We start from the raw sequence: 69284 nt of genomic DNA, 5'->3' as shown, positions 1-69284 counted from the left end.
TGCTCCAGCTGGGATTTTCTCCCAACCCCTTCTCCACACTCTCCCAGCCTTTCCTCTCCAGAAGCTTCAATAGCTGTGCTCCTTGGTACACTCTTAAGAAGGGGAGAGAAAAGAGAGGAGTGGAGCGGCCCATTTTCCAGTGGGGAGAGAGAACAGAAACAAAGAGAGGGCCCCGAGAACTCACAGGTTTAGGGCCTGGCCAGAGAGAGACCCAGGGGCCTGTGCTCTGCCATCCTATGCCCTAAAGGGGGGCTGGCCATGTGACATGGGGTAAAGCATCCATTGTGCTAGAAAGTAGTGGCCCAGTAACCATGCCCCCTTCTTCTGGAGACAGCACATATGCAGAGAGAGAAACAAAGATGTAGCAAATGTTAACAACTGGGAAATCTAGGTGAGGATATTTGGGTATTCATTGGGCTAATATTGGAACTTTTCTGAAGGTTTTGTTCATTGTATTATGTTTGCAACTTTTCTCTATGTTTGAAGGTTTAAAAAATAATAAGTTGGGCCGGGCTTCCCTGGTGGCGCAGTGGTTGAGAATCTGCCTGCTAATGCAGAGGGCACGGGTTCGAGCCCTGGTCTGGGAGGGTCCCACATGCCGCGGAGCGACTGGGCCTGTGAGCCACAGCTACTGAGCCTGCGCGTCTGGAGCCTGTGCTCTGCAATGAGAGGCCACGATAGTGAGAGGCCTGCGCACCGCGATGAAGAGTGGCCCCCACTTGCCATGACTAGAGAAAGCCCTCGCACAGAAATGAAGACCCAACACAGCAAAAATAAATAAATTAATTAAAAAACATAATAATAATTTGGGGGCAAACCTTTGGGAGGGGGGACAGAGCTGCTACTGGCCCACCAGTACCCAGTCTCCCCTTCTCATACTTTGATGCTACGAAGACATAAGCCCAGCAAGATGACCAGAGTTTTCCAGCCTCCCTGCAGCTAGGTGTAGCCAATGAGAAGTAGGCAGACATTGTTGGCTTCTGGGAAAACTCCTTAAGAGACAGAAAACTGGCAGGTACTCTTTTTACCCTACTTCCCTTCCTCCTGCTTTCTACATAGACATGATGGCTGGAACTGCAGCAGCCACCTTGGGCGCTGAAGGGGCCTTGAAGGTGGAATCCAAGTACTAAGAATGGTAGAACAGGAAGGTAGGATTCTGGGTCCCTGATGACTGTGAAGTCATCACACCAACTATGGACTGCCTACTGCAGTAGCATGACTTCTTTAAGTGAAAGAATAAACACCCGCTTTGCCTAAGCTTCTGATGAGCAGCCAAATGAACTTCTCACCTGATTCAGATTTCAACCTGTTTTCTGTTCCCTCTACACTCTGGACTTTTCCACCTGCTGGATCATCTGCTGGGAAAGCTCACCACCACTTGTAAGGTCTTTCTCATCTTTCGAAACCCAGCTTGAAGGTCACTTTCTCCTGGAGGCTTTCCCTAGGTACCTCTTCCCTCGTGGACTCCCAGCACCTCCTATTGCTGCTGTTAAACTCCCCCACAGCCTGCTTGCTGACCATCCGAGGATTCTTTACTTCTCATTGCTTTGGCTTCCCTGTAACATTTTGTCCTCTAATCCCTTGGTTTCCCTGTCACCGTTCTCTCCAGTTTCTCCTCCTCTCTGTGCTGCTCCTTCTCAGCCTTTCCCTGGGCTCTTCTGCCCCTGGAAACTCAGGAAGTTTGCAGTAAATCAGGATTCTGTTCTGGCCCCTCCATTCTTTTCACTCTCCCTGTTCCCCTGGGCAATTGCATCCTCCAGCCACCACCTCTATGCAAATGACTACAAATCCAATGGTGTACTGGGTTGGCTTGGACCAGCTCCTGAGAACAAAGTTTCAGGAATTTTGTGAGCCAGGTGTTAAGGCCATTATTAAAAATTAAGTTATATAAATTTATGATTATATAAATACGTTCAAAACAAAGATAATAAACACGCAAAACATAACTTCCTAGTTATTTTGCTGTTATCTATGCTTTTAAGATTATTTTTTATCTATTTTATCTGAATGGTGGAAATGCTCAGAGACATCACAGTGACAGCTTGAAATCAACCACAGCAGGAGAATTTACACCACAGGTATGGGCAAACTCTACAAATCAAGGTGCTTCTCTGCTTGGAAAGCCATGTATTAAAGATTTCCCACGATACCATGGCCCAAATCAATACCTGAAGCCAGCCTGGAGTGACTTCCTGAGCTCCGGGCTCAGATGTCCAACTCTCAGCTGGACTCCTCGTCCAGCTAGTCTATCAGGCACTGCGCATTCAGTGTGCCCCAGCCAAACTCACCATCACCCCCCAAAGCTGCCCCTCCCCCTCAATGCCTATTTCATTTTGCAGCAGCATCACTCACCCCATTGTCCAAGCCAGAAACCTGGCAATCTTCCTGGACCCGTCTCACTGCCTCTTCCCCAACAGCTAATAAGTTATGTCCTCAGTGATGCTCATGTCTCCCCTCCAGTCCTGTTCCAGCCTCACCGAGGCTTCCCTGGTTCAGGCTTCATCATTCCTCCAGTGGATTCTGCCCCAGCCTCCTCACTGCTCTTGCTGATTCTAGCAGTGTCCCCCTCCAACCCACCTCCATTTGGGCCCCATAAAATGCAAGTCTCATTTAGGTCTCTTTTGTACTTAAAATCCTTCAGTGACTTCCCAATTCCTCAGATAGGGAGTACAGACACCCTTCATATGGTCTTCTTTCTCTCTTCCTCCTCTCTCCTCCCTACTGCTTGGTCCTTCCTCATCTGACATTCAGGGGATCTCAGTCAAGAGTCACAAACATCACTTCTGGCTTATTTCAACAGATAAGGAGTTTATTATCCAATAGTGGGCAGCTCAGAAACTCTCCTGGAAAGCCAGAGTCCCCTTGGAGACCATGCAGCCTGGAATGATGGCCAAATCACATTGTCAAGCAGTCCCAGGAAGACTCCCCAGATGCTACAGCTGAGTACAGATGGTACAGCTTGCCCTGTGGGTGCTTGATGCTCCCAGAAGCAGGGCTGACCCTGGTCCCCGGCAGGAACTGCCACCACTATCACCACCACCTGTCTTCGCCAGAGCAGACTCTCCTCCTTCCCTGCTTCTTCCTGGCACTAGGTTCAGGTTCCAAGTCTGGGGCTGAGGTCACATGTCCTGGCAGCAAGGAAAGCTGGGAAAGCATCGTCAGCTCCTGGAGTGGGGAGACGGGTTCTGCCTCATAAGGTGCGGGATCCCCCAGACATAGGAAGGAAGCAGTTTCAATGATGAGAGGCCATACTGTTCCCCATGCTAGCTTTTAAAATTATGCAAGTAAAATACTATTCAACGTAAAGTAATCAAACAGCACAAGAAGGAAGGTGATGAAATGGACAAGCTTCTCTATCTGAGTTCTCTCAATCCCATTTGCCAGGGGCAGCTACTGTTTGTTAACAGCGTTTTGGAAGTCCTTGCAGGTGTGTTCTTTGTATATCCAGATGTCTATATTTATATGTAAGGTGTCTATATATAACTGTGTGAGTGTATGTATTTTCCTTGTATCAAAATTGACTAGCTCCACAAGAAAAGGGGACCCTCCTGCACTGTCGGTGGGAATGTAAACTGGTGCAGCCACTATGGAAAACAGTATGGAGCTTCCTCAAAAAACTAAAAATAGAGTTGCCTACAATCCCATTCCTAGGCATATAGTGAGAGAAAACTATAATTCGAAAAGATACATGCACCCCAATGTTCATAGCAGCACTGTTTACAATAGCCAAGACATGGAAACAACCTAAATGTCCATTGACAGGTGAATGGACAAAGAAGATGTAGTACATGTATACAGTGGAATATTACTCAGCCACAAAAAAGAATGAAATAGTGCTGTTTGCAGCAACATGGATGGACCAGGAGATTATCATACGAAGTAAAGTCAGAAAGAGAAAGACAAATACCATATGATATCACTTACGTGTGGAATCTGAAGTATAACACAAATGAACTTATCTATGAAAAAGAAACAGACTCACAGACATAGAGAACAGACTTGTGGTTGCCAAGGGGGCAGGGGGTGAGGGAGGGATGGATTGGGAGTTTGGGATTAGCAGATGCAAACTATTATATATAGAATGGATAAACAACAAGGTCCTACTGTATAGCACAGGGAACTATATTCAATATCCTGTGATAAACCATAATGAAAAAGAATATGAAGAAGAATGTATATATATATATAACTGAATCACTTTGCTGTGCAATGGAAATTAACACATTGTAAATCAACTATGCTTCAATAAAATAATTTTTTTTAAAACTTGCCTAGCTCCACACATTACAGTTTGGCACCTTGCGTCTCTCACCTCACACCATGTCTTGTCACACTCCCATATCAGTACACATGGGTCTAGCCCATCCTTTCTAATGGCAGTACAGAGTCACACTGAGTGGATGAATCACAATTAACTAGCCAGTCCTCTACAGAGGGACATTTAGATTATTTTCAGTTTTTTGCTACAATAAACCAGGCTGCAGTGAACATCCTTGCACAAATGTCTTTGTGTGCTTGTATTAGTAGAGGTCCAAGGGATGAATTCCTGGAAGAGGAACTGTTGGCTCCAAAGGAGCATGCATTTATGTCTTTGGTAAATGTTTACAAATCACCTTCCAAAAAGCATGTGACAATTTGCAGCTCTACCAGCAATCTGGGAACATTTTTTTTTTCCAGGCCCTGTGTAGTCTGGTTCCTGATTGCCCTCTCACACACCCTGCATTTCCACCACAGTGCCTTTGCCCATGCTATGTCCACAGCCTAATATTCCCTTCCTCCCTTGTCTGCCAGATGAAATCCCACAAGGCCCAACTCTGATGTCACCTCCTCTGTACAGCCTTCCCTGACTCCCTTGAGCTGTCAGAGTCCCCTTCCTCTGGGATCCCACAGCTTTTTGGGCATACCAACTAAGGACCTATGTGTGCCTGGAACTCTATGGCCATTTTGACAATCCAGACCATAACCACACATAAAAGGATCATGTCCACCTCCTTCTCCCTCCTTCCTTGTTCTTCAGTCTTTTACCTGTTCCCAAGCACAGTCCTGCCTCAGGGCCCTTGCACTTGCAGCTCCCTCTCTATGGGTCTTGCTCTCAAGCATCTTGGCCTTGGCGCCTCTCTGGGGTCTCTGCTCCCATTCACCTTCTCACAAAGACCTCCCCTGACCCGTTGGTCTCAAGTGCCCCTCCTCTAGTAACTCTGGTTCATCTCCATTTCATCATCTTCATGACACTTCTCAGAAGCTGAAATAACCTTGTTTGGTTTAAGTGTTGACGTTTATTTTCTGTCCTGTGACCCGTCTCTGCACACACAGAAACTCACCACTGTAAACTTCGAAGAGCAAGGAACCTTGTTTTCCTTTTCCGCTGTCTCCAGCCTCAAACCTGCCTGGCACCTAAGCGCTCAATAATCGTTCATTGAATGAACCATCCGTATTTTACAGAAGAGGAAACTGACATTCAGAAAGGAGAGCTGAGTAGCCCAAGGTCCCACAGTTAATAAAACCACAGCTGAGATCCAAACAGGTCTGAACTCTAAAACCTACTGCACTTGCCTACTCTCAGCACACCGCATTTTCTCCCTCACCAGACTAGACTCTTGGGGGCAGGACGTGAGTCTGACAAAGCTCCGGGTTCCCCAGCGGCGTGTCCCGGGCCCGCCCCGTGAGGCTAGCGGGCTCCGCGGAGATGTCACCCTCCCCGCCCCCTGTCAGTCAGGCCGAGGGGTGGCGCGGCCGCCAGTGGGGGCGCTGAGCTCAGAGCTGCCGCAGCGCCCCAGCCAAAGCAGAAGCGCGCGAGCGAGCAGGGCGCTAGGAGCGAGCGGTGGTTGGCGACGCACCCAAGGCCAGGGCACTACTGCGCCCCGGCTCAGGGCTCGCGCCCCGCCTGCTGCAGACCAAGCTGAGCGCCTGGACACGGCCCGATCCCCCAACGGCCCCGAGCCCACCCCAGCCCATCCTAGCCGAGGCCCTGCATCCGCCTGCCGCTGCTGCAGCCGCAGCCACAGCCGCAGCTCCATCCCCAGCCCGGAACCCGCATCCAGGTGAGGCGGCCGCGCTCCGGGCGCCCGGGCTGAGGAAAGGGCTGGGAATGGAGAGGGAACTGGATGGGATGGGGAAGGGGCTGGAGAACGGAAAGAGGACGCCGGTGGGTGCGTGTCAGTGTGCGCCCCGGGATATGTGTCTCTGTTGCTCGGTGTTTACAACTGCCTGGGTGGCCGTGTGGACCTTCGTCCGCGGCCGTGTACCCCGTGTGTGTCAGAGTGTCCGTGCGCGTTTGAACGCCTGCATGTCCTGTGTGTGCACGTGAGCGTGTCCATGGAGTATGTTTGTGTGCATGGCCGTGTGACTCTGTCGTGTGTGTACAGACAGGCCCCGGGGCTTCGCGCCTTGCCCAGCGCTCCGGTTCCGCGGGGCTGCAGGTTGCAGGGCCCCGGATAACCGAGGCGGTGGCCTCTCTTGCTTCCCCGGTTTCAAGGACGCTAGGACTCGCTGCGGCCCTGTGGCCTAGCGCTGGGGAGGGGGTAAGGCGGGAGGGGGTTCCGGGCCCGGAAGGGCGCCTTCGGTCTCAGGAGGGAGGGGAGGGGCCACCAGCGTCCCTCCAGAAGGGCTGGGGTGAGAATGAGGGGTCAGCACATCCGTGCCCATGTGTTCGCCCTCCTCAGGCCGCCAGGATGGACGTGTTCATGAAGGGCCTGTCCATGGCCAAGGAGGGCGTCGTGGCCGCCGCGGAGAAAACCAAGCAGGGGGTCACCGAGGCCGCGGAGAAGACCAAGGAGGGTGTCCTCTACGTTGGTGGGCGAGGGGCGGGGCTTCCGGGGTGCAGGGGTTTGGGTGTCCTCCGAGGGAGTGGAGCCGAGGTCCTTAGAAGGAGGGAGTGGGGGGTCTGGGAGGGAGAATATGAGTCAGCAGATGGGGCCGGGTCAGCAGTGGTCACTGAAGGCATAGCCAGCGATGGAACCTGGGCCAGTGATGAGACCGACTGGAGGGGGAATGGGGGAAAGGTTGGTGAGGGTGGGGTTCAGCTGAAAGTCCAGGGACCAATGTGGGGATCAAAGGAGACAGCCTTCTTTTCCTTATTCATCCCATTATTAATAGTTACCTGGTGCTGAGCCCTTGCTCTCTGCCAAGTACCCTGTGAAATACATCCATAACATCTATTACCTCATTTAATGCTCCCTGCCCATCCACAGACCAGGGAAACTGGGGCTTCCCAGAGGTTTAACTATCTTGGTCAAGGTCACAGCTTGATAAAACCCGAAGCTGGAGTTTGAGCCAAGCTTTATGGACTCCAAAATGCCCCCTCCCCTTGCTGTGCTCCCCCCCGTATTGCTGGGGCTCCCTCCCAGCCCTCCTCTCCAGCTACTTCCACCTCTGAATCGCTCTCTGGGTCTCCCTCCTCCCAGCGGTTCCACCACTGGCATCTTTCCTCTGGGTGCACCCTCCTTGCAGCTGCCAGCTGTCATCAGGAGAAAGGCCAAGTGGTTAAAATGTCTCACCCTCAGTGGGAAAAAAGAGGGAGCCTGCAGGATCATTTGCATAAAGGGAGACAAGAAACTGATTGAATTCTGTCTGCTGATTCAGGGCTTTAACTTTTGTGCGGTCCGTAGAATTATCTCCTATTCAGGCTGTAGAGGGCTGGTTAACTTGCCCAGGGTTTTGGCAGACTTGGAGTTGGGATAATTCGAAAAATACTTATTGACCACCTACTATGTGCTGGTAGGTGCTGGCTCTCCTGATAGTGATGCCAAGTATTCCAGTAGTGGGATTTGACATCCAGTGGCTGGGGTTGGGGGGGCCACTTTGGTAGGGTAAACAAAGAGGGTAGCATCTGAGCTGAGCCTGAAGAATAAGGAGGTTGGAAAGGGGGTGCAGAAAAGCAGGTGCAAAGGCCCTGGAATGGGCTGAAGGACACTGGATTCGAGAGCAGAGGGCAGAAAGCAGTGGTAGGAAATGAGATCAGAAAGGTGGGCAGGAGCCAGTTCATGAGTGGCCCCTGCAGGCCTGGGCAAAGCATGATTATAATTGCCATGACAGACTGTAAGCCAGGGACCGACAGGATCTGACTTCAGTATGGAAAGGTCCCTCAGGCCTCTGGGGACAGAACAAATTGCAGGGAGGCCCGCTGGGAGGTAACATAGTCAGTCGCCAGATGAGGGTGGTCGGGGCTAGGGCGGAGGTGACGGAGACTGGGAGAAGGCTTGAGCCCACACCTGCTGAATCCCAGCTCTGGCCTGCCTCTTCCCTCCTCCCTTCTCCCTCAGCCCCTTCACTCCTGTGGACCCCTGGCACCCCCGACACTGTGTCCTTGCTAACAGACTCGGCCCCTCCCTTTCCCCTTAGATGGGCACCTCCTGCTCCTCCCCCTGACCGGGAACTCCTGATGGCCCCCAGTTCTTACTCATCAAAGCCTCAGCTCCCTGTAGTCTAGCATTCAACGTGCTTTGTGGCCCCGCCTCAGTTTCCATTGCTTCGAACACACAGACCCTGTCGATGTGCTCCGCGCAGGCCCTGAAAACACACCTCTCTATGCCTTGCCCACATGGTTCCCTGTGCCTGGAACCCCCTCCTCAGTCTCCTTTCTGCATATCCACCTGCTCCCCATTTGTCAAGACCCAGGCAGTGCCCCCTCCCCCATCATGCACCCCCTGGAGCTGGAAGTCCTCTCCCCACTGCTTGAGGTCCAGGGCACCAACTCTGCTCTTCTCTTTCCCCCATCTGACAGTGAGCCATTGGCCTGGAACCTGAATCAGAGCAGGTGCCAACAGGCATTTGTGGGAGGAATAAATGGATGTGCATGCACAACCCCCGACCCCTGCCAGTCTCTGGGTCTAGCTGGACTTAGCCCTGAGAATCCTGTCTTCTTGCACCCTCCTCCTGCCGGCCTCAGCTGGCCCAGACACCCGTTTCTGGCTCTGTCAGTTGTTGTCTGGGTTGCCAAATCCTCAGGATGGGAGACAGCCCACTCCCCTGAGGGCACCCACCCCCCACCACCTCAGGTTAGGGTCTCTTGCCATTCCCAGTCGCTACCCTCCTGGAAAGACCCAGCCAAAGCTATGGGTGTCAGTCACCATCTTCACGTCACCCTTATACACCCATTCTGCATCTGAGACTCTCCCAACTTCGGCCAGAAGGAGGGATTTGCACTCTAGTTAGAAGAGTCTTTAGAAGAAATGCAGCGGGGAATGTTGGGATGTGAGTGTCCTCGGGTAAGATGTGGGCAGTTATGCATCAGGGGCACCAGGGACACCTTTCCAAATACAGAGCCTTTTTGCCCCGCCCCCAGTTCCACCCCCCTTCCACCCCCATCTGCTCGCATCCTGGGCAGAGGATTAAATGAACCGGCGCAGGTAGAGTGCTTTCCCAGTGCTGGCACTCAGGCAACATCCACCAGAGGTGTGGGTATCCTATCAGGTGGGGGTGGTAGGGGACAGAGGGTGGGGAGAACTGGAAGTCCTGAGGATGTAGGCATGGGGGGCACTTGTGGGATTTGGGAGCCCAAGGAGGCAGTGAAGGGCCAGGATGCCCACTGGTGACTGGGTCCCTCTGCCCACCCTGTAACCACTGTGCTTGCTGGAGTCTGTTCCCTTGGCTCAGAACCCTTACGTGTGCTCCTTTTTGTCCCCATAGGAAGCAAGACCCGAGAGGGGGTTGTACAAGGAGTGGCCTCAGGTACCAGCCCAGCCCTGCTCAGCCCTGTGTCCTCACCCTGGCCTGGGATCTGGTTGGCACACAGAGACTGGGGGGGAGGGGTGGTGGAAGAGGGCACCCCCAAGGCTTCCTGGGGGTGTGCTCCATGGGAAGGCAGGCCCTGGGACACTATGGAGGAGGGTGGCATCTATGCCTGCTTCACCCTGGCCCCCAACCCTCTCCCTGACGCAGTGGCTGAGAAAACCAAGGAGCAGGCATCTCATCTGGGAGGAGCCGTGTTCTCTGGGGCTGGGAATATCGCAGCAGCCACAGGCCTGGTGAAGAAGGAGGAATTTCCCACCGATCTGAAGGTGAGCTATCCTTCCAACACACACAACACACACACACACACACACACACAGACACGTGCCAGGCACACCCATAAACCTGCCACCAGGCTCCCTGTTCCCCCAGCCAGCCTGGGGCACAAGCCACCTTGCCTCACTTTCTGCAGGGCCCTGCTAGACGCAGCTCAGAATGAGTCTGCATGAAGCTGTGTACGGGCATGGCACTCCCCGTGACTGTGACCCAGATCTGGCTGGATACATGTATCCTGATTGTGAGAGTCATCTGGACCACTTTTGGCCTTATCCACATACGTCGCTGACTGTTCACTCATGTCTTTTCAGTCAACAAGTATTCATGCCAGAGAGGGATTGTTCTAGGGGTTACAACAGAATAGGTTCCTACATTCATGGAGCTGACACTGTAGTGGGAGAAGATACAGTAAAAAGCTAACCAGTAAGCAAGATGGTTTCAGACAGGCGTATGTGCTATGAAGAAGAGACAACAAGGGTGAGGGGATAGACAGTCAAGGGGTGAGGGGGCTACTTTAGTTGGGAAGGCTTCTCCGAGGAGGTGACCTTAGAGCTGACACCCAAGGGATGAGGCAAGCCATGTGGAAAGTATATTTCAGGCAGTAGGAAGAGCACGTGCAAGGGCCCTGAGGCAGGCATGAGCAGAAGTGGGCCATGGGGAGGGGTGAACTGTGTGTCACACATTTGTGCAGACATGTTACCCCAGGCAAGAGGTGGCGGCTACCCACGTGTGCATGAAGTCAGATACCTCATTAGGACACGCTGTAGGGTGAGAGCTGTGAGCTCTGGAGCCCCACAGAGCTGGATCTGAATCCCAACTCCACTACTTCCTGTGTGACCCTGCGCAGGTCCCATCATGTCTCTGAGCCTGATTCTTTGCCTCTAAGACAGGAGATGAGCACAAGAGGACTTTCAGGTAGATTACAGATAATGTAGCTCAGAGGTTCTCAAAAACTTAAGTGTGTATTGGATCACCGGGAGGCCAGGTTAAAATACAGACTGTTGGTCACATCCCTAGAATTTCTGATTCAGCAGGCCTGTGGGGCTTGAGAATTTGCACGTTTAACAAGTACCTGGGTGATATTGATGCTGCAGGTCCAGGGATCACACTTTGAGAACTACTGATGTAAAAAGCCTGGATGGCATAGTGAGTGCCCAGTAAGAGATGATGGCCCCACGATCACATGGTCAGCCTGTGTGTGCCCCCAAGGTCTTGTGTCACCATAGGTGTGCTAGGACAGTGCACTCTGTGGGTCTATATGATGTCTGTAGAGACACGCCTCCCATGGGGTGCTCTGTGTTGCCCACGTGTAAGTGCAAACTCTGCCTCTGTGGGGGTGGGGCTTTCTTCAGCGTGATCAGATCAGTGTGCATTCAGCATGAGGGTATCCATGCTAAGGAGACCCCACAGCACCCTCCACTCCAGACATTTTGCACAGTTGGTTCCTTCCCCTGTCTGAAAGCTGGGACCTGACTCAGAAGTTCTGGTTCAAGTCCTGTCTCTGCATTTTATCAGCTGTATGACTTCCCATTTCTTATCCTTATGTTTCCAGTGATTGCTCCCATTCACTGATCTCTTGTGTGGGTAGGCACTGTTCTAGATATTGTACATGGAGTCACTCATTGAATCTTCACAACATCCCTGGAAAGAAGGCATCACAATTAGCCCATTTTACAGATGAAGGAACTGAGGCTCAGAGAGGTAAAATGACTTGCCCAAGATCACAAATCCTGACTTCCCCCCTGAGAAGGTGGTTGGGAGGATAAGCTCAGGTTCATGTCACTGTAGTCCCTTGGTGCCAACATGGGGCCAGGCCCAGCGCTGAGAGCTGGGGTGCAGAGAAGGCAGGTCTGGGCCTGAGCTCTCAGCTCAAGGCTTGGTGGGGGCCTTGCACAGAACCATTTCTCTCAGGCTGCCTTCCTCTTACCAGCACTTGTTGACACTTCAAGCCTCCTCTCTCAAGGGAGCTCAAGATCATAGACTTACAATCCAAAGCCAGGCCTTTGGGGCCACTGGGCCCATGGAGAACCCATGCAAGCCAGGGGTGCAAGGTTCTGTCTCTACCTCCCAGTCTGCTCACATACGTTATCATGGAAGCCTCCCCATATGCATGCAAAGCAGAGACACCATCCCATTTCCCACCCGAGGCAGCTGAGATCAGAGGTCAAACGACTTACCTAATGCCAAAGAGGTAATGAATGGCCAGGCTAGGATGGTTTTTAAGTGAACTTTTTATTGAAGTACAGCATTCATGCAGAAAGCATGCAGCTCCATGAAATTTCCACAGATTCAACTCTCCCCAAGTAACCAGCACCCAGATCAAGACACAGAACATCAGCCCCTTAGAAGCCTCCCTTACACCTCCTCCCAGTCCCTACTCCCGGGGCCAAGACTAGGGTGAGAGAAGTGAGGCATCTGGGGCACAAAATTTAAGGGAGGATGCTTATTCCAGGGTCTCCTTTGCACCCCAGGCGCCTGACTCTCCTCACCTTTGTCCTGGCCCTGTCTTGCCCTGCACAGCTAATTGCTTCCTGACTTCTATCACCACAAATAAGTTGGGTGTTTTTCAGCTTCACATAAATGTTATCCTAGAGCACATGCTCTTCTTGACCTGGCTTCTTTCATTCATCAGTAAGCGTGAGAGTCAACCATGCTGTGGTGTGCACTGTGGTTCCCCATCCTTGAGGTGAAGTAACCACTGTGTAATAGGACGACAGAGCACACATCCATTCTACTGTTGTTGGACATTTGAGATGTTTCCCAATAATGTGCAGAGCTGGGATTCTTAATAGTCTGTTTCTTTCCTGGGTTCTGGTCATAGCTGGGTGACTTTGGGCAAACTAACATTTCCTCACCTCCTGGGCCTTGATGGACCCACCTGTAACTGGGGAAAGTGAGCCAGGCCAGGAGTGTAAACTCATGTGCCCACAGGGCCCATGACAGGTAATGTGAAGGAGCTGAAGCTGCCTGGATGGAGCCAGAGCAACTAGAGTGTAGAGGTGCCAGCCCTCCAGGGTCCCGTGATTCTCACCTCTGTCCAGTAGGGAGGGACAGTGGTTACATGTGGAAGTGGGAGAGGTGGTGTGCCCCTTGCCTACAGGTTCCCCCACACATGGCCTTGTGCAGCCGTGCCTGGACCTCAGGTTACTCTGAATGCCCACGTGTGCAGCCAGCTCAGTCCCATGTTTGTGCACATACATGTGCTCACCCACGGGGGACTGGCCATGTGTCTGGCAGCCCCCTATTTGCGTGCCTGCTGGTCTGCACCGGTCTGGACAGCAGATGCAGTGGGGAGGGGAGAGTCTTAGCTCACACATCCAAGCAACACCATGAGCTGTCGCTTCCAGCTTATCTTAAAATAGCAACAGCTGAAGAAACCAGGCCACACAGGGCCCTGGGGGAGGGATGGGTGGAAAGTGGCAGGGGAATGGCTCAGAGCCCCTGCTCAGCCCTGTCCCTGAGCCTCCATCTCCCTCCAGCCCAGAGGAGCCTCCAGGGTTATCTCTGGGGACCTGATACGCACACCCTCACAGAGCTGACACAAAGAGGGTAGGGATAAATGGGTGACTGAGTGTGCCATCTATCTCCCCATCCCACCCAGTCCATATGATGGAAGCACAGGAGGCTGCCACGTGCTGGGGAGAGGGGTATGAAGAGCCCTCTCCCCCTCGCCACCCCCAGCTTCAACCCATAATTGGAGAAATTTCACTCCTCCATCCCACTTCCAAGGCACTCCAAATAAACAATTTAATTAAAAATTCTGGTTGCATTGCCAACAAAGCCTAACCTTCCCCCAATCAGCCAAAAGCTTCCCAAGGTAGGAATTCGAGGGGCATCTCCAGCTCGCCTCACGGGCACTGTCTCTTCTCTGCCTGCAGCCAGAGGAAGTGGCCCAGGAAGCTGCAGAGGAGCCGCTGATTGAGCCTCTGATGGAGCCAGAAGGGGAGAGTTATGAGGAACCGCCCCAGGTGAGGGCTGTCAAGGCTGGGTGGGGCTTTGGGCATCCCCAGCTTGGGTGGGAGGTTCCTGGCAGGATAAGGTTAGGCCTGGGAGCTTCAAGCCCCCCCCCACTCCTTTCTAGAACCCAGACACCAGAGGTGGCAGCAGGGAGGGAGGACAGAGGGGGCCTAGCACTGGGCGCCAGGCACCCCTGCCCAGAACATCCCAAATGTCCCCAACTTCCAGGTTTCTCTTCTGCCCAGGGAGAGGGACATGCACTATTCCTCCTTGAAGGGGAGGGGTCTCTGGGCCGGGCCTGGCCACTTGGTCTCCAACCCCTTCCTCTTTTGCTCTTCTCCACTCCACCCCCATCCCTCTGATGCAGGAGGAGTATCGGGAGTATGAGCCAGAGGCGTAAGGGCCCAGGACGGCCCCCCACCAGCAGCACAATCCCTTCCCTGTCCCGTGCCCCGCCCCCCAGAGCCAGGGTTGTCCTACCCCTTCCCCTTAAAACACGAGATCTTCCTTCGCTCCGAGGCGCCCCCTCGGAGCCTGTGTTAGAGTCTATCTGTCTGTCCCACCTGCCCGCGTCCAACCCTGGGGCGTGGACAGGGCCGGGGCTGCGGCCACGGCTGGTAGCCTCGCCCCACCTATGTCGCCCCCTCCCCACCCCATCCCATCCCATCCAGTGTCTGCGCGGATGTAGCATGTTCGTTGTGTTTTTAAACGAGTCGGAAAGCAACGGCTCCCCTCCATCCCCGACAGAGGCTCTCTGAGGGGTCCCGGGAAGCCCCAGAACGCCCCCACCCCGCATTCCCACATCGACCCCAAGAACCTTTTTTTTTTTTTTTAACCAAAACCAGGAGCCAGGCTGTGCCATGCCCCTCCCCCAGCCGGCCCGGTCCGAGCGCGGGCGTCGTGTGTCGTGATTGTGGCATGGAGAGTCCCCCACCCCCGTGTGAGTGTGTCCCGGGCGGGCGGGCCCGGCCGCCCCCCGGGTGTCCATGAATAAAGCCAATCTGTCTGTAGCAGGCGCCGCACGGGCAGGGCTGGGCTGGGCTGGGCGCCGGACGGGGACGACCGACAGGCTTCCACGTCCCAGCCTGCCCCACGCCCCTCTTGGGGCCCGGCACACTCAGCCCAGGTACAAGACTGACCACATCTGGCCTCAGCTCCTACCCGCCCCGCACCCCCGGGGGACGACCTGGATGGAGGGGTGCCTCCCAGGTTGGGCCACGCTGCGGGCCTGGAGGCGGGAAGGCGGCCTCGGGCGCCACCTACTGGACCGTAAAGCGCCTACTGGGCGTGCTGGGCGGAGGGAAGTCCGCTGCAGCCAAGGCGCAGGGCCGACCGGCTCAAGGCGCCAGGCGCCTCGCTGATCACGCACGCTGGCCGACACGTGCAGACCAGCGCGCGCACTCAGAGTTGCACACGCGCCGCGATGAAGCTCTGGGAAAACAGCAGCGCGGTCACTGGAAGAAGCTGCTTCGCTCAAACCTCTCCCCGCGAGAACGTTGACACGCACATACCCCTGCGCACACCTGCTCACCGCAGAAAAACTCATCCCAGGGGAGGGGAAATGGGCAGTTGCCACGGAAAAAAGCAGAGTTCGGGCAACCAGTGCTCCACCCTTCCCGGAAAGGAGTCCGAAAGTTTGCTACCTCGTCTGAGGTGAGCAAGGGTCTGCAGAAATCTGGGAAGCCGACCTGGCGCCTTGAGCGGATGAGTATTGGCACTAGAGGGCCCCCAACACCGCCGCGGTGCAAGGAAGTAGCGGGGCGGAGATGCCGCCTTGCTGCGCAGAGGCCCCGCCTCCATCAAGGCGAAGGCACTGCTCTGATTGGCACAGAAGCTCCCCCGCCCCAACCTGTGATAGGCCCCGCCCCCGACGATGCAGCACTCTTGCTCCCTTTTGCCGCAGCCGCGGGCTAAATTGACTCACCCATGCGGAAGCCCGGCTCTGCTTTGCCGCAGTAACCCCCATTCTTGCCTGAGGAAGACCCGGCCCCTTCTCTGCCAGGTCCGACCTCCTTTCCGACTCAAACCTTGCTTCGCCCCTCCAGCCCCAAGGGCTGGAAGGAGCTTGCTGTATTCAGTCAACCGCCAGGTGTTTAGCGTCCCCTCCTTCCCTGAGTTGTTCGGGGCGGGGGGTGGTGCCTTGGCTCGAGAAGGCCTTGAACGCTGCGGGAGACAGGGGTCCACTCGGGTCACCTTGGCCTGCAGTGTACGAGCCTTTACTTCTGGAAGTAGGAGGCTTATGGCAGACGTGTGTGTAGGGAGAACAAACCGGTGGACTCCAATTCTCTGGCTCAACGTGCGGGTTCCAGGATGGCCAGATCCTTTTTGGCTGAATTAAGACATTATTTACAACCCACAGTCTGCAGGGATTGCAAACTCGTGGCCCTTAGGTTGAATTTGGCCTGTAGAGATGTTTAATTTTCTAGCACAAGGTTTAAATATTTTTCACTTGATTCCAGGTGGCGACAGCCCCTTTCCCTCCCTGTTGTGTTCCTCCCATCCTCTTCACTCATTTTCATGAACTGCCTGAGGAATTTGAGTTTGCCAACCCCTTGCCAGCTACCAGCACCTGATATCCATTTTTAGATGCCCAAACCAGGTTCACCATCTGGCTTATGAAGAGGTTTATTCCTCGTTCCCGGGTGCCAAGCCACACACCTGGTTTTCTGAGCTTGATTTTCTGCTCAGAGACCAATGTTCTCATCTGCAGGGGTCACTTTAAATGCATTCCAGGCACAAGCCCAGAAGTGACCATGGAAGATGCCAGCCCTGTGTCAGACCGAATTCCTGACTGTGAGTGCGTGTGTGAGCACACACAGCTCATGGGCTCCACCCTCAGGACAGGGACAGCCATTTCCCCAGTGCCCAGTATCTCCCAGGCATCCAGCACTTGCCTCCATTCATTTCACTTGAAACTGTCCTCAAGGATTCCTTATTAGCCCCAATTTATGGATGAGAGAATGGAGGCCAGAGAGGCAGAGTTACCTGCCCTGGGTCACATTGCTGGGAAGTGGCAAAGGCCACATCCAGCCCCAAGCCTGACTCCGAAGCCCAGTTCCTTTGGAATTTTCCAAAAGGGACTTGCTCTGAGGGGAGACAAACAAAACCCACCAACAACAGGAAAATGTGCAGGCAGCAGAGTGTAGATAACAGATGCTTGCGCAATTTCATGGAGACTGCAAGTGAGATTGTGTGTGGGGGGGTGTTGAGTGTGCACACTTACATATGGATGCAGGTGTATCTCTGTTCACACGTGTACATGGAGGTTGCCCACACGTTGTGTGCATTTAGTCATTCGACAGTGTGTGTTGCTCACCTGCTCTGTTCTTAGAAGTAAGGGGCTGCAGGGAACAGCCCTGCGGGTCACTGCCCTGGCAGAACTCATGTCCATGGATCAGCAAATATATGGATCAAGATAATTTTGGGTTTTATGGAGAACATAAAACAGAGCAATGTGATAGAATGTGACACAGTAAGGGTGGTGACCAGCATTCAGTTGGGTGGTCAGGTCAAGCGTCTAAGGAAGCAAGGTAGAGCTGAAACCTGAATGAAAAGGAGGTGGCCTGGGAAGTCTGGGGAAGGCGAGCATCACAGCACAGGAAGAGCCCCGCTGCGTCTCTGTGGACACGGTGTGTGCGGTTGGCGAGGCCACGCGTGGCCAGGCCTCTGAGATCTGTGGGTCCAGCCCCACCCCACCTGGTTCACGCCTTCCTTTCCTTTGCCTGCTTCTTTCCTTCACCTGGACATCTGCCTGCAACTCTGCCTGTTGAAATCCTTCCCTCTTCTGAGCTTCCCCTAGTTCTCTAACCAGAACTGACTTCTCCTTGTCACCCCCATCTGCTCAGCTGTGCACACGGAGACCCCCTCCTCACACATGTCAGCACTCTGTGGACCTTTGCTGGCTGGGTAACCTGAAACTGCCCTCTCCCCTGATGAAGGGATGGGGGCTGTCCCTGTGCCCCGCCATTCGTCCATCTCCCTCCCTGTCTTCCCACCCCCACCCTTAGTAATGTGGCTCCACAGCCTTCTCTGGAACTTTATTTTTGTTTTCTCCCTTCCCTATTTATAGCTCTCTCCCCTCCGAACCATCCCTGCATCCATCCTGTTGCCTAGAAACCAGCTCTGGGCTGAGGGTGGGGGAAGGCCAGGCCGAGCCCAGGCAGGGGGAAGGAAGAGCTGTCACCCACTCCCCTTCTCGGCACTGCCCCCAGGTTCCTGGAAGCCCACCTGCCCTCTGCCCAGTACCCACAGGTGTTTTTTAAAGATAAAACAAAATGTGAAAAACAGCATTTTTTGTGAAGTCCTTCATGGCTTCTAAAGGGCATGATGCACATGATTGCACTCACGCATCTCAACACCCTGCCCCACTGGAGGCCCAGACCCATTTTTTCAGATGAGGAAACTAAGGCTTTGGAAAGCAAAGGTCCTATGGGTCAAGACTTCTCAGTAGAAACTCCATGGCTCTGCACTTGTTAGCCATAGGACATTGGCCTGAAACATGGAAAAGAAGATTTAAAAGCATAAATGATTCCATAATCTGTTAGTTGCAGAAGAGTAAAGAGAAAAATTTTGTCATGATCCTGCCACACACCAAGCCACTAGGCAGGCTCCCTACCTTGCCACTCCCCCCTGCCACTTCCAATGCCCCAACCATGGCCCCACCATGGCCCTGCCGTGCCCAACTGCAGCTTAACTCCAGCCCTAATGCTTACCTTCCACAGATCGGACCAAGAAGCCTAAGTGTGGTTCCTGGCTCTGTCACTTCAACTGTGTGACCTTAGATAGTTCACATAATCTCTTTGAGCTTCAGTTTCTTCAGCTCAAACGTAAGGAGGATAATTTCCACTCCTAAGGATGCTATTATTCTACTCTAGGACTAATAAGAGAATTGAATGCAATACTGATGAGAAAGTGCTTTGAAACTGTAGAATATTGTAACACGTGAGTGAGCAATTAGAATAGTAAATATTGTTATTATTGTTGTTATTAGGGCCAAAAGGTGGGGCAGGGGAGCCAAAGTGGGCCCTGGGATCAGAGAGGGAGCCCCTTGCCCGTGTCCAGGCAGAAGGATCCACTGCCCTGGCAGAATGAGGGGCGTGGTTGGGGGCTGCCTGAGAGCACCTGCAGACCACTGAGGAGTGGAGGAGGGCACAGAGACCCTCTTGTGCCTGATTCCTCCTGCTCAAGTGCCCATGCTCCCTGTCCCCATCCCCGACTGCCCCGCTCCCTGTCCACTACCCAAGGCCCATCTCTGCCTTCAAAATAGGCTTTCTGGGCAGAGTCGGGGAGAGGGCTGCCAAGGAGCAGCTGGGCCATGATTCAGCCTGAGTCACCCATCCAAATGCCAGGGTGGCCCCCAGCTGGGCCAGGGCCTGCAGCTGCTGGGGGGAGGAGACCTTTGTGGGCAGCAGGCTGTGCTCATAGGTGCCTGGACGAGGGGCTCTCATGAAGATCAGGGCAGTGCTGTGCGGGTCTGGGAGTGGTGCACATGAGGAGGTCAGGGTGAGGAAAGGGACCCCATGGACATCAGTTACCTGCACTGACAGAGGAGGCAGGGTTTGTGTGTGTGTGTTTGTGTGTGTACACACGCACACCTGTGCACGCATGGGTGTTGCATGTGTATCTGACTGAATGACGAGGGGCTACTAGTGTGGGCAGGAGTTTGGTTACCAGCTTTGTCACTTCTGTGTGACCCTGGCAAGTTACTTAACTTCTATGAACTTTTGTTGCTTTATCTGTGAAATGGGAATAATAATAATATCAATCTCAGGTGGTTTTTCTTAAGGGTTAAATATAAAGAGACGACTGGAAGACACTTGGGCAGTCAGTAAATGGTACACCACCACCACCATCTAGGGGATACTGGGTTATACCCTGCATGCATGAGGATGGATACATATCTGAGTGTTTGTATCCAGGGCTGTGTCCATACAAGCCTCAGGGGGTGGGGGGGCCTGGGTGAGTGTTTCTTGAAGGAGCAGATGAATGTGTGTTGTGTGTGCACCTCTGAAGCAAAGAGAAGAACTTTCCAGAAAGTTGGCTTTATGTGGCATTGCCTGCCAGGTGATCCTGCCCACCCTCCCACCTCTTTCTCCTTCTCTCCCTCCCTCTCTCCCCTTCTCTCTCTCTCCTGTCTCTCTCTCTCTCTCTCTCTCTCTCTCACACACACACACACACACACACACACATATACACACCTTTCCTAGAGGCTATGATTTGCTGAAATTTGGCCTAGACCAGGACCAGTGTCCACACAAGGGGTGAGGAACTGTGAATGCCACTGTACTGGAAACTCAGACCTTCTCAAAAGCCTTTAGTCTCAAGCAAAGCTTGAGATCTGGGGGCCAGATCCCAAGGGTGATGTGCCTGGATTTGAAAGCGGAACCATGTGTGATGGAGTAGATGTGAACATGAGATGTGCGTGTGTATGTGCATGTGTGTGGCGGTGGGGCCGGGGTGGCACTGGGGGGTGGCCGCTGTCTCTGCTCTGGTACAGTCTGCTTGTCTCCATGGTGCCTGTTGCCACACACGCTTGCTTTTCAGAAAGTCACTGGGATTGTTTATTCCACCCCCGGCCTGGGCGCCAGCCAAGGAGCTGCAGGCACTTGTTTATCTTCTGCTGTGTATGAGTGTATATGGCTTCACGGAGGCAGACCAACCAGAGATATGCATGCACACACACTCACACCGGTGCGGGTAACCATGCTGGTTGTCACAGGATGAGCCTGAACCCGATGAGCCACGGTCCGGGCCCAGGCAGACTTGCTCCACATGGGGACAGCAGCTCCAGGCAGACACACCACCAATTTAGCAACCCCTAAAGCTCCAAGGAAGTGGGAGAGCCAGTTGCCCTGGCTGTGGTCCTTTGCTCTACCTCTACCCCGGAACTAATCACTGCACAGTGATTGGCCAGGCCTGGGTCACTGCCCATCCCTAAAAATGGCAGTGGGTCCATCCCACTCCACCACATGGACTGGAGTGAGGAGGCGGTTCCTCAAGGAAAATGAAGGTGCTGTGGTCAGACAGGGTACACAGTGCTGGGCTTGCCATACCCTGGCATCCGCCACAAGTGTTACACTATGCTTGGTGTCTGGGTTTGTTTTTCTCCCTACATCCTCCTCAGAGCTCTGAGAGCTAAGAATTACAAATGATGAAGTGGAGGCCTAGAGTGACCTCAGTCAAGGCCACACAGCTAGCAACTGCCAAAGTCAGAATGTGAACCCACGCTGCCTACCTCCATGCCCTTTTTGAGCTCCCGCTCCGCCTTGGCAGTGTTTTGTTGTCTGGAAATTTTCATTTTTAAACGTGTTTTTTTAATCAACAAGTCACCGTGGAACAAGAGTGGTTGGAGCGTAGCAAAGGGCACCGATGGAAAAAGGCCCTGACTGTGCGCATGTAGCGGACATGGCCAGAGCTCTGACTACATCCCCTCAGATGACCATACTATTTCTGTGGCCACCAGTAGGACTCCCAACAGCCAGTACCCGCATCATTATCGAAGAGCTGTCCTCGGGCTGTGGAACCCACTTTGTCCACATGCACTGTGGGCTAGAAGTGCTTGGGAATTAACACACAACCCCATGGGCTGGCTCTTCACCAATGTCTGCCAGATGCTGGGATATAAATACACCAGCTCCCTTGCCCTCAGCCAGGGGAATTCTGAGATGTGCATTTACCCCATTTCCCAAGACTTCCTGCAGGATTAAGCCTCACTCACCCACTGTGGTAGCTGGCCTGATAACCACCTCTTATTGGATGCCTTCCCTTCCTGGGTCACCTTCCCAGTCCCCTGCTGGTGTCCCTGCACCTCCCAAATAAACCATATTCCCTGAATCTTCATTTCAGGGTCTGTGAGCTGCCCCAGGGTGCTGGATCCCATCCTATCCTTCCACACTGAGCATCTGGGCCCAGCCATTATGATCTCTTTTCTTGGCATCTCCCTTTCCCTCTCTACTGGCTCCCTCCCATCAGGACTTAAATGCCTCCAATGCCCCTGTAGAGATTATCAGACCCCTTTCTCTCTCCAAGCCCAAACTTGAGAGTCATCTACTTGCCCTCTCCACCTCCTTGCTCCCGTTAACTCATCAGTCCCTGCCCCACCCCACCCCAGTCTGGCTTCCACCCCCACCACTCCACTAACCATGCTTTCATCAAATTTCCATTATCTTTTTTTCAAGTCCAGAGGACAACTCTCAGGCTGTATCTTGTCTTCCTGATGCAGTTTACCCTGATCTCCTTCTGGAATGTTCTCTCCCCTTGGCTTCTGAGACATCACACTCTCCTGGGTTTCTTCTGGTTTCTCAGACCACTTTTTCTTTCTTTCTTTTTTTTTTTTTTTTTTTTGCGGTACGCAGGCCCCTCACTACTGTGGCCTCTCCCGTTGCGGAGCACAGGCTCCGGACGTGCAGGCCCAGCGGCCATGGCTCACGGGCCCAGCCGCTCCATGGCATGTGGGATCTTCCCAGACCGGGGCACGAACCCATATCCCCTGCATTGGCAGGCGGACTCTCAACCACCGTGCCATCAGGGAAGCCCCCAGACCACTTTTTCTCATTCTTCTTTTGCAGGCTCCTTTTCCCTTAATGTTGATGTTCCTCAGGATGGGCCCTTGTCTCACCCTATTTTGGACTATACTCTCCCCTCAGGTACCAACACACCTCTCCTGACCTCCATCACCAGCTCCCTGGTCTGTCGCCAGGCCTGGCCAGCTCAGTTTTGGACTTGGATGTCTCAGTGTGGCTGTTTCACAAGTCCCTTCTTTCCCCAGGCTCTTCAGGTATCTGTCCTCCAACCGTTTGGCTCCCCAAGGCAGAACCTCAGAGGGGCAGCAGAATCCTCTCTCCACTCACACTCACATGCAATCCATGACATAGACATGTTGACTTTACCCCTAAATAGTTATCAGATCTGGCCCCTCCTCTCCATCCCAATGGTTCAGGCATCATTACCTCTCACCTGGGCAGCTGCTACGGCCTCCTCACTCATACCCTGATCCTGCTCCCATCTGCACTCGCCCTGCCCTGGGGTGGGGCTGTGAGAGGCTTTTTAGATCACAGCCACGTTCTTGCTACTTTTCATGTCTTGTGAAACTGCCCAAGCCTCAATGTCTTCATCTGTATCATGGAGCCAATGATGTTTACCTTGAAGGATTGTAGGGAAAGTAAAATGAAACGAGCGTAGAATAGGGTTCGTAAACTGTGAAGCGAAGTGCCATTGTGGCAATGAATGAGCAATTTTCAGGGCCGGAGACATGGGGAAGCCGCCCTTGCATGAGTGTTGTCCATGGTGCTGAAAATTGGTTCTGTGCTCCCGTTTTTTGCTACCCTGGGATGCTGGCTAAAGACGTCATCCGTTAGATTTTTTTTCTTTTCTTCATTTGCCATCTAGATTTAAAAAAAAATTTTTTTTAACGATCACGGTGACTTATGGTTCACCAGGTAAGTGAGAGGAATAGAAAGTAAGGGTGAAGCTTGAAGTTTCAGGAGTTAGCTTCACTACTAACGCAGACAAGTGATTTATCATCAGTATCTCAGTTTTCTTATCTGAAAAACGGGGATATAATACATTAATATTAACTTTCTTATAAGTGATTGGAAACTGAAATTAGATGAAACCGGAAAACAAAATTAAGGTAACGTTAGTTGTTAGGTTAACTTGCGGGCTTTACCATAAAAACACTGCCCCTAAATAAGCATTATATTAACGTTAGTTTTTACCATTTTTAGTAGGTGGTTTCACAGTACAAGCGAGAGGGCTTTATCACCTCTTGGCAATTACAGACTTATTTTTTCTCCTCTGGGAAGTCAAAGGGGAGGGGACAATTTCTCTGCTGAGAAACGTTAACGCAGGGTGGGGAGCAAGTCCTCATGTCCTTGGCAATTCAGATTCAGCTGGAAGGCCCTGAACACCTACTTCAGGCTCCTTCATCCTTCCAAGACCACTTACTGTGAGGTGATTAATGTTAGTCCCGCCTTACGGATAGGGAAATTGAGACTCGGAGAGGTGAAATGATTTACTTGAGGGTACCCAGGAGGAGGAGAACCCGGCTTGCACAGACTAGAAGGTGGGCGGGCACCCCGGCTAGGGAGGCCGGTAGCGGGGAAATCGAAGGCTCTCCCCCGACCACGCAGGTCCCTCTACTCCCGGGAGCGTGGGTGGAGGCGAGACAAAGGAGGCGGAGGCGGGGCGAGGTGAGGGGGAGAAGGCCGGAAGTACGGCCAAGGCGGAGGCGGGAAATTCCGCGCAGGGGGAGCTCGGAGATCGCGCAGACCTGGGTCCCGCTCCAGGGGCCGAGTATCCGCGGACGAGCGGCTTCCCCTCTCTGGGCCCCAATTTCCTCCTCGGTGAAACAAGCAGAGAGCGTTCACCGGACTGGATCGAGTGAGATCTGACAGCGCGCCCCTCCCTCAACAGGCGCGCAGCAAATAGGCAGACTCTCCGCCCCTTAGTCTCCTATCTGTGAAATGGGAACTGGGTCGAGGAAGGCGGGGAACCCAGGAACCCAGCGCCCGTGGTGAGGGGCGGCGGGCGAGGGGCGCCCCTCCCTCCTTTGGGCCCCTGCTTCCCTGCGGGCACCGCCCCCTCCCGGGTTGTGAGGCCGCGAGTCGGCCAGTGCGCATGCCCGGGGCGGGGCGCGGGGCTGGAGCGCTGAGCCGGCGCGGGGGACGGCGTAGCGGAGTCCGCGGGTCCGCCCGCCAGCCCTGCCGGAGGCAGCCGAGGCAGCTCGGGCGGCGGCGGTGGCGGTATCGGTGGCGGTGACGGGAGTCGGAGCGCAGCGCGCCGAGGAGACGGAACGGCGGCACAGCCGGGTAAGCGCCGCGCCTGCACCTGCTTCCCGCTCCAGGCGGGCGGTGTCGACCGCCTTCTTCGGCTCGCGGCCGCCCCAGAGCCGCTGTCCAGGGTCCTCGAACCTCCTGGGTGGCGGGGTTTGGGCACCGTGCGCAGCGTGTGTCTGGCGTGCGCCCGGGTGAATGTAAGCGCGCGGCCGGGGCGGCGGGTGTCCATTTCCAGGTTCCACTCAGGGGCGGGGCGGGGGTGGGTCCGCAGTCCTGGCCGAGCACCCGAGGGGCCCTGCGGGCCAGCCCGCCCTGTAAGACCCCGGCCCCGCTCCTGGCCTCGCCGCTGACTGCCGCTTTGTTTGGCGCGGTGGTGCGGGAGGGGGCGCTTCCCGCCACCGCGGGGAGGGGTCCGCCCGCGTTGATTCATTTTCCCCCTGGAGCGAGCTCGGCGCTCTAGTGGCTCTATTGGCACCATGGAGCACATTCGCTGTCGCACACTCAGTGTGGAATACACTCTGGGGCTCCATCACACACACTGTCACACACTCACCGCTCGAGGCCACAGGTCTACACACACTGTGTCCCTTGATCATTCCATCAGACTCATACACATGGTCACCTGTGCACCCACCCCGTACACCTTTGGTACACACCCAGGCATAGCTACACACTCACACCAGCCATTGCCTATCACAGCACACTCAACTCAGCAATACTCCCCGATCACAAAGCACTCGCAGCCATCCTGCTCTGGCCTGCTTGCGCCTATTCACAGCTGTACGTCATGGTATCCCTCATGTACCCCCGGACCCCGGAGCAGGCGTGTCACACACTCCGTCACACACTTTTAGCTTGCTCTCCACACACACACACCCACTCCTGCATGTCCAGTCTTGCTCTCCTGTGGATAGATGATGGATGGTCTGGAGGCCATTTCTGGAAGGAAGACTGGTTATCACCCTTTGCTAGACTCCATCTCCCCTCCAGCCCCAGGGAGGAAGCTTTGCTGCTCTGACGGTTGTAGGAGACAAGGGGATGAGAGGGTGAAGTACAACACACCAGGATTGTCACACACACACTGTCTCTCACACACTTGCTGAAGTACCACAAGCCTTTGTCAATCTTATCACCATGGGAGGAGGTGTTTGCAGGTGCCTGGCGCCCTGGCTCCAATTAGGGAAGAAATCCTAAAGGGAAAATAACTGGCTGGTCAGGTCTCTGGGCCTGAGTGAGCATTCACAGGGGCTCCTCTGCCTGGGAGCAGGGTACAATCATTTGTGCACATACCCAGGCCATCTCTCCTATGAGTGAGGCTCTGAGGCCATGTGGCCACACATGTGCATACCCACAGGGTCCAAGTGGCCACCATGAGACACAAACACACAGGGCATTCTGCACATAACAGGTTGCACATGTTCACACCAAGTTCTTGAGCAGAAGGTAGGAGCCAGGCCCTGGCTCCCCAGGCTGGTCTAAGCTGGTGCAGATGTCCGCAAGCCACCTACATGCTCTCCTGCATGCTGGGTGAGCCAGCCCATACAACTGGGGGTCATTTCAACCTTTTACCTCAATCGGGCGGGAGAAGTGTGCAGGCTCATCTGCTCGTAGGGCGTTCCCAAAGGTGGGTTCCCGCACGGAGGACACTCTTGCTTCCTCTCCTAGACGATCCCTCACACTGTTGCCTGTTAGGTCCAGGGGATTGGGAGGACCCTTGGCATGACCCTGAAGAGCAGAAAGGGGTCTTAAGAGCCAAGCATCAGTGTCCAGCATCTCAGCTGATATGAGTGGGAAGAACCAGGCTTTGGATTCAGACAAAACAGGCTTTGAATCAGAGCCGCCCCATCCCAGCTGTGTGCCCTTGGTCAAGTCTTTTCTCCCTCTGACCTCAGTGTCCTCATCTGTGAAATGGGATGATAATGCCCCCCTCATGAGATTGTTGTGGAGTCCAGGTGCTAAAATGAGCCTGAGAATGCTGCATCCAGGGCTGAGCACACAGTGGGAGAGTGATGGAGCTGGGTTCCAGTGGGAGATGGGAGGCGAGGGGGTAGGGCCCCAGGCCTGAGTTGCCTTTTGGAGAAGAGGCTGGAGGATACCGAGGCTTCTTGGAGAGCCAGGAAAAGTCTAGCAGAACTGTGAGCAGCAGAGCCTCTGGGAATGGTATCTTGGCAGATCTTAAACTCAGGGCTCAGCCAGCTCTGCTAAATATAACTACATCCTCTCCCCCATTTCACAGATTGGGAAACGGAGGTTCAGGGTGTGGAAAAACTCACCCAAAGTCATGTAGCAAGTCAATGACTAAGCTGGGGCTTGACCCCACATCTTTCTAACTCCCTGGCCAGGCTCTCTGTCCCAGTCCGGGACCTTATCCCATATCAGAGAATGGTGAGCTGAGAACTAAGAAGGCGGCCTCTTCCAGGAGGACTTTTGGAAAGCGTATGTTACCAGCTGGGCCATGCCTGCCTCTTGGAACCTCAGTTTCCTTCTCTGGAAAATAAGAACACAGCATCTGCCTGGAAAGTGTATGGGATCTGCACATAATAAGCATAGTAAGGGCTTGAGGTCACCTCCCACCTTTCTTGGCATCTAGGTCAAGGGGCAAAACTCAGGTGGCTACAGGCCGGGTGGGTAGCATGCATGAAGGGCTGCTATAAGAAGAATGATGGTGCAAATCAGTGATCAGTGGCAGCGGGCAGTCAACCTCCGTGTCCAGGACACCACTGGGAGGGGTAGAGATGGTGGCTAATTGGAGAGTGTACCCCCATCTAAGGAAGCAGCCACTGCTTGGCTCCAGCTGATTGCTGCCATGCAGGAAGCATGCTCAGATTGCCAAGAGAAGCTAGAAACCTGATTTTTACATGAAACCTTCTAATTTTTAAACGTTGATGACTAAATTCCTTAAAAAAAATTTTTAAGCACTCCGAGTTAAGCATGTCCAAGGGTGAGGTTTTGCCAGTTTGTGCCTGTACTGCTGGCCCTCCCTCCCTTGCCCCCTCCTGGGAGCACAGCTGGGCTCTGACAGGCTGAGTAGATAAAAACAGGCCTTGCGTGTACACAGCCCAGCCCTAAAGTAGCAGAGACGTGCACACCCCTCATCTTTAATTCTCCCTGCAGCCCTGTGGGAACGGGGTAGGTTTGTTAGGGTCCCAGTGAGGAGACGGGACTGGCCTGAGGTCACAGAGCTGGTAAATCAGGGAGCTGTCCCAACTTCCTATCCATGCCTCACCCAGGGGGAGGGAGCCTGTTGGAGGGGCTGGTGTGAGAGGACCCCAGGGCTGAGCTACCAGGGATGAAAGGAAGGGTGGTGAAGACTCAGAGCACACCTCCTATAGCCCTTGGTGACTCCTTCCAGTTCCAGCCGAAGCTCCCCATACACCTGCCATTTTTATGCTGATGAAAACCAGATCCGAAGAATTGCAGCAGACTTCTCCTGTGTTTCAAACCTGTCTCCCAGCAGCCTCCTGGATATCTCCCCTATAAGTCCCCCAGGCACCCCAGTTCAACTTCCCAAAACCCAGTCCCCCACCATCCTCTGCAAACTGCCTCTCCCCCCATGCCCCCATTTTGGTGATAACCCTCATCCCCCCAAGTCCCATATGCCCAAAGCTTGGGGGACCCAGTCGTGAACAATACCAGCTGAGTCCCCATCCAGGGACCTGAGGGCTAGGCGGGGACCCAGAGGTGTAACGGGCTACAAGCAGAAGGACAAGAGTCTGGTTAGGGGCAGAACAAGAGGCCACAGCGACCCTGAGGAAGCTGGTAGGCCAAGAAGGCTCACTGGAGGAGGAGGCATTTAAACTGAGGACTGAAGGTTTAATAAGAGCCAAGCGGGAAGGTGTGTAGAGGCCAAGATTGGAAAGAATGTGAACCCATGGTTGAACCCAAAGAGGTTTCGTGTGTGTGTGTGTGTGTGTGTGTGTGTGTGTGTGTGTGTGTGTGTGTACACATGCTTTGGGGGATGGAGTGCATAATGAAAGATAAAGCCCAGCAGGTGAGTAAATACACAGGGGCTTGGAAGCACATTGAAGAGTTGGAACTTGACCCTATAAGTAACAGGGAGTCATTAAAAGTTTCTTTTTTTTTTCTGTTTTTAAAAAAATATGTGCACACAAACAAAATTCAAGTGTTGCAAAGGGGCATTCAAAAAAAGTCTCTTCCACCTCCAGATCCCTGGTCTCGCTTTACAAAGGCAATCACTGCTAAAAGTTTCATGGGTTTCCTTCCAGAAATTTTCTCTTTATAAATAAACCCACAGATGTGTATTTGTCCTTTTCCTTGCCTACCCGCATGGGATCCCACTAGCCATGCTATCCTCTGGCTTTTTTTCACTTAATTTATCTTGGGCATCTTTCCTCATCACTCCACACAGTCTAACAGCTGTGGGGGAGGGGAGGTCCTCTGTGCTTGTCCCACATTTTACAAACCCACTTCCTGGTTTTCTTCTCATCACCAGCCATGTTCTCATGCACCATTTGTCTGTCTTCAAGACCACCCCGGAGGTGGGCTTGCTGGCCCAAATGCTGTATGCATTGTAAACTGATAAGAATTGATAAATGTCCTTCCAAAAACATTACAACCAATTTACTTCCCCCGAAAAAGCAAGGAGGGTTTTGAGCCAAGGAGTGGCATGGTTGGACTAACATCATAGACAGGTCATTCAGTCATTCATTTAACGAATATTTACTGGGAGCCACTTGCTTACCATGTGCCAGTCATTGTTCTCAACCCTGAGACCACATCAGTAAACACAGCAAAGTCCCCACACTTCTGGAGCTGACATTCTGATGGGAGAGACAAATCACGAGCAATAAACAAACACATGCAATATGGTGGCTGGAGACAGGTACCATGAAGAAAAACTGATCGGGGCAAGGGGGATGGAAAGCGTCAGCCAGTGTTGCGAAGGAGGCTGTTTTACACAGGATGGGTCAGGGAAAGCTTCAGGGAGATGCAGGTGTTGGGAAGGAAAGCATTTCAGGCAGAGAAGACAGCGAGTGCAAAGGCCCCAAGGCAGTGGGTTCAAGGATCAGCGGGGCAGCCAGGGTGACTGAAGCAGGGTAATCACAGGAGAGCAGTAGGAGACAAGGCCAAGAGCAGTGACGGGGCCAGAAAATGCAGGAACTTGCGGGCTATGGTAAAGAGTTTACTTTTACATTGCATGAGATGGCGAGACATTGCATGGTTCTGGGCAAAGGAGGGACATGATCTACCTTGAGTTTTACTAAGATCCCTCTGGTTCCTGTGTTGAGAAAAAACTATGTGGGGTGAAGGAAAAAGCAAGGATATTCCAGGTGGGAGATGGTGCAGGTTTGGCTCAGGGTAGTGGCCAAATTCTCGATATATTTTGAAGGTAGATCCATTATGTTTTGCTGATGGTGAGATGCCGGGTGTGAGAAAAGGTCAAGGGATATTGGCCTGAGCACCAGCAATATGGCTTTGGAGAAGATGGCAGGAGGAAGAGGTCTGGGGGGAATTGGGAACTCTGCTTGCTTTGGCCGCTTAGTGTATAATAAAACAGAGTTGCATGCAGATCCAGCTGCCTGCCAGACCCTCTCCCTGGATATCCCCCAGGCAACACACACTCACCTTGTCCAAAATGCAACTCCCCCTTTTCCCGGATCTGTTGTCCAGCACCCGCCACCCTAGCCAGCATCCTGCAGGCCACCCCCACCATCACCTCTTACCGCCAGCTGGTTCCTGTTAGTTTCCCTCAGACCTCTCAATCCTGCCAACTCTTCATTCCCACAACCTTTGCTGTACCGTCTCTCATCCAGACTATCGCAGAGAAGGGGCTGGGTAAACGAATGAAGAATTAGATGAATGAGAGATTGAATAAATGATTGGCCAGCCTCTCCCCTCCAGCCTCCACACCATCCCTAAGCAATCTTTGAAAACACACATTTCAGACTGTGTCCTTTCCTTGACTGTAAACCATTCCCATCTCCCCAGGGCCTACACAGACATAAACTGGTGATCTGCAGACATATTTTATTTGGGCCACATACTGTTGTTTTTTTTTTAAATCTTGAATTAATTGGGATATTTTACAGTAAACTTCTATATTTCCCACTTCTGACTGATACTACTAGGATGCATTTCTCCAGGGCAGTACTTGGCTGATGGAGTATGGCTCCCCCTTTAGACAGGGCATGTGCTCTCCACTTTGCCTTAGTCCCCACCACTCCCTACTGTTCTGTACCCAGTCTGTTTCCCTCAATTAAATTACCTACCTGGCTCCTATGGCATCAGAATTTGTGACCCATGGCCTAAAGGAGAAAAGCATAACTTACAGGTAGCATGTTGCAAGGGGTGGGCTGATAAGGTAGCGGTGATGGTAGATGAAGTGGAAAAGTTAGACTGTGGCCAAGTTGTGAAGGGCCTTGAATGCCATTTTAGGAAGCCTGACCTTTATCCAGACAGAGGGCCACTGGGAGCAGTGAAGCAGGGGAATGACATAGTTGGGTTCATGTTTTAGCCCAGACCCTATGGAGAGGAGGGGAACAGACAAAGGCAGAGAACGTGGTGAGAAGCCCCGCCTGCTAGAAAGAGAGTGAGAAGGAGGAGGCCCAGATGGAGGCTCCTCCCCACTGGATCCCCTCTGAGTCTGAGTCTGCTCTCTCTGTGTTTCAGAACCAGACAGAAACCTGGGGCCCAAGCATGGTCATGAGGGCAGTTGGGCAGCGCTGAAGACCCAGCCTGGCTCCGGCTGCTTCGAAAGGACTCCAGCCCCCCAGGACCCCAGCCCACAGCCCTCTGCTGCCCACAGGATGGGAGCCTGGGGGCTGGGAGCCCGGCCATGAGGGACTGGTGCCCCTCCCAGCAAAAGGCCAGCCCTGCACCCCCAAGGCACATCCCTGCCCAAAGCCCAGGCATGGACTCTAGACACAGCAGCCCCACTGGGGCTGGGGAAAGGGCATCCTGCTCTGAGGGCCCGGGCAGGAGTTTGGCTTTCCCCTCCCTGACCTGCATCCCTCCCCAGGAGGCAGCCGCCAAGGAGACATTAGGGACACATGGAGCCTTGATCTCAGGGACACCAGAAACCACCTTCTCTGGGAAGCCAGAGCCTGTGTCCTCAGTGAAAACTGACCCTTCATCCTCAGAAAACAGAAATCCTATGTTATTACAGAAGATGGATTCCAAGTCTTCAAAGCAGGCAGATTCCATTCCCATAGGAAAGGAAGATGCCGGGTCCTTGAGGAAGGCAGATCCCACGTTTACAGGAAAGACAGAGCCTGTAATCTTGGGGAAAGGGGATCCTGTGGCTTCTGAAAGGATGGATCCTGTGACCCCAAGAAAGGAGGATCCTGGATCCTTGGGAAAGGTAGATCCTGAGTGCTCCAGCAAGGTGGATACAATGTCTGCAAGGAAGGAATATCCTGTATCCTTGGGCACAGTGGATCCTGCATTCCCAAAAAAGGAGGAGCCCAGGTATTCAGGAAAAGACCTTCAAGTGTCCTCAGAAGAGGTGGGTCCTGCATCTGCAGGAAAGACAGATCTTGTATCCTTGGGAAAGAGAGATCCTGAGCTCTCCGAAAAAGTGGATCCCATGTCCTTGGAAAACACGGACTCTGCATCTGTAGGAAAGACAGATCCCGGGTCCTTGGGAATGCTGACTCCAGGGTCATCAGGCAAAATCAAGCCTGTATCCCCTGGAACAGTGGCTCTGGGGTCATCTGGAAGGGTGGATCCTACTCACTTAGGGACGACAGATCCTACATCTATGGTTAATGCAGAAACCGTGTCCTCTACAAAAGAGGACCCTCAGTTCCTGGGAAAGATGGATCCTGCCTCCTCAGGAAAGCAAGAGTCCATGTCTATGAGAATGACAAAAACCATGTCTACTGGACAGGTGGATCCCATGTTTTCAGGAAAGATGGATCCCACATCTTTGAAAAACATGGACCCTGTGTCTTCAGGCAAGACGGGTCCAGTTTCTTTGGGAAAAGTGGATCCTGTGTCCTCAGGAAAGCCAGAGCCCTTGTCTCCTGGGCAGGCAGAACTGATGTCTGTGGGAAACACAGAAACTGCATCCTCAAGAAAGGAGGACCCAGTGTCCTCCAGAAAGGGGGATCCCATTTCTGTGGGAGATACAAAAACATCCTCTTCTGGAAAAGTGAATCCTGAATCATCAGGAAAGATAGACCCTGTGTCCTCAGGTCCAGCGGGTCCCCCATCCTCTGTAAAAGCTGAGGCAGTGACTGGAGGAAAAGCAGATCCACTATCTTCAGAAAAGTCAGGTCCTGTGGCTACTGGGAAGGTGGGTCTCATGGCCTCAGGGAAGGCCGATCCCCCTACCTTGGGTAAAGTGGACCCTGTATGCAAGGGAAAGGCAGAAACTGTTCCCCCTGGAGACATGGACTCCGAGTCTGCAGGAAAAGTGGCCCCCATGACCCTAGGAAAAACAGTCCAGGCATCCTCGGGAAAAGCAGAAGCTGTCCCAGAGGGAAAGGTGGATCCTCTTCCTCTAGAGAAGGGCAATCCTATGAACTCCACGAAGGTGGATCCCAGGGCCTCAGGGAAAGCAGAACCCAAGTCTGAGGGCAAAGCAGAAACAAGGCCGCCTGGGCAGGAGGGCACCGCCTCATCAGGAAAAGCAGAGGCTAAATCTTTGCAGAAGGAGAAGCCGCTGACCTCAGAGAAGGGGGATCCTGGATCCTCTATTGTCTCTGGGAAGTTGGAGCCTGTAGCCCTGGGGAAGACTGACTCTGGGCCTCAGAGAAAAGGGGAACCCCCATCCTCGGGGAAGCAGGCCCACCTGACCCTGGAGAAGGCGGAGGCCTCCTCCTGCAGGCAGGCAGATGACAAACCCTGCGGCTCCGCTTCTTACCCCGCGGCTAGCGGGGGTCGCGTGGAGCCAGCGCCACTGCTCAGCTCCAAGGCCTGCAGCCTTGGCCAGAAGGACCCGGCGGCTACTAGGGCCGAGAGAAACCCGGGCCTGGAGGCCGTAGCGCCATCGCCGAGGCCGCGAACTCGCGACAACTTCACCAAGGCGCCGTCGTGGGAAGCGAGCGCCACGCCGCCACGCGAGGACGCGGGCACGCAGGCGGGCTCGCAGGCCTGCGTATCGGTGGCCGTGAGCCCCATGTCTCCGCAGGACGGCGGGGGCGGCTCGGCCTTCAGCTTCCAGGCGGCGCCGCGCGCACCCAGCCCCGCGCCCAGGCCGCCCTCTCGCCGGGACGCGGGCCTACAGGTGTCACTGGGCGCCGCTGAGACGCGCTCCGTGGCCACGGAGCCCATGACGCCGCAGGCCGCCGCGCCGCCCGCCTTCCCCGAAGTGCGGGTGCGGCCGGGCTCCGCACTGGCTGCCGCCGTGGCGCCCCCAGAGGCCGCTGAGCCGGTGCGCGACGTGAGCTGGGACGAAAAGGGCATGACGTGGGAGGTGTACGGCGCCGCCATGGAGGTGGAGGTGCTGGGCATGGCCATCCAGAAGCATCTGGAGCGACAGATCGAGGAGCACGGCCGCCAAGGGGCGCCCGCGCCGCCGCCCGCCGCGCGCCAGGGCCCGGGCCGTGCGGGCTCCGTGCGCACCGCACCCCCAGAGGGCGCAGCGAAGCGCCCACCCGGCCTCTTCCGCGCGCTGCTGCAGAGCGTGCGCCGGCCGCGGTGCTGCTCACGGGCCGGACCCACGGCCGAGTAATCTGCTCCCCTTTTGTACGCCCGGGTTTCCAACCTTCTCAGGCTCCCTTCTTGACCCCAGACCCCTAGAAGGGATCCCCTCGACGCGTGACAGGCCTCCGAGGGGCGGGCAGCCTCTAGGGTCTTATCCTGTCTTTCCAGCCCCCTCCCCTCCTAAACACACAAATGAACGCCCTCTACCCGGCTCCCTCGTGGTCATGAGCCCGCGAACCCAGCCCTGACACCCCACTGTCCCCTCACAGCCCTCAGTTCCACCCCGTCCCGGTCACACTGGGCGACCTCTGGGGACCCGCTCAGCACCCACGCTCCCAGCCCTGAGAGCTGAGGCAGGCTCTTGAGATGTCCAGACTGGTGCACTGTGGTCTCCAGCGGCGGCCAGGTCCCCAGAACGGGAGAGACTGTGTACAAAAACCCCAAGTGTGCGAGGACTGACATGTGAGACCCCCGATGTGCAAGGCCCCGGGTGTATGCGAGTGCATGTCCATGCGGCGGGCTGGCCCCATGGCCTGGGCATCTCTTGCATGCTGGTAGTTGTCCCCAGTTCCTGTCTCCCCCTCACCTGGCCCAATCCCCAACCCTATCCCCACCCCCACTGGACACTGGTTCACAATTCCCAGACAGGCCAAAGGCAGCTGCAGGAGTGCCCTGGGGGCGCAGCTGAGTCACAGAAAGGGGAGAGGGCTCAGACAGGTCCGGGGATCAGAGTCAGAGGCTCACAGACAGCCTGGGTGACAGCTGGTCTTGGGTATTGGGGGCAGGATGGAGAGCTCATTCTACAACCACAGTAGTCCCTGAAAGACCACCCTCTCCAGCCCCCCGTCCCTCAGTGCTGTGAGCCCCACAAGTCCCTTGTGACAACTTAGTATCCGTGTCCCACCCCTCCAGCCGCGGTTTTTGGCTACAAACTGTCACAGTATATACATTGGTAATAAAATACTCCCCCAACTCTTGTCAGCTGTGATTGGCTACAAGCAGACGGGGGTGGAGCAACATGATATATTATTATGTTCAGGGAGGGGTAGGTATAATTTGGGGGTAACAAGGCCTCTTCTGAGGTGACCCAGAAGAGTGGGGGCCCATGCGGGGCTCTGTGGCCAGGGTCCTGTGGCAGGGCCCCCATCACAGGTCTGTGGTGTTCAGGCCAGTGTTGATGAAGGCCAGCTCCTTCTGCTGTCCACGTGTGCCCGCCTTCACTCCTGATAGCACTCTGTTCAGGGGCTCTGGATCCGGCCCCATCAGACTGTGCAGGGGCTTCTTCTGTGGGAAGAGGGTGGGGAGGTGTGAGGCCAGGGCCAAGATGGGGTGATCTCCCCCATCCTTAGGAGAGTGGGTGGGCCTTCAAGCCCACGACCAGATGGCTCCTTGGCTGGGGCCTCAGTTTCCTGACTCTGCCCCAGAGGGGGCCATGGATACTGGTGGTACAGATGGGCTCAGGTGAAGGGGAGGGCCTAAGGGGTCTACTCTGGCCTTTGCCCACCCATGGACATGGTGGCATTTGGGTGTTCTGCCCAGTCCTGAATGATGCCAGGCCCTGTGTCCTGTGCCAAGGAGCCAGTCCAGCACAGTTCCTGTCACCTGTACCTCATGGCAGGCACCGTGCTGGGCACAACCATCCATCACCTGAGGTACCCACAGGACCCCCGAGGGAGGGATCATGTCCCCCACTTTACAGATGTGGAAATTGAGGCTCGGAGGGCTCTCTGGCCAGGAAGGGACAGAGAGGTGTTTGGACCGCTGGTCTTGCTGGCTCTAAAGCCTGTCCATGGCTCAGTGCTGCTCCTGGTTGAGTGTGGCAGGTCCCTCTGCCACCCCAGAGGGACATGTCACACCCAGGGTCCCACCTGCAGGCCATCATGGCACACACTCTCATCTCCTGCCTTTCCTCTTACCCCTCCCCGTGTGATATGTCACACCCTCACACCCTCACAAGAATCCCTTCTGTGGACCAGCCAGGCCCCAAGGCTCAGCTACTCCACCACATAGACACCCATGGGGACAGAGCCTCCACCACCTCCACCCTCCCCAGGGCACACTAAGGGCTTTTTCCAGACTGGGACTGTTCCAGTCCCTGGTAAACAGTAGAACATATGAGGGGCCCCAGGAGGGACTAAACGTTCTGCCTGAGCTTCCCGAAGTCCTCTACAGAGATCCCCAGTGGGAGCAGTTGGCGCAGTACAGCCCAGGAAGTGTGCAGCCTGGCCCGGGAGACAGGATACCTGGGTTCTGGGCTGCCCTGGCCTTGCAAGCTTTCTGACCTTTGGCAGTTCAGCACCCCTCCCTGGCCTTGGTTGCTTGAAAAGTTTGGATTGGATGAGCCCTCAGATCTCACAGACCTTCCACACAAACATTTACGGAAGTCTTAGGTGAGTCAGGGCACCAAGGGATCTGTGGAAAGAAGCCCCACCTGCGTTCCCCACCCAGAGACCCCAAGGCCCACCTACCACTGCAGGAGTTGGGGTGGAGCCTCGGGCAGCTTCTCAGACACCGAACAACCCCCTGCCGTTGCAGGACTGGCTCTTTCTTGGCTTTGAAGACTTAGCGGCCTGGCCCCCTCTCCCTCTCCAGACTCTCAGAGCTCCCTGAACCTCCTCAGCCCACAGGTCCAGCCCCACTGCTGGGGTCTCTGACTCCACTCCCCTCTGGGGGTGAGCTTTGGCCTCCAAAAGGGCCTACCTGCTGGGTCACAAGCTCCAGCCCACAAGACTGTTCCCTTCTGCCTCAGTTCCCCCCAGATACGTTTATTGGAGTTTTTGCCCCAAACCATCTTGAACCAGAGATGAGCCATCCACCCAGAGGCCTCCTGCACTGCCTGGAAGCCTGGACCACCATCGATGACCCCCATCCTTGGGGGTCCATTTGGAGGCCTCCATGTTATAGCCAGGTCCCTGGGCAGCATTTTGATATTTTAACACCCACGAGAGGTTTTGGTTGACCAAATCTTTCCAAGTAAGGGGTCCTCAAGGGAAAATAAGTCCTGAATCATGAGTGACAGCAAGGGACCCCCTGGAAGGGCAGGGCCCGGCTGAGGGCAGGACCCAGAGTAGGGTGGATAAGGTGAATAGTGGGTGGATATCCACCCCGACGCGCGTGCGCGCGCGCACACACACACACACACAGAACCGCAGACTATTAAAGTTCAGTGGGTCTTAGAGCTTCTACTCAGCGGTGGTTTTCAGAGTGGGAAGGAGAGGGTAGTTCCTTCTGGTTCTGGCGTCCCATCCCCCATTCAGCCCTCTGATCTACTCTCCTACTTTCGTGGTTCTCACTCCTGCCTGCACATTAGAACCCCAGAAGCTTTAGCAGCACCTTCCTGCCCAGGCCCACCCCAGCCATCTGATCAGAATCTCTGAGCTGTGACCTGGCATCCTCAGGTCTAAAGAGCTCCCCACGTGATTCCAGTCAGCAGCCCAGGCTGCACAAATGCTTGGTCTAACTGAACCAACTAACCTATTGAACAAATGATGGTATTGTTGTTCATCTGAGCCTACCTTTGTCCTTGGCTACATTATGTTCATCTCTGGATCTCCTCCCCCCCGCCCCACCAGCTTTTATATAAAAGATATAAAGGGAGGGAACCAGATTCCTGACCACTCATTTTATGCCAGATCGTTTTTATACCCACTCTTATTTCATCCTCACAGCAGTCCTGCATATTTGATGTTCTGATCCCCATTTATAGATGAGAAAACTGAGAACCAGAGGGAAGAATTCACCCACCCAGGGTCACAGTTAATGAGTAGAGGAGCGAGGATCGGGCCCCATTCCAAAGCCGTGGGGCTTCCCAGGGCCAGATGCAGACACACCCATGGCAGCAGGAGGTCCCTCGAGCTCTGTCCTGAAACCCACCCCTTCAGAGAAGAGCCCCAAGTCAGAAGCCCCAGGCACCAACTCATCCCCCATCTTGCCTTGATTTCCTGCCTGCTCTTTTCCAGATCCACAGAGTTGTCATCCAGGGAGTTGAGGCTGTAAGGGAGATAATGGAGCTCAGAGAGTTGGCAGGCCCAGCCCTCCCTGTCTCTGGCCAACAGCTACCCCTGCCATCATCACCACCATCATCATCACTACCTCGACTACCACCTCACCACCACTACCATCACCACCATCATCACCACCACCATCAGCATCACCACTACCACCATGATCGTGACCATCACCACCATCACCACCACCATTACCACCACCATCACCCCACCACCATCACCATCAGCACCATCACCATTACCATCACCACCATCATCACCACCACCATCACCATCACCACTACCACCATCACCATCAGCACCATCACCATTACCATCACCACCATCATCACCACCACCACCACCATCACCCCACCACCATCACCATCAGCACCACCACCATTACCATCACCACCATCACCATTACCACCACCATCACCATCAGCACCATCACCATTACCATCACCACCATCATCACCACCACCATCACCATCACCACTACCACCATCACCATCAGCACCATCGCCATCACCATCATCACCGTCACCGTCACCATTACCACCACCATGACTACCACTACCAACCAGCACTGCTCACCTGATGTGGTCCACGTCGCTGGAGGAAGACTGGGACTCGAAGCCTAGGTCCTTGGTGTGGAGGTTCAGCACGGGATTGGCACTGGAAAGAAGGCCCAGTCAAGCGACCATGGGCCTCAACCACCCCATGGGGCCTCTTACCCATCCTTCAACCCCCACTTACCGCTCAGTGTTGTACACGTTAGTCCCGGGGATGGCAGAGACTGGGGGCATCACCCCCACCGCTGTCTTCCGGGCCTCCTTGGAAGCCTTCATAGCCCGAAGTTTCCGGTGGTAGCTGGGGGGAACATGGCGGGGGGCATCACTATTTTCCCTGCACACCTACTGTGTGCCCAGTGCAGGCCCTGAGAGTGTGACTTCACAACAACCCTGGCAGATGGGAGTGTTAGCTCCATCTTACAGAGGGTACAAGGAAGAACCAGAGAAGGGAAATGATTTGCTGAAGACCACACAGCTGACCAGTGGCAAAGCCCAGAATCAAACCCAGATGTGGCTACTGGCTCCATATGAATTGGAAAGGGAAAAAGAAGCAGCATTTATTAAATGTATAGTATGTGCCAGACACCTTGCTCGGTATGAGATGTGCATGGTTCCCTTGAATGCTTTGAGGAATCTAGTGTCATGCCCATTCTGCAAATGAGGAAACTGAGGCTTGGGGAGGGGAGTTTAACGTACCCAAGAGGTCATAACGGGTCACCGGGGATTGAATACAGATGTACCTGACACCTAAACCCCAGGTCTTTCTACCCCTCAGATATCTTGGGTGGTGGGAGAGGTGAGGTTGGAGACACAGGGGGTGATGGGAGCAGCACCTCTTCTGGGTACACACAAGGACCGTGGTCATGATCACGATGACCAGCAGCAAAGCCACTCCCAATCCTATGATGATGTTACGGAGCGTGTCTGGCAACTCTGACTCCTGGCTCTCCTGGGAGTCCTGGAGAAGAAGGATTGTGATGGGGGAGGATGTAGGGTCAACACCCCCCTCCTCACCCCCCTGTTACCTCCACCCTGCCAACACTCACCAGCATCACCAGCCCCAGCCGCAGCAGCTCGGTCAGGGAGTCCTTGTCATTCCGGATCGTCCTGGCCACAGAGCCCCGCTCAGGCCCGAGGGACGTTGGCATCCCCCAGGCTTCCTGCTCACCCTCCTGCCCACCCCAAGGTCAGCCCCACTCACACACTCAGCTGATCACGGGTCAAGGCTGACCCATTTGAGAAGACAAAGTAGGCATCGAGGTAGGAACGGCCTCGGGCCCTGGAATGGGACAGAGGTGAAGCCAGCAGCGCAGAACCACCAGACAGGCCCCTCTGCTGCTGGTCTTCTCTTCTTTGCCCCAACCACCGGTTCTGTGGGCACTCACCGAGCCATGGATTCTGTGTCCTGAATGTTCACAATGTAGACAGTAGTCCTGGTCGCCTGGACAAGAGCCCTGCAAAGGGGGCAGGTGTCACAGAGGGCTGGGGTAGGGGCCTTAGCCCAGGCCTGTGGCCAGGGCTCTGCCAGTGGAATTATTAGGATTGTGTGAGGGGCATCTCCTCTGGACAGCTCCATTGGCTAAGCAAGTTGCACTTCTGTGCAAATTAGACAAGGATGCCCCTTCCTCTGGGACTGGGTTTACAGTTTAGCAAGGAGTGCCCTTGTGCAATGCACAGCCTTTGCAACTGTACATGGCAGCCCTATTTAGGCCTGTCTCTGCCCAGGCAACCATAGGCTTCTGGGGACAGGCAGAAAGGGAGTGCAAGTACAGGTACAGGGTCAAAGACAAGGACACTACCTAATGTACTGTGGTAACCTAAATGAGAGAGAAGTCCAAAAGGGAGGGGATATCTGTATGTGTATGGCTGATTCATTTTGTTGTGCAGTGGAGGCTAACACAACATTGTAAAGCAACCATACTCCAATAAAAATTAATTTAAAACAAAGACAAGGACAAGGTCAAGTGTGGGCCAGGGACAGGGTTAAGAGATATGCCATCCAGGGCTTCCCTGGTGGCGCAGTGGTTGAGAGTCCGCCTGCCGATGCAGGGGACGCGGGCTCGTGCCCCAGTCCGGGAAGATCCCACGTGCCGCGGAGCGGCTGGGCCCGTGAGCCATGGCCGCTGGGCCTGCGCGTCCAGAGCCTGTGCTCCGCAAAGGGAGAGGCCACAACAGTGAGAGGCCCGTGTACCGAAAAAAAAAAAAAAGAGAGAGATATGCCATCCAGGTTTCTGTCAGGGACCAGGCTCCCAGGCCATGTTCTTCCCCACAGGCCCCTCCCAGCTCCCCAGACCTACGCCTTAATCTCGTCCATGTTGGCGCCCACCTCCTCCTTGCTCATGGAGAACTTCAGCCTCACACGGTAACTCTGGTCCACAGTGAAGAGCTACAGAAAGAGGGTATGGGGAAGATGAGGCACAAGGGACCCAGGGGTTGGCAGAGGGCACTAGGAACTGCAGGCAGAACCCGACACTCACATTTAGGGTGATTTTGGCTTCCTGGGCAGGACCCTCAGAAGGCCTGTCCTGGGCCTTGACCGTCACTTGATAAGTGCCTTGGAGAGTGGAATCAAGGTTGGTCACCAGCCTATGGAAGGTAGGAGGGCAGAGCTCAGTCTGGAAACCCAAGCTGAAGTCTCCTTGGAACCTCCTGGTACACTTCCCATGACGAGGAACTCACTGCCCTGAGGCCCTTCTTGGCTCCCCCCACCCCATCCAGGGGCTGCCCACAGTTACTCAATGTTGCCAATGAACACGCTGGCCTCCAAGGAAGTGGAGACACGGAAGAAGCCCTGGAAAGGGATCATGGTCCCATCCTTAGCGATGAAATCCACTTGGAGGATGGAGAACAGGATGGCCCCATTGTTCCCTGAGTCACTGTCTCTGGCCTAGGAGAAAGGGCGAACAACACCTGCGGGCCAGGCCAGGCCAGGCACCCCTCCACCCCCAGCAGGAGTCTGGGGCTAGGGTGGCCTGGGAGGCTTGTCCCCATGATCTCTATCAGCCTTCCCCAGGCCACTGACCAAATGCTGTAAACAGTGTTTGAACAAGTCCCTGCTTCTGGCCCCCCAGCTCAACAGGTCATTGCCCAAAGTCCCTCCCGTGTGGAAATCCCATCCTGCTCTCCCCTGCCCCCGCCACTGCCACACACACACACAAGCTCAGGGACACTCAGATTTGCTGGGCACCTACTGTGTGCCAGTCACCTTCCCTTAGATCCCTCCTTTCCGTGTGTGCTAACCTGAGTACGAATTCCCCTAGTGGACCACGAAATGATGGGGGGAGAGGGCACAAGCACTTTTATTCATTCTAGTGCCTTTTAGAGAAGAATATAACCAACACACAGAGCTGTGAGTCCACTGACATCACTTTTCAGGATGAGGCCAAAGCTGGTGTTTATGTTTCAAAAAGGAGTCAGTTTAAAGAAAATTGTTCAAAGCCATGGCCAGACTCATGACATTGGAATGCAATTGGCTGAAGACTGGAAAACTGACTGTTTAAGCCTGGAAAGAACCTAGAGAGGGAGAATCACTATCCCCCTTTTATGGGAGAACGCTGGGGTTCTGAGAGAGACCCCGTCCTGCCCACAGGCACACGCAGCTCTAAGTGGGGAGGGCCAGACCCATCCATCTCCACACCTGTGCCCTTTCAACAGCGCAGGGCGTGGCGCCCACATATAACCTGTCTCTTAACCCTAAGGAGTTACTGCAAAGAACTGACAGCTCCTTGTCCAGGAGGGAAAGTGAGTTCCGGAAAGGTGTGGCAGCTCCCCAGCTCAGTAAGAGGCCCAGCCAGGCCCAGGCGCCAGGGCTGTATGGGAGGCCACACTACCCGCTGCCCTGCATGGTATAGCTGCCACCCTCTAATAAACACATACAATGCCATAAAAATTGAAAGTATTTTTACAATTTTGCTCTGAAAATTATTTAATACGAGGAACTTGTTTAATTTACAGTTACTATGGTTTCTCTGAATTACTCCAGAATTCTGGTGTAGTGAGAAAACCACTGCAAGTGATTTTTACGGTCATGAAATGTTTATGAATACTACATTTAACAGTTAATGGAGTTTAATCATATCAATTAAGCAGGTGTTCATTTCCATTCTGAGGTTTTCTTTTCATATGTTGGAGCCAATAGATTTTCTTTCTAGTGTTAAAACATTTTGGGGCAACTGAAGCACCTAAAGGCCTAGGCCCTGTGTCTCCTGGAGCTAATGTGAATGACAAAGTTTGGAGCCAAGGACTTACCTGGACAGAAGCCACCTGCTGGTTGGGTATCACAAGTTCTGGGATGATCACTACAGGTGTGAACAGGAAGAGGTCAGTGGGGTCAGGGCCAGTGCCCACTTGGCCAAGTGCTGACCGTAAGCCCAGCTCAGGGCTCATCCCACCAAACCTGCCCTTAACCTCTCCACCACCAGAGACCCCCATTACAACTACCCCTAAGCCGTTAGTTAGCAGGTCCTCCACCTCCCATCGTGCAGATGGGAAAACTGAGGCCCAGAGAAGGAGGGCCTGGCCCAGGGTCAGATGTGAGTTGGGACAGAGCTGGGGTGAAAACTCAGGTCTCCCCTCCTGTTGAAACCCTGAGAGGCAGGGTTGGAGGCCTTCTTCCCTTTCTAAGGGCACACCTGGGGTCTGAGGAGCATCTGTGGGAGTTGCCCAAAGGTAGTCCTGGCAGAGTACAGTGTGAGTGTGGAGGGAGGGGCTTGCTGCTTACCAAAAGTCTTATTCTCAGGCAGAAAGTAGGGTGCATTGTCATTCACATCCTCGATGGTGATGGGGAGGCTTCCTAGGGGGGAAATGTTGGCTGGCCTTGGTATCTAAGCAAAGACCTGACCCAGAAAGTCTGGTCCTCAGTCTTGCTCCTAGCAGCCTCCCTCCCATGCATCTCCCATGCTCAGTGCCCTCCCCTGCTCCTGACTCAGGATGCTGACTCAGTCTCCTCTGGCCTTCATAGGAGGGAGAATCCTCCCCAGACCTCAGAGAGGATAAGCAACTTGTCCAAAGTCACACAGCAAGAGCAGTGAGCCAGGATTGAGCCCAACCAGGTATGTTCCACCTGACCACAACATTATTCTGACACTTACTAGCTGTGTAATCTAGATTATTGAACTGCCCACCCTGTGCCTCAGTTTCCTCATCTATAAAATTGGATAAGGACCACCTACCACATGGATTGTGTGGGAATAAAATGAAGAAATGCTTGCAAGGTGTCTGGCATAGCTCTTGGCTGTCGTAAGGATTCAGTATATGCTCGCTGTTAATATGATTGTTATTGCTACTTGGTGTCAGAGGTGGGATCTGAGTGCACATCTGGCTCTGAAATGTGCTTTCTTTTACGCTGCCTCACAACATAATAGCATTAATTAAGTGCTTACTACGTGCCAAACACTGCACGAAATGCTTTACGTATATATTCTCCTTTAATCTTCGCAGCCAACCTACTACCCAGCTCCACTTGACAGATGGGGCTACTAAAGCTTGGGGAGGTGTCATGACTTTCCCAGTGGCACAGCTGGTAAGGGCTGGAGCCACAATTTGAACCCAGACCTTGCAGGTGCCAGTTGTTTCCCACAGCCCCTATGTTACAGCCTGCTGTGCCCTGCAGGCCAGGCTGCCTCACCATTGTCACTGTAGGCCTGGAAGCGGGGGTCCGTTGTGAGGTCATAGGCCCGCACAACCAGCGTGACCAGGTCACAGGTCTCATAGTCGATGACCTCACTCTGACTGATGAACACAGAGCCGTTGGCCAGCACAGAGAACCAGCCATGGCACAGACTGCCCACGTCGACCCCGGCCTTGGTACAGATGACGTTCACAAGCTGTACCTCCAACTGGGACATGGTGTCCCTGTCCTGGGCCACCACCTCAGCCACTATACCGTGCTGCGAGCCATTCTCAGCCACACGGATGCCCCGGAGCGAGGTTGAGTCCAGGGTGGGTGGCACGTCATTCACGTCCTCCACATTCACGAGGACTTTTGCTGTGGCGTCACGCCCCTGGGGGTCTGGGCTCTCAGCACTCACTGTCAGATTGAAGAAGTCCTGTGTCTCATAGTCCAGGCTCATGTCCAAGGGCAGCCAGAGGTGGCCCTCTGCCCACCCAGACCCCAGCACCAAGCCTCGGAGCAAGAAGTTGTTGGCACCGCCCCCTGATAGGCTAAAGCTGATGCGGTTGTTGGCTTCCGTCTGGTCTGCATCCCAGGCCTCCACCACGCCCACCAGCACTCCTGTGAATGAGGGGCGGAGTGTGGAGGGACCCCTGACCCGGCCACTGGGGGCATCCTCTGTCCTCACCCCCCTTGGGGGCTTCAGGCCTGCCCTCAAAGGGGTTGTATAGCCTGGCCGCGGGAGGACTTACCTGGGTCCCTCTCCCTCACTGAGAAGGAATAGCTGGACTGGTTGAAGATGGGCAGATTATCATTGATGTCCTGCAGACAGAGGCAGTTCTGAGCCCAGGAAACTCAGGAGACCCCAGGTTCAGCCTCCCCAGAGCCAGTCTGAGAAGCCAATACTTCCCCTGGCCCGAGGCCCAGACTCTCTGTCCAGGTCTCCTCAGACAGCACTGCCCACTTCCTAGATGATGAAACAGGCTTCAAGCGGACAGAACTCACCCAGACCCCACCCCTGGGGCTCAGAGGTCTGTGGCGGTACTCTGAAGTTTGGTGTACGCTCTGTTTCCCTGTGCACCACTCAGAGCCGTCTTAGACCCTGCTCTTAGGACGGATAGTTCTGAGTCCCCACCTGTGTCCCTGTCTGGCCCAGCTTGATTCCCCATCTCTCGGATTTATTGGGTTGGCTCCAATACCACCATGATCCCACAAAGGCCCAAGATTTCCCTGGTCCCCTCCTTTCTCCTGTCCCTCCTGCCCTCGGTCGACCCCAAGACACTCACTCTGTGCTCAGGTGGGGCTGGGCTGGGGGCACCTGCCAGGACTTGACCTGGTCCTGTCCTGAGACGCCCGCTGTGTTCTGTTCTCGCCTTCCCTCTCCAGCCCCGGTCACCCCGCCCAGACAGAGTGCTGCCCGTTGTCACAGCATCAGGCCAACTCCGCCTGTGCTTCCTCCCCTGATGCTGGTGCGTGCTGGGCGGCCTTGGCTTTCCCAGTCCTTCCCCAGGATGGCACAGAGGTCTCTGCTTTTGCTTTCAGCTTTTTCTAAATAATGGTAGAGCGAACATCTTTGAAAACTGAGCCCTCTCCCCCTTAACCAGATGTAATTTCTTTTTTTTTTTGTTACGCGGGCCTCTCACTGTTGTGGCCTCTCCCCTTGCGGAGCACAGGCTCCGGACGCACAGGCTCAGCGGCCATGGCTCACGGGCCCAGCCGCTCTGCGGCACGTGGGATCTTCCCGGACCGGGGCACGAACTCGTGTCCCCTGCATCGGCAGGCGGACTCTCAACCACTGCGCCACCAGGGAAGCCCCCAGATGTAATCTCTGAGGGCGATTTCCCAGAGATGGCATTACTGCCTCCGTGCACACGGCCAACTGCATTCTCAAGGTCGTCCTAACTCACAGGAGGGGCTAGGAGCACAGCTCTGAGTTCAGTCCAGCTCCACCTCTTCCTCACATGTGACTTCATCTTCATCTGCAGAGTGGAGTGGTCCTCCCTACTCACAGAGCTCATGGGTGTGAAAGGACCCTTCTCGCTCAGGAAATGCAATTTTGCTTTCTTCCTTCTCTGCGGCCTACTTCCACCCCAAGGACAGCTGGAAAGTCCTCATCTGACTTCTGTTTCTCTATTTTCCCTGAGGTCTCATTCTGATCCTTGTGGGAAAGCGGCACATCCCAACCCAGTGGGAAACAGGGCTGCTGTGTGGGGTGGTGCAGGTTTTGCACTGCACAACCCGAGGGGGCACCAACCACATTGTGGACATTGTAGAGGAAGGTGCCTGTGACCCAGTGGCAGCCTTAGAACCAGACAGACTGGATTCAAAACCCCATTCTGTGACCCGAGGCAGGCTACTGGACCTCTGTGTGCCTTAGTCCCTTGATCAATAAAATGGTGCTAACCAATCCCTCCCTTGCAGGACCAGGTGTACACTGAGTGTATTCTCTGGGCCGGGCATTCTTTGAAACACTTTCCATTTTTAAACTCGTTTTATGTTATTTTCAGCCCCATTTTACAGATGAGGAACTTGAGAACACAGGGAAGTTGAGCGATTGCCTAAGACCACACAACAAATGAGCCAGGATTCTGACCCATCAGCTTGGTTCCAGAACTCTTTTACCCACTGCACTGCAAAGGGCAGAAATGTGTCTTGAGTTGGGAGGACAGGGAGCTGGCCATCTGCTCAGGAGTCCCCAGTACAGGGCTCATCCTGGACCCTGTCCCCGGCTGAGCCAGACCTTACCTCCACAGTGACGGTGACATTGACGTCAGTCCAGAGGGCAGGCTCTCCACAATCAGACACGCGCACGGTCAGCACGATGCGGCCCCCCAGGGTGGTGTTGATGGCCTCTCGGTCCAAGGGCCCCAGGTTTCTGAGGATCCCTTTGTCGGGGTCCACTGAGAAGTTGTGGCTGTAGGGACTGCTCAGCAGGCTGAAGTGTAGAAGGCTGTGGTTGGTGCCTGGGTGGTCATCGTCGTGAGCCTGTGCAGGTAAGCAGGGTTGGGACGTCAGCCATCAGGTGCTCCCCGGCCCCAGCCCCTGCCCTGCAGTCTGGACTCCCCCTCCAGCGCTGGCCCATGAGGGCAGTAACTGGGCCTGAAGCTAGAGGGATGCTCCCCAATCTCCCAGTCTCAGTCTCGCATCTGAGAGGGCCAGACCAACAGCTTTCAAGAGCTTCTGAGGTCTGAAACATTGAGGTCATTCATTCATCCCACAACTGTTTACCTATCACATGCCCACCCCTGTTCTAGGTACTGGGAATAGAGCCATGATCAAGACAGTTCCCTTATGGAGCTGATATTCTAGTGGGGAGGGAGGAGTGGGGGCAGTATAATATAGACAGTCGAAGTTTAAAATAAACAAACAAAAATAAGTGTGTTGGGGGGGCTTCCCTGGTGGCGCAGTGGTTAAGAATCCGCCTGCCAATGCAGGGGACACGGGTACGAGCCCCGGTCCGGGAAGATCCCACAGGCCGCGGAGCAACTAAGCCCGTGCGCCACAACTACTGAGCCTGCGCTCTGGAACCTGCGAGCCACAACTACTGAAGCCCATGCGCCTAGAGCCTGTGCTCCGCAGCAAGGGAAGCCACCGCAGTGAGAAGCCCGCGCATCGCAGCGAAGAGTAGCCCCAGCTCAAAGCAATCAGAGAAAACCTGCATGCAGCAGTGAAGGCCCAACGCAGCCATAAACTAAAAAAAAAAAAAAAAAAAAAAGTGTGGGGGAATTCCCTGGTAGCCTAGTGGTTAGGATTCTGGGCTTACACTGCTGTAGCCCGGGTTCAAGCCCTGGTTGGAGAACTGAAATCCCACAAGCCATGCGGCACGGCCAAATAAATAAATAAGTGTGAAGTCCAACAAGATTTGATTTTCCCATGATGACTACTTCAGTGCTGTATTTTTTAAATAGCTGAAATTCTTCATCCAATCTATGTGTGTGTGTGTTTCTGTGTGTGTGTGTGTGTGTGTGTGTGTGTGTGTTTCTGTCCTACCAAGATCCTGAACACATGCTTAGTGTGCTTTTGGGGTGATCCAGCACGGAGAGCACAAGATGCTCTTCCCTGCCACCAGGCCTTTGCACATGCACATGAATGCCCTCTACACCTTGTCTGCTTGACTCCAGGTCCGATTGGTGCCTCCCCTGGTCCTCCACAACCCCTGTGCTACCTTCAGTACAGCACAAGTGACACCCTTGGATGATGGTCCGCCACCCTCCCTGAAGGCAGGAACTATGGTGGATTCATCTCGGAGGACCCAGGGCCCAGCAAAGGGCTTGGTGCATAGTAGGTGCTCAGCAAATATGGCTTTGAATACAGAGCTGGGCTAGTCCCACTTGGATCCAATTCTTTCTCCTCCTCTCTGCCCACTGCCACCTTCAGGTTTTTGTTTCAGATCTGTTGGGATCGTGTTTATGAAATGAAAAACTCTGTTCATTCCTTGGCACTCTGAACTCAGGCCGGTTAATTCACCAAGCACTTCTCAGGGCTCACACTGGGCACCATGCTTCTGGCAGCAGATCTGAAATGCTCCTGCCCCAAAGAGCTCACAGACCAGGGTGGGGAGCACTGAGGTGCATGAAGAAAGGCCCAGGTTTCAGCACTGCCACGGACTGGCTGTATAACCACAGAAAAGTCACTTAACCTCTTTGAGCCTCAGTTTTCTCCTTCCGTGAAATGGGGAGCATTAGAGCACCTACTTCATAAGTTTGTCAAGAGATCAGGGATGGGAATGTACTCTGGAAACCACAAGCCCCAGAAAGATGGGAGGGCTCCATGGCCATGTGATTGTCATTCTGAGGACCTGGTTTCTCGATTCTCATAAGATCCCCTTACAGATGACTCAGTGGAGAAGCTTCTGAAGGCCTCAGAATCAGGGGAGAAGCTTCTCTCCAGTGTTCCTCTGGGGCCAGTAGTGGGTTTTTATCTCACAGACTCTGTGAACCTGACCTCTGATCTCATTTCCATTTTTGCTTTGGCCATGAGGAAGCTCAGAACTGAGTATTCAGCCCACTCCTAGAAATTGTTTGGCTTCTACCTTTGTGCACTTAAAAAAAATACCATCTTTATTTTCTCTTTTTCCTTATTTCTTTTATCACACTTTTAAATCTAAGCCACCTCAAATCCTTTTTGGAATAAGGCAGTGGCCTGAATTTAAAAGAGCAATATGTTTTTGAGGGCTTGTTCTGTGCTAGGCCTTGTGCCGAGCACTTTACATCCGTTATGACCCTGGGAATAAGTACTGAGATTGTCCTCACTTTCCAAAGAAGAAACGGAGGCCCAGAGAGACTGAGTGACTTTCTCAGGACTACACAGCAGAGCCCAGATTCCAACCCAGGACCAGCATGACTACAGAGGCAGGCATGGTGCCGTGTGCCCGTCCCACCCATCAGCTACAGGCCGGCTCGCACCTGGATGGTCACGGAGACATTGCCTTCCTCTTCCTGGACAAAGATGTTGTAGGAGCCGCTGACCACGGGCTTGTTGTCATTGATGTCCAGCACGACGATCTGCAGCGTGGTGGAGGACGACAGGTTCCCGCCGTCCGTGGCCAGCAGCGTGAGGTAGTACTCGGCCTGCTTCTCCCGATCCAGCAGCTCACTGTTTCTCACCGTCACCGTCCCCGAGTCTGGATCCACCGCAAAGATGTCCGCCCTGTGCAGGGTGGCCAGATGGAGCAAATAAAGATACAGGATGCCCACTTCCATGTGCATTTCAGATAAACAATGAAAAATATTTTAGGACATCCCATGGAATATTTGCAACCTACTTATACTAAAAAAAAAAACCCATTCATCGTTTATCTGAAATTGAAATGTAACTGGGTACCCTATATTTTATCTGACTCCTCCAGCCCTGCTGTGAGGCAGAGAGGTGAGCCTGGGTGCCCCTCGCCCACCTGTCCGCTGCCCACCCAGGTAACTTACCCATTCCCCGGAAGCAGGCTGTAGGTGATGCGGCCCCCCTCGCCCGTGTCTGGGTCGGAGGCCTGTGAGGCAGAGAGAGAGAGAGATAATGGGACACTGAGCAGAAGCCATACCCGCACTGTCAACCGTGCAATTGATGAGGACAGGGCCGTCCTGCTTCCTGACCCAAAGGGAGAAACCCCCGACACGCTCAGACTGACACATAGACATCACATACATGCGCACGCGCATACACACCTGCTGGCCCCCACTGACATCAGATGATACAGGGGCTCCAGCAGGGCCACGGCCCCAGGCCGGCCAATCTCCACATCTCTCCCAGCCCTGCCCAGCCCTGTCCCCCATCACTCACTCGGATGCTGTTGGTGACCACATAGCCGACCGCACTGTGCTCGAAGACACTGAGGTTGTACAGGTTGTGGGGGAATGTGGGTCTGTGATCATTAATCTCTCTAAGGTGGATGGTCACCAAGGCTACCGAGGAGCTTCTGCTGACCGAGTCAGTGGCCACAACCTGAGGACAGGGGAAGAGGCAGTGGCATTGGGACTGGAGCACCCCATGGCCCGCTCTCCGTGGTGCCCCAGAGCACCCCTCACCTGCACCAGCATCACCGTTTGTGTCTCATAGTCCACCAGCGACGGTGCTCTCACCAGCACCTGCACATCCACTGAGCCCGCCGCCCGCTCCGGGGAGACGCTGAAGGCTTCAACATTAGGGCCCCCCAGGGATAGAAGGAAGGTGCCGTTGCCGCCCTGTAGACGTGGGCTGTATATTAGGGACCCCACTCCTGCAATGTACCCACCTGCATCTTTCTCCCAATCCCTGGCCACAGGTCCCAGGAGGGTAGACTGGTCACTAGTCCCTGTCAATGTGGGCTCAACAGAAGAAGACCTACCCGAGGCCCCAGCCTGGGCTGCAGCGCCTGGACACACACCCCTCACTTCCTTTGAGTCTTCCATACCAGCCACCATGCACCACCCTCCACCACCCATACCACCACCAAACATCATCAATGTCCAACATCGGTCCATTATCCACACCCCTTCTACTCCACACCCCTCTCCAGTCAGGCCAACCACCATCTCAACACACCCACCCATCCACCACTACCCAATATCACCCTCCAGTCGACATTTTGTACCAACTCATTATCACCAAATACTACCAAACACCATCCATAGTTATTCAGCATTCAATACTACCCAAATCACCCACCACTCAGTATCAACCTCCACCTAGGAATACCCTCCAACTTGACACCCACCCAGACCACACTGTGCTCAAAACTGCCCACATCCCCCAATACCCAGTACTATCCCAGCACCCCACAACTTCACCATCCACACATCACTACCCCCTCTACTCAACACCGCCAAAAATTACATTCCACTCAACATTACCCAGCATCCAGGACCAACCTCCACTCAGTGCTGCCTTTCTGTTCCCCACCACGCAGCGCCACCCTGAACACAAGACTAGCAGCCAGCTCAACATCACTCAGCAGTTCCAAATGTCACCCATCAACTCCAACCACCACTCATGGTCAGCACCACTGTTGCCCACTACCCGCTGCCCCGCCGAGCACTGTGGTACCACACTCTGCTGGTCACTCGCCACTTCCCTCCCCCAGCGATCTCCCAACCATCACTTCCACCCATGCCGCGCATGGTCTGGGTGCCCCTGCCTTGTCTGGGTCGTAGACCACCATGGTTAGGTCATCGATGGGGATGCGGGTGGAGGCGTGCTCGTCCACGTAGCCAGTGAAGTTGACTTGAGCCTCTTGCGGGGTGAAGGTGCAGGCTGGGAGCCTGCAGTTGTAAAACTCAGGTTTGTGGTCATTGACGTCTGTCACTCTCAGCGTGACCCATATGCTCACCTTGGCCTCCTGCCCATAGACGTTGGGGTGCATCTCGGTGGCCTGAGAGCACAGCAGAGGCCGAGAGGCAGAGGTCAGAAAACTAGCATTCAGAGAGAGCTGAGATCAAAGGTCAGAGTTTAGAAAGTCAGAGTACAAAGTGGGCAGTGGCCCTCTCACTCACCGTGACCTGCACCTGCACCTCCTCATCTTCCTCCAGCAGCTGCTCTCTGTCCAGGGAACCGTTGACCCTGATCACCCCGTCTGGCCCAATGTCGAACCAGCCAGGCCTTGTGGAGTCTGGGAAAAGGCAGCAGGAGCAGCTGCTTCCAGTGGCTCTGACGGAGCCCCCACCCCTTCCCTTGCCTCAGCCCCAGCCTGGGGACACCTCATTCTCACTGGAGATGCTGTAGATCACAGGGTCATTGATGCCTCTGTCGCCATCCATGGCCTCCACCTTCAGCACCGAGGTTCCCTGCAAGAAGGTGTGGTCAGTGGCCAGACCCTTTCCCCACCTCTTGTCTCCACCCAGACCCCTCCAGTTCCTTGGCACACCTGGGGTGCATCCTCAGCCACAGAGGCCGAGTAAAACTCCCTGACAAACTGGGGGTCCAGGTCTGGCTGGTCGATTACAGAGATGGACACGAAGACAGGCGAGGAGCACTGGACGGCGATGCTGTTGTAATTGTCGCCCGAGTCCTGCCGGGAGATGGGTCTCCGTGAAGCCGGGGCTTCGGGTCTCGACGCCCCCGACCCCGCCTGCGCCCGCACTCACACAGGCCTTCAGCTCCAGCTGATAGAAGGCACTCTTGTTGTTGTAGCTGAGGCTGCCGTTGAGGATGATGGAGCCGTTGGGCAGGATCCCAAAGAGGTACTCACTGCTGTCCGTGCTAGGGATGACCTGAGGCAGTGCACAGTCAGGCCAGGCTCCCCAGGACGGCCCTGCCCCCAGGACCTGCTCTGAGAGACCTGGGGTCGAATCCTGGCTCTGCTCTCAACCTCACCAGGTCACTTAACCTCTCTGAGCCTGGGAAATGGGCTAGATATCGCCTCAGTGGGACGAAAACAGGGTCAAGTGAGCTAAGGTAGGTTCCAGGCACGTAGTGGGCGCTCAGTGATGGGGGCCGTGGCTAGCCAATGTGTCTTCGTGAGAACTGGGGTCACACCCGTCATTGTCTGTGTGACCTTGGACAAGACCCTGGACCTCTCTGAGCCTTGATTCCCTCTTCTTTGAAGCCAGGATTGCCGCAGCCATCAGGTGGTGTGACGCTAACCGGGCAAAGATACAGACAGTGCCCCAGGCGAGAGGGTGGGAAGGAGGGTCCGGTCTGCAGCAGGCACCCTCCTTAGGCGGCTGGGCCAAATAAAGTCCAGAGGGGGCCAGAGGAAGGCGTGGGGACCAGGGCCGGGCCGTCGCAGAGCCCCTGCTCCGAAGGTCCCTGCAGGTTGTGTGGGAGATGCTGCCCCCTGGTGGCCATGAGGAGACGTGGCGCCCACACTCCCACGTGGACCCGCACACACTTACCTTCACTATGGAGTACACCACGGCGCCTCCGGACCCCGTGTCTCTGTCCGTGGCCAGCACAGAGAAGATCAGGGAGCCAACCGGCAGGGTCTGTAACAAGGGTTTTGTCACCTCTGAGCTCCAACACATCTCCATGCCCAAGCACATCATGCCCCCTCCTGGAGTCTCAGTGCCTCCAACTGTACCACGGGGATAGCGATGGACCTTCCAGAACCTGAAACCCAGCATTCCACAGATGTCCCCCTTTCCTTCCCACCTGGGCTGGGCGTCTGGGGGCGTCTGGATGGAGGCAGGGAGCAGAGTTCCCCCTTCTCCTCCCCCCACACAGCCTCCCTGAAACCTGAGCTGGCTTCTGATTTGCAGCGCCCCTCAGAACCACCATGAGTGATCATTCCAGAGCTCAGGCTGTGCCACTCCCCTGCTTAAACAGCCCTGTGTGTTCTCTGTAGCCTCCAGCAATAGGTTCCACACAGCACCCCGCAGAGCTGGAAGGTTCTTTTGGGAGGCTTTTCCTCTAGGACCTGTCTACACCCTCACTATTTCTTCACGGTGGCCAAAAAGATCTTTAAAAATCCTGAACCAGGCCACATCAGTCTCGTGCTCAAAACCAACAAGTGGTTCCCCCATTCTGCCCAGAATACTGTCCAGACTGCCTACATGGCCCTCCAGGGTCAGGCCACTTCCCACTTCTCTGACCTCACCTCCTCCTCAGCCTCCTCCCCCCACACACACCAGCTTCCTGGCTATGCCTACAGCACTCCAGGCTGATTCCCACCTCAGAGGCTTTGCAGCTGCTGTTCCCTGCCTGGACTATCCTTTTCCTAGAGCAGCCCATGCTGGCTCCTCAACATTTAGTTCTGCTTGGATGTCATCTACCCAGAGAAGATTTTCCTGACTGGCTCACCTTAAAGCAGGCCCCTCCCCAGTCATGTTTTATGCTCTTCATAGAGCTCATCACCATCTGAAATAATCTTGTTTGTTTAATGCTTTGTTGATTAAATGTTTTGTTGTCTGTGCTCTTTACTACAATGTGAGCTGCAAAGGTGGCGACCAAGTCTGTCTTCACTGGATACCCTCAGCACCAAGGACAGTGCCAGACACACAGTAGGCACTCAAATCAGAGCCTGGTGAAGGGCTGTTTGAACCTCACCAGCCTTAGGTCTGGCCTGGGGGAGGGGGACCCACACCTGTCAGGACTTTGAAGCCACGTGGTAATGAAGATTCAGGAGTGGTGTTGTGTTTGCTGCCCTGGGACCACTGGGAAACCTCCTCCCTGCCTATGCAGTTCAAGTGGGGCTGCTCCTCTTGCTGGAGGGGAAAGCACATGATGCAGACCTAGACAACTGGAGCATTCCATACTCCTCAACTGATGGGCACCTGACCCAAAATGGGCCAATGAGAGTCAGTCCTGGGGGTTTGGCTGGGACCACTGAGAAAGAGACAGTCTGTGTTGCAATTGCAAAGCCGGTGGGATGTGAGCCTGGAGATGCTGGGAGACACTTTTATCACCATAAGGGAGAACTGCTCGCCCCACCCCAGGATGGTGGCAACAAGAGAAGCAGAGCCGCTAGGTGGAGAGAAATCTCTTCTTGATGACATGGCTTGAGTACCTGGATCCAGCCATGCCTAAGGTCAGATATACTGTTAAATTTTTAAAGAAACATGAGAAAATCAACTCCTTCCCCCCCACCACCTCTGACTATCATAACTTAAAGCATTCCAATCCAGTCTGATAGACTGCAAAACGTTGCTGTAACTATGGTACATGGGGTTACACGCAACCCCCTGAATTTGGTTCCTGCAGCTGCCCTTTCTAGGAGGTGCACTTCCCAATCTTGGATGCCCTGCTGGCTATCTCTGGTCCTTCCCACTCTAAGCACATTTGTGGGATGTCTGCATCCTACACACACACCCCATTAAGGCAGATGTTACCTCACTGATTCTGGTGGAGAAGTCTGTGTTCTGGAAAATGGGTACGTTGTCATTTCTGTCCTCCACGATCACCTTCATTTGCTTCTGCACCTGCAAGTGAGAAAGCCCAGGTGAGCCCAGAAAACGTGGGAGCTTGAGAAAACAAAGTCAGGAGCATCAGGATGGGAGTGCAAGTTGGTATAGCTTCTCAGGAGGACAATTAGGTGGTGTCTGGGGTGACTTTTTTTTTATACATCTTTATTGAAGTATAATTGCTTCACAATGCTGTGTTAGTTTCTGTTGTACAACAAAGTGAATCAGCCATATGCAGACATATATCCCCATATCCCCTCTCTCTTGAGCCTCCCTCCCACCCTCCCTATCCCACCCCTCTAGGTCGTCGCAAAGCACCGAGCTGATCTCCCTGTGCTGTGCAGCAGTTTCCCACTAGCTATCTATGTCACATTTGGTAGTGTATACATGTTGATGCTACTCTCACTTTGCCCCAGCTTCCCCCTCTCCCCTCCGTGTTTATTTGATACCATTTCAAACTCCAGAAAAGTTGCAAGTACAGTACAAAGAATTCCTGATACACTTCATCCAGATTTACCCCTTATTTAGTTTTTCTCTCCACAGATTTACTGAACTATTTGGAGAGTATGTTGTGGAAATCATTAGGTCATTAAAAAAAATCTAAAATGTCCTATTACAAGAATGTTTCTTTTAGCTTTGTTAGCCATAGCATGAAGCTGTGAACAACCTAAGTGTTGAGGAGACCAGCTAAGCACCGTGGTGCTTATAGTCCCCACACTGGGGTATAGACATACAGGAAACAGAAGACTCATGTGCAGACACAGAAGGGACCCCAAAGCCAATTGTTGTTTTTTGGCCGCACCCCGCGGCATGCGGAACGTCCCTGACCAGGGGTCGAACCCGGGCTCCCTGTAGTGGAAAAACAGAGTCTTAGCCACTGGACCACCAGGGAAGTCTTCCAAAGCTGATTGTTGAGTCGACAAGGCAGTTCAAGACCATATATGCAGTAGGATCTCACTTGGATTTCAGAAAATGCACCCAAAACTATCATCTTTCTTCCGTGGATGCATATAGGCATGCCAGTGTTTAGCGATGGATAGAAAAGAACACGGTGATGGCGGACACTTCAGGTGGGAGTGGGCTGGGAAGGGTTGCCCAAGGGGACTTGAGCTTTATCTGCACTTTTTTAAATGTTTACAAAGAGAAAGTATTTATGAATATTCAAGTCATTAAAATGATTTTTTTTAATGGATAGGGTTTGGGGAATAGGTTATAAAGACAAAACCCCCAACTTTCACAGACACAAGACGCAGCTGTATAAGTGTGTTATTGAGAAACATGAACACTGAGACCAACCCATCAGCCAAAGGGGTTGAAAGTGATGACCTCAGTGGAGAGAGGGTAGGGAGGTATTTGGCACTTGTTTTTTTGTTAATAAGTATATTAATACAAGTTAATAATGTAATTGGGACTTCCCTGGTGGTCCAGTGGTAAAGAATCTGCCTTACAACGCAGGGGACACGGGTTGAATCCCTGGTCAGGAAACTAAGATCCCACATGCCACGGGGCAACTAAGCCCATGCGCCACAACTACTGAGTTCATGCCTCAACTAGAGCCTGACTGCTGCAAACTATAGCGCCCATGTGCTCTGGATCCCATGCGCCACAACTAGAGAGAAGCCCACACACCACAACGAATAGCTCGCGTGCCTCAACGAAGATCCTGCATACTGCAACTAACACCCAATGCAGTCAAAAGTAAATAAAATAAATAAAAAATAATACATAAATCTTTAAAAAAATAATAATGTAGTTAATGATATACAATAGATATACAAAATACACAGAAGATAAACCATATATTTGTATAATTAATGTAAATTATAATAAATACTAAAATCTTGGTTAATATTGTATGATGAAAAATGGAGAAGTATAATTTCGATAAAAATAAACATTCAATTCATTTTTTGTTAGCTGGGGCTCTCTCTGCTTATTTGCCATGGGCAATTAGCAGTGGGCCCTCAGTCCCCTGCCCTCTGATCCCTGGACCTCCCTTCCCTCCCCACTTCTGACTCACTGGGTTGTTGTGACCGTCGCTCACAGAGATGTAGATGGAAAACCAGTCGAGTGTCTGCAGTGGGCAGAGAGAAGGGAACCAAGGTAAGTCCTGTTCGGGTGCCCACCAGAGCCCTCCCTACCTCCCCAATCCTGCACGAGACCTTCTCAGGTTGCTTCCCTTTACCTCATAGTCCAGAAGTTTGGCCAGCTTCACTTCCCCAGTATTCCGGGTGACACTAAAGAAGTAGGCATAGGAGCCACTAATCTCATAGGTCAGAGGGTCATTTTCCTGGTCCTGAGCTATCAGCCAGAAGACCTCAGCACCTGCAGACGGGACAGGGAATGCACAGGGTCCACGATCACCTAGTTCAATGCTGGCCTGGCCAAGCTGCCCATGAGGCCCACAAGAATGTCAAAGCTTCTTTTAAAATTAGAAGGTCCAAGACATGGAAACAACCTAAATGTCTATCAATGGATGAATGGGTAAAGAAGATGTGATATACATGTACAGTGGAATATTTTCAGCCTTAAAAAAAGAATGAAATCTTGCCATTTGTAACAACATGGATGGACCTAGAGGGAATTCTGCTAAGAGAAATAAGTCAAAGGAAAACAAATACTGTATGATCTCACTTACATGAGGGATCTAAAAACAAAAAACCAAGCTCGTAGATACAGAGAAGATTGGTGGTTGCCAGAGGTGGGGTGCGGGGGACTGAGAAATGGGTGAAGAGGGTCAAAAGGTACACAAATCCAGTTATAAAATAAATAAGTCCTGGGGATATAATGTACAGCATGGTGACTAGACTTAATAATACAGTATTGGGTATTTGAAAATTTTAAGAGTTAGGTCTTAAAAGCTCTCATCCCAAGGGAAAAAAAAAAGCCATCTGTGGGCTTCCCTGGTGGTGCAGTGGTTGAGAGTCTGCCTGCTGACACAGGTTCGTGCCCCGGTCCGGGAAGATCCCACATTCCGCGGAGCGGCTGGGCCCGTGAGCCATGGCCGCTGAGCCTGCACGTCCGGAGCCTGTGCTCCGCAACGGGAGAGGCCACAACAGTGAGAGGCCCGCGTACCGCAGAAAAAAAAAAAAGCCATCTGTAACTATGTGTGGTAACATATGTTAACTAGACTTATTGTGGTGATCATTGTACACCTGGAACTAATATAATATTGTATGTCAATTATACCTCATTTTTTCAAACAGTAAAAAAAAAATCAAAAGGAATAAATGATTGTAATCTAGCCCTCAGGATATTTGCCTTTATGCCAATGCAGTATATTAAAGTATATTTTTAATGTATTTTTCTAGAGGGAGAGGCCTACAAAAGCAAAAGTGCCATAACAGTGACATGGTGGTGGGGCCAAGCACCCAGCCTGAGGGTCTCAGAGAACCAGCCTGCCCCCACCCTTGCCCACGACAGCCTTTCAGGGACAGTCTGGACAGCACATCTGGAGTCTGCTCTTCTTTGATCAAATAGTTCTGGCTCCTCCAGAAACCCCTTAGAAAGCTTGGTCCCTTCCCACCCAGGCCCCCTCCTCCAGGTAGACCATCGGGCTAGAAAGCTGTTAGTATCTACAGTATGTTTCCTCTGTTGTGAGACACACTGTCAATTTAATGACTGCTGGGGTGGGGAGTCACTCTGTTAACTGACTATCTCAAATATAAGACACATCCTGATTCAAAAATGTCAAAATGTAAACTGATATGGCCCTTATACCCAAGGAAATATGGGAAGTGAGTGGGGATGTGTAAATCCTTCTCTGTACACATGTGTTCATGGACACAGAAAGAAGGATCAGGGAGAAAAAGCTTTTTTTAAAGTCTGTCTGAAAAAGAATTAACTGTAACAAATAAATCAATAAAAGCTACAGAAATAAAAGACATATATTAGGTCTCTGTCTTTAAACTCAAATTTGACGCATTTTAAAAAGTCTGCCTGACAAAACTAAACTATTATACAGTGTGAGTGTCAAGAAAACAGGTCTTCTGCAGGAGAGAAAGGACGGGGAGTGACTAGAAGGGCAGAGAGGGGGTCGGTGTGCTTCCCTGTATATATATTATACCTCAAAATAAAAGGTCTAAACAACATTTTTTAAAAACGTGACTGAAAATGCTTTCTCATCCCAAGAGAGCCATACAATTCATCTCAGAAAGGAAGAAATTGCTCTTCAGCTTAAGAAAGCCCAGAGAGGGGCCCTGTGGTTATCAAAGAAAAGACCCTCATTTGGTCTGGCTGAGATCAGACCTGACATTAAAGGGTCACCCAAGAGAATGGAGATCTTGAGGACATTTGGGTTACATACGTTTGTGACATTTGTTTGGAGGTGTGTGTGTGTTTATCCACGACCAAACAGCTATGAAAATATACATAAAGTATCATTAACGTGTATATACTACTTCTCTGTTGTATTCACAGATATCAAATAGTTTGACCTCAGCCCAGTCCTCCAGGGAGGATTGTGCCAACTCAGAATGTAATGAGACTATCACCTCCCTCATCCTGGGATCTAAACCTTTATTAATATAACCCTTAGTAGACTTTGCTGTCCTGGCAACCACATCCAAATGGATGTGGCTTTCATGGCTCTGAAGCCCATCGCCCACCCTTTCTTCATGTACCTAGACCTGGGTTTCTGGATTCCAAGCCAGACTTTGGATTTCACCTTTGATGCAGTCTCTTGCCTCATCTAGTAGATTTAGATATTTGGGGTCCCAATTCTGACACTGCAACAAAGACTGTAACTTGTCCCCCAGTATTCACAGCCCCCTTTCTCTCAGACTAACAGAACCCCAGATTTTGAGCTGTGCACATGGCTAAATAAAATAAAGACCTCATTTCTCCAGTTCCCTTGCAGCTAGGGCATGTGGCTAAGTTCTGGCTAATGAGATGTGAGCAGAAGTAACATGTGTAAAATCTGGAGCCCTGTCCTTAGGAGAAAGAAATGAGCCCTCTTGGCCCTTTCTTGCCTCCAGCTCTCACTGGAACAGGGCATGACATGAGCCATCTGGGACCATGTGGATGAGGGTCAGGCCCTAGGGGAGGCAGAACCTGGAAATGGAAGGAGGGTCCCTGATGCCAGAAGCATAGGGCACGGAACTGCCTGATGGAACAGAGCCTCTGACAGCCCTGGGCTCACTGCTCTAGATGACTATGTAAGAGAATAGGAAACTTTGACCTTGTTTACAGCTCTGTTATTTGGGGTCTGTTATGCGCAGCTGACCCTGTATCCCAATGAATACAGTCATCTATCATTTCAGTTTCTTCAACCCCCATCCTGCCTGCTGGGAATTTGGCATCCAGTCCCTGTGGCTTCATCCAAAACAATGTTTCATGAACATCATTCACTCCTGTACACTGCCAAGATCATTACCACACCCACGTCTCATTGTTTATGACCCTCCTTTTAACTGACTTACTGTTTCATGTAAATACATTTATTTTAAAAGCAAACTAGATGGCTACTGTACATAGAAAACTCATCTCACTCGCCATAGAGCGAAGGTAACTCTACAAACGAAGACAGCAAAAGTATCAATTTCTGGTGAGATGTGTGCATGAAAGGCTCTGAGCCTAAAGCCTGCTCTCTTTCTGTCTGAAAAAAAAATAGCAGAGGAGGAAGAGAGATGAGCGAGTGAGAGAGGTAGAAGAGAAATAATGATACCAAATGGATACTGTCTCCGTTGGGAAATCAGAAAGACTGAAAGAGATGGGAAATGGGAGGAATATTCTCTTGGGGTGAGTCTTGATTATTTGATGCTGTGTGAGGGCCCTCGACCCAAAGGCTGCAAAGGAGAAAACAAACTTCTGGAACAAACTTCCTTCAGGCCACCTTTGCCCCATGACGAGCCATGGAGCTGCAGGGATGGCAAACAAGCCCACAGAGGAGACCCTGGGGCCCTCTTGTGGGTAAGTATTTGGTGCAGTCTGGGCACAGGGACAGTTACTCACCCACTGGTAGGTCCTCGGGCAGGTTCACTGATGACATGTTGGTCAGGAATGTTGGGGCCAGGTTGGCTGCCACTGTAGGGACACAGAGTGTTGGAACATCTGGACACCTCCATAAAGACTGACCCCCATCTGCCCCTGTGGGAGCCCACACCAGTCCCACTGGCCAACTTTCAGTCCAGCTCACCGGCCCAGGACTGGATTCCTCTCCAGGCCTCCCCAGAGCAGCCAAGCCCGGGGCTGGGCCATAGGAGCTGAGTGCTTGCTGATGAAGCAGCATCCCACCCTTCTGGAGGGTTCTACTGAGGATCCCCAGGTTAGTGCTTCCCTGGTGGGAGAGGGGAGATACCCACCAGACACCACGAGGGCAGGAAGCAAGAGGCAGGACAGCCACGGCCGCACCATCACGTCTGGAGGGACCTGGGGGAAGAGGCATCAGGGGAGGGGCACCTGAACCCAGGCCTCCCTCCTCTGGTGGACCCTGATCAGTCGGGTCTGAACCCGGCCGACTCACCTCCATCACTCAAGGTTCTCCCCCAGGCCCCTATCAAATTCTGCCCATTTGCCAGATGTTCTAGGGGACGGGGAGTTGGGGGGCATGGCAGGGAGGGGCAGGGTAGCTGAGCCTGGTCTAGAGCCCCAGCCTGAGACTGACCCTGAACTTGACCCCAGGGTTCAGTGCCCACTGTGTAGCAGGCATGGATCCAAGTATATTACATGCATAATCTCTTTATTCTTACAACTAGGTGGCTGCTAAGGGGCTTGCCTGAGGCCACACAGAGAGTCAATGTCAAGACCATGCTCTGAAAACAGGTCTTTTGAACTCCAGAATTCATTCCCTCAACCACTGCACTAACCTGCCTGTTTAAAGTCCAAGCTAATAGCATCCTTCAAAATCAGGGGCCTGGAGAGGGACTATGACTTGTCCAGGACCATCCAGAGTCTCTGTCGGGGGGGCTCGGTCCTTTGTCTTACTTGCTGACACAATTCATAGCTGCCTTTGCATCCTTTCTCAAAGTGTACTCCATGGAACCCCAGCCCTGTAAGATGCCCCATAACAGAAGGGTTCCCTGGTCAAGTCAGTTTGGGAAGGGCTTTGTGCTCCTCTTGTTGATTGACAGCTGGGCAGGAACGCTTGGAAAACCCTGCCCTGCCCAGTCTTCTTGGTCATCTTACATTGCAAGCTATCCTTCACCTGGGGAAAGAGGGACTTTGATTCACTGTCATCGAGAGATACCTGAACCCCCAAGCCTCTTTCATCCCAAAGACAATTGTTACCAAAGCAAGAGGGAGAGCAGGATACATTTCGCAAATGCTTCTTGCTCTCTGTCAAGAAAATGTGTTGCATGCTTGCATCTACATGATCATTCCATAAGACAGGGTTTTTATTGCATACTCTTTTGTACCTTTTGGATTTCGTGCTAAGTGAATATATTAACTTTTCCAAAGATAAGTTAAAGCTATAAAGCACACAAAGGAACACAGTTGCTGCTAAGCACCCTCACTGGGTCCCGGGCAGCTCCCACTCCTGCCCCAGTGTGGCTGAGACAAGTGCTGTTTTCCAGAGGAGCCCGGCTCCAAAGCTATGGGAGAACCAAGAAGGAGGGACCCTCACCCACGGCAGACTCCGTATGACAGGCCCTCTGAGGTGGGTGAGGAATGACTTTCAGAGCTGAACCTTGACCGTGAAACACATCAGAAACCACAACTCCTCTCCCTCCCACCACCTCCCCCTCTTCCTGTGTTCCTGCCTCAGGGATCACCCATTTCCCCCACCACCCTTGGCTCCTCCTCTCCCAAATGCCCCACATCCAGTCCAGTTCCTGAACCTCTTACACTTCTCTCCATCCTGCAACAGGCTTCCTCTCTCCCCGGCTCAGCCCTCCTCAAGGTCTCCTTCCCTTCCGTCTCTAATCAAGTCCTCTCAACCAAAATTATCCTTCCTCACTCCCTCTAATCACCTTTCTCCCCTGCTCCAAACTTTTCAGTGGCTCCCCATTGCCAAACTGCATACAAAGGCTTTGAACAGACCATCCGGCCCTGCTTCCCTCCCTCACACCTCCCACATCCACAGACCCACTCCGTTTTCCCTCATTTTGCATATGCAGTTCCCTCTTTCTGGAATGCTTTTCCCTGCCTTGCTAACTGATGAGCAGCCCCAAGGTCATCTTCTGTCCAGACACTCCTTCAGTGTTCCCACAGGAAGAGTTGACTCCTGCGCTGGCCTAGAGACCTCACCAGACGCTGCTCAGATCCTAGCCTAACCTCTGTAGTTCTCAGGGCCCATTATGTCTTTGCAGATCAGCCTCTCCCTCCAGATCAGGAGAGATGTGAAGGCAAGGTCCAGGTCTGATTCATCTCTGTGACCCCAGGACCGAGCCCAGGGCTAAGCCAAGGGCAAGATCAGGGGGCATTTCAGAAATGAATAAATGAGTGTGCCAGTGAATCACTGTAATCCCAGTGGCCTGATATGGAAAGCCTGAGAGGTGGTGCAGGGTGCAAGGGGTAAACATATGAGCTAGAGAGCCTGGGTGTCAATCCAATGTAAACTTGGGCAAGTAACTTAACCTCTCTGGGCCTCAGTTCTGCCACCTGTAAATTGGGAATAATAACAGCACCTACAGTACAGGGTCTGTGTGAGGCTTACACAGTGCCTGGCTCAAAGTATGTCAGCAACTATTATTATGGAGAAGACAAAAGTCTGTCTTCTGCCCCCCTCATCATCGGGAGCCCCATATTCTGCCCTGGCCAGCCTTGGTCACCTCACAGGCCCCTCTCGGTCAATGTCCCCTAGATAGCCAGAGGGACACTGGCACCAATCTGGCCACTATCCTCTGGGCTTGGCTTGCCTCCACCTGTCCTGAAGTTCCAGCTTTAGTGTTCCCCCTTTAACTCAGAGTTGTCTTTGCCCAACTTTGCCCAGATCTACTGGGGCATCAAGAGGGTTGGTCATTTTACATATCTGCTGACATTTCCTGAGCACCTACTCTGTGCTGAGTACCCTTATTTATCCATTCATTCCCCTAACAAATACTTATTGGGTGTCCTTGATCCACTATGTGCCAGACCTTGTTCCCAGTACTGGGGATACACCAGTAGGTATAACAGTCAAGGTGCTGCCTTCACCAAATTTATGCTTAGTGAATAAGACAGACCCTAAACAAGCAAGGAAAGTACTGTCTGATTGTTTACTGCATTAAGTGCTATGAAGGAAGAGAATGTGGGCATTGTGAGAGTACAGTAAGGGGACACTACTTTAGGCAGTCTGGCAGATAAAGAGGCCTCCAGACTTTTTAACACTCCTCTCAGCAAGATGTGAGGATTGCTCCCCTTGAATCTGGTGCATTCATCATGTTTTTATTTTCTGTATTTTATGATGCTTTGACATTTTGGGGGCCTTGCTGGTCTGGGAAAGGCTGCCCCTATCAGGGCTAACTAATTCTTAGAGATAACAAGTGATTTGTCTGCAAACACTCCTCTCATATATAAACCAACCAAATCAAAGCCTGTATTCCCAGCTGCCACCTTTATCAACGCTCACACACCAAACCAATACTCCTGCTGCCTCCAGTCTCCCCAGCACCAGGTACTGGATGACCAAGCATGACTCCTATAACCTGCCAAAATTAGTCAAACTATCCAATCCTAAGCCTGCTCAGCTGCTTAACCTGCAGCTTCCTTCCCACCTTCCTTCCCATGGAAAATGCAGTAAAGGCTCTGGGCCCTGCTTTCCCCTTGCTTCTTCTGCCTCCTGACCAAACCTGGTGCTTCCCCATATGGCCCTGCATGGTGTGGCATGCCCCCTCCTCTAGGGAACTGTGAGTAATAAAATCTTCCTTCAATGGCTTTAGCCTCTCCAGGTCATCACTATGTCATCTGCATAAATTAAAAATCCTGGGGAATTCCCTGGCAGTCCAGTGGTTAGGACTCCGCACTTTCCTCGTTGGGGAACTAAGATCCCACAAGTTGTGCAACGTGGCCAAAAAACCACAAAAATATACAATGGAGAAAAGATGGTCTCTTCAATAACTGGTGCTGGGAAAATTGGACAGCTATATGTAAAAAATTAAATTAGAAAATTTTCTCATACCATATACAAAAATAAACTCAAAATGGATTAAAGACCTAAATGTAAGACTGGTAAACCATAAACCTCCTAGTAGAAAACATAGGCAGAACACTTTTTGACAAAAATTGTAGCAATATTTTTTTGATCTGCCTCCTAAATCAAAGGAAATAAAAGCAAAAATAAAAAAGGGACTTAATTAAACTTAAAAGCTTTTGCACAACAAAGGAAACCATCAACAAAATGAAAAGACAACCTACCAAATAGGAGAAAATATTTGCAAATGATGCAACTGACAAGGGCTCAGTACCCAAAATACATAAACAGTTCATATAACTCAACATCAATAAAAACAAACAACCTGATTAAAAAATGGGCAGAAGATGTGAATAGATATTTTTCCAAAGAAGACATACAGATGGCCAACAGAAACATGAAAAGATGCTCGATGTTGAGCATCACCAGAGAAATGCAAATTAAAGCCACAATAAGATATCACCTCAAACCTGTCAGAACAGCTATCATCAAAAAGAACAGAAATAACAAATGTTGATGAGGATGTGGAGAAAAGGGAACCCTTGTACACTGTTGGTGTGAATGTAAATTGGTACAACCACTATGAAAACAACATGGAGGTTTCTCAAAAAATTAAAAGTAGAACTACCATATGACCCAGCAATTCCACTCCCATGTATGTATCTGGGAAAAAATGAACACTAATTCAAAAACATAAATACACCCCAATGTTCATAACAGCATCATTTACAATTGCCTATATATGGAAGCAACCTAAGTGTCCACCAACATATGAATGGATAAAGATGTGATATATGTATATATATATATATATATATATATATATATACACACACACACACACACACACACACATACATACAGTAGAATACTATTTATGGGTCATCACCTGCAGCGGGACTGTAGCCAGTGCCCCTGGGGAAGTGGCTGGTTTTCGTTCTAAACCTTGTAGTATTATTTGGAATGTTTACATTAAATATCCATGTTACTTTGATAGAGCGAGCACTGTTATAGGGTCCTTCCAGGTTGTACAGACAATACAAGAGATGGCCCCGGGTCAGGTAAGAACCAGGTGTGTGCCAGGAATTGAAAGAGGGGCTGTGTGGCTCGAGCACAGGGACAGAGGGGAGAGGGAGATGAGCCTGGAGAAGTAGGCTGGGGCCAGATCATGCTGGGCCCTGTAAGACATGGTGAGGATGGTTTGTTTTATTCTAAGAAAAACAGAAGGTCGTTTCAGGGTTTTGAGCAGGGGAGCGACAGGGATTCATTTACTTTTCTTAAAGATCTTTCCAGCTGCTGTGTGCCAGTGGGCTGAAATGGTAGCAGCAGTGCAGGAGAGAAGAGGTGAGAGTAGAGATATATTTTGGAGGCCGGATGTTCGGAATTCACATAATTTAATCTCCTTTTGCAGACAGGGAAACTGGGGCTTAGACTGATCCGCTAAGGATCCAACAGCTAGAAATGAGTGGGATTCAAACACAGTTCTCCAAGCTCAAGGCCCTGGTCTCTCCCATGCACAGAGGGAAGGGTGCAGCCCCACATTCCGCCAGGACCCCAGCAGGAGAGGAAAAACCCAGTTCAGCTGTGGACTCAAAATCTTTAAAACATGCGCCCTCTTTTTTTTTTTTTGCAATACGCGGGCCTCTCACTGTTGTGGCCTCTCCTGTTGCGGAGCACAGGCTCCGGATGCGCAGGCTCAGCGGCCATGGCTCACGGGCCCAGCTGCTCCGCAGCATGTGGGATCTTCCTGGACCGGGGCACGAACCCGTGTCCCCTGCATCGGCAGACGGACTCTCAACCACTGCGCCACCAGGGAAGCCCAACATGCGCCCTCTTTGACCCAGTAATCTAACTAACCTAAAATAAAGAAACTTTTTGCAGAAAGTTGTTCATCACAAGCGATTATTTCTGACCTTGGAAAATGGAAGTAACCTAAACATGAAACACAAGCAAATGCTTAAAAAAATGTGGCCGAGCCCTTGGCAGAACGTGTGGCAGCCATTTGACATCGTGGTGATGAACAGTAAGAGCTGCCATGTAAGGAACAGCTACGACGTGCCAGACTCTGGCCCGGGTGCTATGTAACACTCACAAGAGCACTTAAGGGTAGAAGCCATTATACCCACTTTACACATGGGGAAACTAAAGCTCAGAGAGGTGAAGAGCCTTGCTTGAGTTTACAGAGCTGAGAAGCTGCAGAGCTGCGCTGGGCAATTCACTGCCCTTCCCTGAGCCTATTTCCTCATCTGTAGATGGGAATGATACCTCCAATAAGTGATAAGTTGGAGGCGGGGGTGGGGGGCGGCGAATGAGAATAGAATGTGCCAGCTCAGTGCCTGGCACACAGTAGGTGCTCAGCAAATGCAAATCCCTTCCTTGTGCACCTTGTGGGGCCATCTTCACTTTATGACTGCTACTCCCAGTGTGGTCACCACAGAAACCGCTCCCGTCTCTCCCTTGTGCCCATGATCCTGCCCATGCCCTGAGACTGAGTGCAGAGGTCAAGAACAGGGCAGGGCTGTGTGTGGATGACACCAAGGACTGTATTTATGGGTCATCACCTGCAGCGGGACTGTAGCCAGTGCCCCTGGGGAAGTGGCTGTGAAAACTATTGGTTTGCCAAGGTCTCCAAAGATGATAGCTGGGGACAGCCCACATGCTGGACAGCAGGGCTATGCTCAGCCAGGTTGGGAAGTGCAGATGGACCCGCTTCCTGGGAGGAATTAATAAGCCCTCAGTCCTCAGAATCACGTGTGCTGAGCCACAGTCCTCAGTGAGACGACGACTGTGCTGTGGGGATGGCAATGCCGTGAGAGGTGCTGGCGCGATGAAGTTGGGGTCCAGAGAGAGCAGTTTGGTTAGGGGTAGGGATGGCAGAGGGCATGGAAGCAGTGATGGTGGTGGGGATGAGGTGGGGGTGGACGCAACAGTGATGTTCGTGATGATGCGGGTGGGGATGCATATGGAGCTGGTGGTGCTGATGATTGTGGGGCGGAGATGATGATGGTGGTGGTGGGCTGATAGCGGAGATGCAGATGGAGCTGGGCTCCATTGATGCTGATAGGCTGCTGGCATCCACTGTGTGAGCAAAATCCAGGACACTTAACACTGGCCGGATGTAGCTAGCCCTGGCACCCCCTTGGGGTGTGATCTTGGACCTAATACCCTCACCTCTTTTGCTCCCTCACTTCCCCTCCTTTAGAGGTGAATCAGCAGCCATAGGACTATTGGACACTTAAGTGTGCGGCCACATGCCAGCTGTACTCCTCACCAAGTCAAAGTGCAGTAGGAGAGACAGGAGACTCCTGTCCTGGGATCCAGTCCCCAGGGGAAGGGAGCAGGCATGATGGCCGAGTGCTGTGGCTGGAACTTTGCACCCATTACCACTGATTCCTCAGCACACTGTGGT

General features: G+C 53.0%; 3 protein-coding genes across 6 annotated transcripts; 2 read left to right on the top strand and 1 right to left on the bottom strand.

The window, feature by feature from the left end:
* Positions 1–6671: 6671 nt before the first annotated feature.
* SNCB (synuclein beta) lies at positions 6672–14362 on the top strand. Of its 4 annotated transcripts, none has more exons than XM_060092450.1 (5): positions 6672–6792; positions 9628–9669; positions 9880–9998; positions 13902–13973; positions 14330–14362. In XM_060092450.1, exons 1-5 carry the CDS (start codon positions 6672–6674, stop codon positions 14360–14362), a joined length of 387 nt encoding a protein of 128 aa, XP_059948433.1. The 4 variants fall into 4 exon arrangements, with proteins under 4 accessions (XP_059948433.1, XP_059948432.1, XP_059948434.1 ...); XM_060092449.1 differs by having other exon boundaries at positions 13884–13973; XM_060092451.1 differs by lacking the exon at positions 9628–9669 and having other exon boundaries at positions 13884–13973.
* A 17043-nt stretch (positions 14363–31405) lies between these two features.
* Positions 31406–34374, top strand: GPRIN1 (G protein regulated inducer of neurite outgrowth 1). Its single transcript, XM_060092448.1, has one exon. The coding sequence runs from the start codon at positions 31534–31536 to the stop codon at positions 34372–34374; it is 2841 nt and encodes a 946-aa protein (XP_059948431.1). The 5' UTR covers positions 31406–31533.
* A 1118-nt stretch (positions 34375–35492) lies between these two features.
* On the bottom strand, positions 35493–62178 carry CDHR2 (cadherin related family member 2). The gene is made up of 32 exons (XM_060092447.1): positions 62127–62178; positions 61777–61848; positions 58010–58149; positions 57861–57898; positions 55753–55855; positions 53821–53910; positions 53071–53196; positions 52851–52994; positions 52695–52770; positions 52480–52595; positions 52125–52358; positions 51037–51192; positions 50792–50953; positions 50440–50501; positions 49924–50167; positions 47264–47503; positions 45271–45340; positions 44534–45139; positions 43628–43699; positions 43156–43205; positions 41643–41794; positions 41385–41493; positions 41205–41293; positions 40293–40361; positions 40109–40186; positions 39954–40014; positions 39741–39865; positions 39092–39205; positions 38930–39010; positions 38279–38336; positions 36238–36246; positions 35493–35624 (listed from the first exon to the last, which is right to left on the bottom strand). Exons 1-32 carry the CDS (start codon positions 62176–62178, stop codon positions 35493–35495), a joined length of 3930 nt encoding a protein of 1309 aa, XP_059948430.1.
* Between the last annotated feature and the right edge of the window lie 7106 nt (positions 62179–69284).

This window comes from Mesoplodon densirostris, chromosome 3 (genome assembly GCF_025265405.1).
Source record: "Mesoplodon densirostris isolate mMesDen1 chromosome 3, mMesDen1 primary haplotype, whole genome shotgun sequence".
Classification (NCBI taxonomy): domain Eukaryota; kingdom Metazoa; phylum Chordata; class Mammalia; order Artiodactyla; family Ziphiidae; genus Mesoplodon; species Mesoplodon densirostris.
Note: the sequence above shows the minus strand (reverse complement) of the source record. Positions and strands in the feature narration are given on the sequence as shown.

Excerpts from the sequence above, each read along its gene's own strand:
- SNCB (XM_060092449.1), top strand. The coding sequence starts at position 6,672 with ATGGACGTGTTCATGAAGGGCCTGTCCATGGCCAAGGAGGGCGTCGTG. Across the intron at positions 9,670-9,879 it reads TGTACAAGGAGTGGCCTCAG|TGGCTGAGAAAACCAAGGAG; the intron begins GTACCAGCCCAG and ends TCCCTGACGCAG. Across the intron at positions 9,999-13,883 it reads AATTTCCCACCGATCTGAAG|CCAGAGGAAGTGGCCCAGGA; the intron begins GTGAGCTATCCT and ends CTCTGCCTGCAG.
- GPRIN1 (XM_060092448.1), top strand. The coding sequence starts at position 31,534 with ATGAGGGACTGGTGCCCCTCCCAGCAAAAGGCCAGCCCTGCACCCCCA.
- CDHR2 (XM_060092447.1), bottom strand. The coding sequence starts at position 62,178 with ATGGTGCGGCCGTGGCTGTCCTGCCTCTTGCTTCCTGCCCTCGTGGTG. Across the intron at positions 57,899-58,009 it reads CCAAACTTCTGGACTATGAG|ACACTCGACTGGTTTTCCAT; the intron begins GTAAAGGGAAGC and ends TGCCCACTGCAG. Across the intron at positions 41,795-43,155 it reads AGCAGGTGGCTTCTGTCCAG|GCCAGAGACAGTGACTCAGG; the intron begins GTAAGTCCTTGG and ends CCTTTCTCCTAG.